The following is a 72,089-nucleotide window of genomic DNA, read 5'->3' on the forward strand; positions in this document are numbered from 1 at the left end:
TATACTGCACACCTTTCTGCACCAGAGTTAAGGAAGTCCGATCCAAATGCAGGTTTGATTTCTGCCGAGTATTAACTGAGTGAAAGCTGCTTATTCTTGGGAATAAGCTAATATTGTCAACAAGAAATGCCAGTAAGAAATATATAATTATACTGAGAGGCCAGTGTGAAAATGCCCAGACTCGTGAACAGGGGTTGACAAGATGTTCGTGAATTTACAACACTTATTGCCCGAACCGCCCGTTTCTGAGCCAAAAATATCCTTTTCGACTGGGAAGAGTTACCCCAAAGTATAATACCATACGACATAAGCGAACGAAAATAAGCAAAGTAGACTAATTTACCTGTCGAACGATCACTCATTTCCGATACCGTTCGAATAGCAAAAATGGCAGCATTAAGTCTTTCAACAAGATGCTGAACGTGGGCTTTCCACGACAGTTAACTATCTATCTGAACGGCTAGAAATTTGAACTGTTCAGTTTCACTAATCATCTGTCCATTCTGTGAAACCAAAACGTCAGGCCCCCGTTGGGGGTTCGAGTCCTCCCTCAGGCATGGGTGCGCATGTGGTGTCCATAGTGTAAGTTAGTTTAAGTTAGATTAAGTAGTGTTTAGGTTTAAAGACCGATGACCTCAGCAGTTTGGTCCCATATGACCTTACCCAAAATTTCCAAAAAATTTCTTTAAACGTCAGGTTTTGTTGAATTATGTGTTATAAACTGTAAAAACTGAGTTTTACTGTGATTTAGCATTAATTTATTACCTACAAGCCATGAACTTATGTACTAAATGGGATATCATTTATATAAATAAGGAATAGGAATGGCCCCAACACTGATCCCTGGGGCACCCCCTCCCCCCCCCCCCCCCCCCAATTTGACTGTACCCCTCTTAGACCCCACATTACAGCCATCCTCAACATTGTAAATAATGACCTATCTGTTGCTAAAGTAAGAAGTGAGCCAACTGTGAGCTGCTCCCTGTATTCCATAATGGTCCAACTTTGGGAGCAATATTCTGTGTTCAACATAATTAAACGTCTTAGTTAAATCAAAAAGTATGCCTAGCGTTCGAAACCTTTTGTTTACCCATCCAGTACCTCGCAGAGAAAAGAGAATATAGCATTTCCAGTTGTTAAACGACTTCTAAAGCCAAACTGTACATTTGATAGCAAATCGTGAGACATAAAATGATCAATTACCCTCTATTGCTGTTGGATTAACATTCCTACATAGTTTGTAATTAATTGTATGTGACATTTGTTTGAGTATAAAAGCCTTTTTGTGTTTAAATTTGTGCATCATGGTCTGAAAGGCCATTCACACTTTTACTAACAGAATGCCCATCTAGTAATGAAGAATGAATAAAAATACTGAAACTTCCTGGCAGATTAAAACTGTGTGCCGGACCGAGACTAGAACTCGGGACCGAGTTCGAGTCTCGGTCCGACACACAGTTTTAATCTGCCAGGAAGTTTCATATCAGCGCACACTCTGCTGCAGAGTGAAAATCTCATTCTGCAATAAAATTATTGTCTATGGCTGTGCTACTATTCCCTTGCACCCTAGATGCGAAAACATACGGTATGCATCAGACCACATGTGTTTAGGAGCTCTACCAACATCCTTTTACTTGCACCATCATATACAAAACTTATATTGAAGTCATGACACATAACTAATTTCTGGTACTTCCCAAAAAGTGAATCAAGAACCCTCTCTAGCTTGAGTAGAAATGCCCTGAAGTCCGAGTTAGAGGACCTGTAAACAACAACAATTAGAGGTTCAGATTCACTAAATTCAACTGGCCCTGCACAACAATGAAATATTTGTTCAGTGCAGTGCCGTGATACACCTATGGACATAAATGGAATACTGTTTTTTATGTACATAGCGACTCCCCCGGTCCGCAAGGAACTTCTTGAAAAACAGCCAGCTAATCTGTATCCTGGTAAAGAAAGTCTCTCAATTAACAAATTATTTAAGTTGTGCTGCGACAAACTAATAATTTCAGAGTCAACATCTGTAAGCAGTTCACTAACTTTATCTCTAATACCTCTTATATTTTGATGAAATACGCTAATACCTTCTCTGCTTGAAACATGACGTCCTCTGAAGGTGAGCCCTTAGTTAGAGGGACTTCCTTTAAACAGGTATACCTTTCTAAAAAAAGGTGCAGCTCTAATACCAACTACTACAGGAACTTTTCCATGAGTGATCCCATCACCACTCTCTACACTGTCACCTATAAGGTTTTCCAGCCTCCGCTTCCCACACCTACTGAGGTGCAGGCCTCGCCTAGTGAAACCCTGTCTACTGATAGACGTAGCTGGCACCACTGAAATGTGACCCATGTCCTCTGCCATCAGCGCCCTCCCCAGCCCCATGTTAACGCATCTAACAGCCGCATTAAGATGAGGCAGATCATGACACTGAAACAGATCACCACCTACATCATATTCCCCGTCCCTATCAAGACTGTTCTTTTCTCCATCCAATATCACTACCTGATCCTCCTTCGTAAAATTCCTACATAATCCCCCTATGCTGTCAGTCACCTGAGCCAACACTGCGCTAGGCTTCACAATGATGGTGTGGTACTCACTCCCCAACACTTCCTGCAACTGCTGGCCCACACCTCTACTGTGCGAACTACCTAGTAGCAGAACTTCTTCTTTCTGTTAGACTTTGCAACTGACCAATGACTCCTAACTGCTGAGGACTGCTGAATGTTCCCTACATCTACAGCCACAAGAGGCTCCTCACCACTCAACTATGACAGTTGGTCAAATCTATTGCATGTATGCGAAATGTAACTGTCTGAATACCTCCTCCTCCTAGCTGCATTCTCGCCCACTGCCAGACACGCAGAAATGCCAGTTGCGATAAATAAGGCGGGTTTCCTACAACTGTGGCATCTGCACATCGCAGTGATCCCCAGTGGCAATGGGGTGTTCACATAACAAGGGAGAAAACTACTCGTAAATACGAAGAGCCTCACCTCTGTACAATCTACAGTCAAGAACCCGTCATCAGTTACTGTGACCATGTTTACTTCAAACATGGCGCCACTAAATGGCAGCCGGCCGGAGTGGCCTAGCGGTTCTAGGCGCTACAGTCTGGAACTGCGCGATCACTGCGGTCTCGGGTTCGAATCCTGCCTCGGGCATGGATGTGTGTGATGTCCGTAGGTTAGTTAGATTTAAGTAGTTCTAAGTCCTAGGGGACTGATGACCTCAGAAATAGAGTCCCATGGTGTCAGAGCCATTTGATTTGAGCTAAATGGCAAAGTTTGCTATTTGGGGCCAAGAAATCATAGAACCCGCACGACCACCACCAAGACAGCCACAACCGTCAACAGGACAGAGAAAAAACCAAACCGCATGGCCACAGCAGATGCTCCCAAGTGTACTTTTGAGATGACTTGTCGTCGAGGGAGGGTGCTCCAGAGACAAACCACCCAGTAGAATTTCCCGTCAACACTATTCCAACTAACGAAACAGACTGTCGGCATCACGCTACTGACAGTGGCAAGCTCCAATATTAACCATACTGAGGGGAAGCTCCAACCACACATAAGGAGGGAATATGCCAGGGCAATAACACTGCAGCACCACCACGAGAGGATGCAACTGAAAACTATGGAACAATTGCTGCCGATCATTCTACCGAAAATTAAAGCTGCAGTCAAGTAGGTTATTCAGGCTATTACCAGGTCAGCAATGAAACTCTGCCATGGCATGTAGTTTGTCACTCCTAATTTTGTATGGAATGTCAGAGGGCTTGTACAGAGGGCGGGTACATACGGAAGTTACTGTTTTTTGAAGCTGTCTACGTTTGTCTGATGAGCAAGGCCCGTCTGCAGCCAACCTTGCACGTCTGCTCAGCCAACCAGATCTGCTACCAGATGGATAGAGTGAGGGCTGGTGACAGAACTGCAGTCTATGTGCAACTTTTCTTGCCCACCATCTGACGAAAATTCCCCCACTACGATCTACGTAAGGCTAAGCCTTTGCCTACATTCACAGGTACAGCAACTGGTAAGATCTAAGATCTCCTGTCATCCCCACAAACACAGATTAGCATGACTAAAAAAAATTTGCACTCGTATAATTTCATTCCGCTAAGTCCTGAGAGCAATCATGAAGAAATGAAAACAATTCGCAAATATTCGTAGAAAACGGTTTTGACACTGTTACAATAGATGTGAAGGCTACGGAGGTAGTGCAAAAAAAAAAACAACCGAGAAAAACCCGCAGAAATATACAGTCATGCCATACTGGCAAAGCATCTCATATAAACTGGCGAAGTTACTTAACAGCGAAGGACGAAGGGGCGAAAATTGCTTTCAAGTTGGATAACTGGACAGAGGCAGAATTATCAGTTTGGCTCAAGGGGGAAAGAGGGATTATGTGATATGATGCGCCAGGATTATCAGATGAGGCACATGGGGCAAACAGGGAGAAACATTGAAGGAAGGTTTAAAGAGCAGAATAAAAAAGAGAATGGCTCATCGGCGGTGGAGAACCAACTGAAAATAATCACCATTCATCGGGTAACGTCACAGGCAGCATCAGGCTGTTGCACTTCGAGGATAAAGGGTGGTTGTTATCAAAAGGAGAGGAAGTTGAAATTGTTTGTGCTTTAAGAAAGGAGTGCATCAGCGTGCTGAATGAGACGACAGAAGGGTCCAAGAAGTATTTCTGGGCCCACGTCAGCGATGTCTTCCTTGCAAGGCAGGGACCAACTTATTGGAATTAACAGCATTTTGTTTAATGTTTTGGTTGGCCATTCTATATGGATGCAGTCGTTGTAACAGTGGTGTATTTTCGGTTTTTAGGATATATTAGGACATATAATCTTAACAGATTTTATGACTGTTGTGTGCTGTCATTTGTGTTACAAGGAAAGTACTATATTTGGTAGGAGAATGCAGCTGTCTTTAGTTTACAACTAGACTTGAGTGTACAACGCGTCGAAATGAGACGTCCTAGGATTTATGTTTGACACTTTTGACGTTGTCTAATGGCATAGACGTTTTATGATGTGTTATACTGCAGGGTGAAACAAGTATTTTTACATGGTTGGCAGTATGTATAGTACTGCGATGTGTTGACTTGTTTCCTTGGGTTTATAGCAGTTGGTAATGGGATAACGTAGTCACGAAACATTTTGTGGTAAAAAATCCCGCGTTTCACAACTAGTGCGTAACAGTCTCGGTATCGATTCATGGCACTGTTAAACTATGGATTGCATATTGAACGATTATCAAAAACGACGTGGGACGAGTCAGTTTGCAGGATATGTGTACATCATTAGTGTTGACATTAATGAACACCTTATTGTTTGTAGTGTTACTTATGCAGTAAACTTCAAAGCTAGCTTTTTTACTTTCTTAACTTTCAATTTTTTTGACAACCAAAAAGTTTTCAGTATAAACTCGGTCATAGAATATAGTTGCCCAGGAAAAACTACTTTAGATTATATTTTAAATTAGCTTTGCTGCCAGTCAGAATTTTCTGTGATTGGATTAAGCATCAAATATTTTTGTTGGTGTATACTGAACTGATTGGCTGAGCCACTGAAAGCTTCAGTAATGATTAATAAAGCTCGTATTATTTCTTGTGTTGTATGGACCTCATTGTTTTTCTTAAATTGTGATGGATTATTTACGCCGAATTTCATTAGCGAATATATATATTGTGACGGAGCAGTTAAAATGCCTAGGTCTTTGAAGAGGTACTTACATGACATTCGTGGGCTTACACCACATATAACTCTTACTGGTCGCCTTAGTACAGTCAGTACTTTCTTCCTGTGTGGTGAGTTCCCCATAAAAGTATTCCGTAAGACATTATTGAGTGGAAATATGCAAAATAAGTCAGTAGGTTAATTCGTTTGTTCCTAAGAATAGAAACTATACGAAAAGGAGAAATAGCTGAACTTCTTTGTTTGAGAAGCTAAGTAATACACTTATTCCATTTACATTTTTCATCAGTATGTGCACTCGAATGTTTGGAGCATCCTTTCCTGCTTACTAACTGTTGCTCACGTGTTACATCTACTGTTGGTATGACTACTTGTTCCACAGCACTAAAAATAGTGCACGATTTTCTGAATCGTTTGAGAACCAGTATATAATTCTTTGGAACTTACGATCCATTGTACTGATTTTCTCTCTAATGGTGTTTATTATAACGCTCGTATCGTCCAAAGAAAGTACCGATTCCATTTTTTGAATGTCAAGTGGAAGGTCATTCACATACATAAAAATAGGTCTAGACTCATAATTGAGCCCTGGGGACCACCTTCCGATGTTTCCATAGTCACTGAAATTTTCTACCCTTACAACATTGTTCGAATATTTCAGCACCGCTTTTTGCAATTTACTAATTCCAACCAATTGTCTCTCAAGTCATCGTTTCCATAAAACGAGTTTTTCTAACAGAGTACGTGATCTACACAGACACCTTGGAAAGATCACAAAACACAGAAACTGACACTATTTTATCATTTAAGGCTTGTACTATTTGATGAATGAATGTATGTATAGCATTCTTAGACCAGAAACACTTCTGCAATCCAAACTATGATATGCTACGTAAACAGTTTTATTTTAACCTGTCTGGAAGAAATTCTCTGAGTCACTGATGCATTACATACATTGCAAAGAAGATTACTTTTTAAGTGGTAAGAATTCGTCATAATTCTTTCTGAAATTACATCGGCACAACAAGAGGTTTGCTTTTTTTTAAATTTTTAGAATTCTAATAATTTCAGCAATGGATGCTGTTGCTAATTCTAGTTGCTTTAAGTTTTGTGAAATGGAATTTTAATAAATTCTGTTGTTTCTTGAATTAAACCATTTAGTCCTATTTTTACTACTACATTAAAAAGTGATTGTTGAAAGTACGTGCTTCTTGGGAATTTTCTATCATAACATTATCATTTACTTAAATCGTTATGGTGTATTGTATACTGACTGACTGTCCTGTCTTACATTTGACAATGCCCCATATACTTCTAGGATTATATGCATTATTAAGTTCTGTCAGGATGTATATAATGCTTGATATTTGAACGACATTCCTTAAAACATTAAATTATTTGTTGTACTATGAAAGTAATGTCAATCTTGACTTCGACCCTGGCCTTTGTATGAATTTCCCTCTTTCTTTTCCATGAGATTTTATTTCCCTCAGTAACTGTGGCTTACTTGTTCTTTTAATGGATCTTCTGGATAACTTTTACCTACTCTTCCAAAGAACATTGTGGATCAAATAAGTAATGGGAATGTAGCCGGGGAACGTCGTCGACAACTGCCGTTTAGGTTGTGACGACGTCACCCGTCTGCATTCCTGTGAGTTATGTGAACATTGTATAAGCCGGGAGAAACTAAGGTGCAACACTGTGGATGTTTTCTCCTTATAGGATGTCGCAGTCTGTTATGCTTCCTTAGGTTATTAATATTTTAAAGCAGATGGAAAAATTTACCTCATTGCCACTGCACTTCATAAAATACTTCCAAACTACGGATGGTACCTGTCTGCAGTACAATTGATGTCTCAGGAAGCCAGCGAGAAAATTAGTATAGACTAGGTGGTGGTAAAAGGACGGAAGGAAGGAAGATTAGAGTTTAACGTCCCTTTGACATCGAGGTCATTAGAGACGAAGAACATATTCTCAGTCTGTCATTGATAGTAAACGAAAACATCATGTCCTTCAATGGAGCCATACCGGCATTCGCCTGGGATGATTTAAGGAAATTGTGGAAAACCTACATCTGGAGGTGTATTCGGATTAGAATCGTCGTCATCCTGAATATGAGCCCAGTGTCGTAACCACTACGTCACCTCGCTCGGTTTCGTGTTGGTAAGCCTTGCATGTGGCACATCCAAGCGAATCGGGTAGTAGGGAACGCCACGTGGCAACATGTTCATTGCTGTCACTGCAGTGTTGCACCGATTCTTGTGTCGGGTGCCTGTTGTTAGTTTCTAACTGCAGGCGTTGTTATTAAAACGGAGCTGATCACTTTTCCCAGTTTCTGTAATAATCCGACAATCCAACCCAATAGAAATTCTATGAACAAATTTTACTCGTTTTCAAAACTATTTTTCCCAATGTATTAGTAAGAAATGAAAAAAATATGTTAACCTGTTGTAACCGAAACCAAGCAAATACCGAAAAATACCGACTATTCATAATTAAAATACTGGTATCGGTTTTAACCGGTCGGGTTTTTCCATCGGTAATTGGTGGCTGAACCGGCAACCACAATGGAGCGACCACGTTGAACGTTCTTGGTGACGTCAGCCTTTACGACTGGGCCGGCTAGAGGAACAGCGATGGCGATGCCAGCGGCGGGAGAATCGGCCGCAGCATGTCGGCGGTGTGGACAGTATCAAGACACTGGCGTCGGCGTCCTCAGGGCTGGTGACGGCAACGGGGGCAGGCCTAAGCGGGGCCGGCGGTGGCACGAGAGGCGGCCGGGACACGGCTGGAACTGACGGACCGGCAGGAGGACTGACGTCATCGCAGACAGATGCCGCAACGATGCTAGCGCCGCTGACAGTGCTGACAGGAGGGACAGACGTGACAAAGGAAGAACACACTCAAACCGCAGACGAAAATGCACAGCCAGTCATGGGACCTGAACTGTCACAGAAAGACACCAATTAATCATTGGCAGCAATACAAACCAGTAGCATGAAAGAAGCTAGTTCCGCTGACAACAGCACATGAATGGAAGACAACGCAGTGACTCTCCGATAGCGTCGGAGGTATCACAGAAAGCTTCTAACACCACTGAATACGGCTTGTGGCAACAGGAATAAACTGCCGCATCAAAAGCCGGCCTCTGTGACCGAGCGGTTCTAGGCGCTTCAGTCTGGAACGGCGTTGCTGCTACGGTCGCAGGTTCGAATCCTGCCTCGGGCATGGATGTGTGTGATGTCCTTAGGTTAGTCAGGTTTAAGTAGTTCTAAGTATAGGGGACTGATGACGTCAGAAGTTAAGCCCCATGGTGCTTAGAGCCATACCATACCGCATCAAAACAGACGGACAGAAGTGAAAGTCTATTCGCAGGAAAACCTTTCCACCAATGAGAGAAAAAAGAACGCTACTCCAGCAAATAAGCTAATACACAGCAATAACCTTAAACCACGAGAGAAAACAGTGCCGTCGCAATGTCCTCTATGACGACCGAAGGACGATTATTGGAAAAACCACACTAACAGCTTAAACACGATGACATTGATCCTCGTCGCCTCTTTGTTATACAGAGGACGAGGAGAGACGTTCATAGAAGAGGAGACACGTTCATAGATTTGTCCAACTGCAATAAGCGTTCGACAATGTCAAACAATGCAAGATGTTCGAAATTCTAAGAAAAACAGGGGAAAGCTGTGCAGAGAGACAAATGGTTCAAATGGCTCTGAGCACTATGGGACTTAAGATGTTAACATCATCAGTCCCCAGAACTTAGAACTACTTAAACCTAACTAACCTAAGAACATCACACATATCCATGCCCGAGGCAGGATTCGAACCTGCGACCGTAGCAGTCGCGCGGTTCCGAAATGACGGGCCTAGAACAGCTTAGCCACCGCGGCTGGCGGAGAGAGACAGGTAATATACTGTATGTAAGAGATCTAAGAGGGAACAATAAGAGCGGAAGACCAGGAACTGAGTGCTCAGATTAAAAGAGGTGTAAAACAGGGAGTAGTCTCTTGACCCTACTGTTACATCTATGCATCAAAGAAGCGACAGAAATAAAAGGAAGACTCTACAGTGGTATTAAAGTTCAACGTAAAAGGATATCAATGACAAGACTTGCTGATGACATTGCTATCCTCACTGAAAGTGAATGGAATGAACAGTCTAATGTGTATATCATATGGATAGAGAGTAAAACTAAGAAAAACGAAAGTAAAGAGAGGTAGTGGAAATGATTATAGCGAGAAACATTAGAATTGTGGATCACGGAGTAGACAAAGTTAAGGAATTCTGCTACTTGGGCATAAAAAGCGGACTAGCACTGGCATAAAGGGGATTTCTGGCCAGGAGAGGTCTTCTAGTATCAAACATAGACCTTAATTTGAGGAAGAAATTTTTATGAATGTACGTCTGGAGCACAGCATTCTAAGGTAATTGAAATACCGAATGTGGGAAAACGTCAAAAGAACAGAATCGGAGCACTAGAGATATTATACTGCAGAATAATATTGAAAATTAAGTGGACTGATAACGTAAGGAATGAGGTTCTCCACAGAATTGGCGAGGAAAGGAGTATATGGGCGACACAAGGATAAGAGGCAGAATGAAAACACAGACATCACAGAATAAGTTCCATGATACTAGAGGGAGCTGTAGAGTGTAAAAACTGTAGAGGAAGCCAGAGATTGGAATACATCCAGCAGATAGTTGATGACGTAGGTTAAACAGCTTCTGACAATACTAAAAGAAGAATAAATTGACGCATCAAGACAAACGAAGAGGCACAAGTGGAAACCTATGTAGCGAAGCTTCAACCTGCGATTTAGTCATCTACTTTATTCCACAACCATGTCAAGTGAATCAACAACTGCCAGTAAATCAGCCTAGTACATATATGTTCCCGCGTTTACTTTTGACAATATTGCTTTGTAAAACTGAAGATACAAAGTTTAACGATGACTGGTGTTCTACCCAAATCTAATGAGTTTTGATACTTAACACTTGAAAATCGTCTAAGGCCGAAATCTAGATAGTAGAATAAAACCTGTTGTACAGTGAAATGGCGGTTATATCTTTCGAAAACCTATTTGCCAGACCACCTCTCAACCAATGAGAAAGATGGAACATTACTCCAGTAAACTAATAAAAAGTAATAAGTCATACATGAAAACAGTCCCAACGCTAATGTCCTTTATAGTGGACGATAGAAGATTACCGAATAGTCAAACTACCAACTTGAACAAGTAAAGCGGACTGGGAGAGAGAAATCAACGACAGAAACGTATTTTAACACGCATAGACACAGACTTGTCGCCACTGAAGAATCGCAGACGAAAGGAGAGAACAGAACATCAAAACCCACTGTTGAGATATATGAGACAGCCTCTTCACACTGACATACGGCGGACGAGAAGAGCACTGATAGAGCTCATAAAATCTTTTCCTCGACACCACTGATGTATCCTCATACTAACGAGTGACCAAAGATACTTTCAAATAACTGTTTATTACCAAAACAAAACTTCATTTTAATCTCCTTAGACGCATAACCGTACGACTAAATACAGTCGATATATCTCTCCTGTGTCAGTGACTGTGACGTGCCTACACGACGAGTCGTGGTAGGCGTCGTCGTGGAGACCTGGAACTTTACTTGGCCGGTGACGCTGGTGTATGATGGCTGAAGGTTGCGACGAAGTAGTGTGAGTCGCAGCGTGTAGTGCTGACACGAAACTACTGGTACAGCCATATTGTACCCTGAGACTAAACTGCTGATGAAGTGAGAAGGAACTGCTGGTACAGCTGACTTTAGGTGCAGGGCATAACTGCCTTTGCACGGTCCACCGACGGCCTAAACGGAAATTCGCGTGGCGCTGCGAGGACACGTGCCCTGGCGTAGCAGAACAGAGCCCTGCTGACAGCGCCCTCTGCAGCGACAGGCACGCTGGCTTGCAATGGAGTTCGGCGCCCCCAGACGCCGTGGAAGCTCCATGCCTAACAGCCCACGCCGTACAGGGAAAACATCACGATGTTGACGAGAACCATTTGCCCACTTCCTCTTGGTGGTTTAGCTGCCCGCACGGCTCGCTTGATGTGCGGAGGAATCGACCACCAGGCGGAGACAACATGCGTGGCTGAGCACAGCGGTGCGACAGGGCCATAGATTTTTAGATTTCGGTTTTAGATTTAGAAAGCTCTGGACGTGACGTCAGATCTGCCGGTAGCGCACACAGTGAAAAGATTTATATTGTTAATATAAGTGCACATGTAGAGCAAACTGTAACAGATAGTAAGAATACTGTAACTGTTACATCGATTATCGATAAGTTCTTTTGCTTGAGGCACATGTAAAAATTCCCCCTCATTATGTAAATTTATATAATTAATAATATTTTTTGTAAATGTAATTTCCTTAAGCTGTGCTATTTTGTGCATGCACTAAATTGTAACGTATCTAAGTCCTTGACGCTTAGGGAATATAGGACTGTAGGAGATAGAAAATCTGAGGGGAGGGGAAGTCCCTCCACCACGGAAAGCTGTAGCCGAGAATGTGAAAGATGTATAGATGCGGTGTGGCACGGGAAGCTTTGCGGCAGATAAAGTTAGTGAGCCTTTGAGAGCCAACATCCTGTGTGTGAGTAAGGCAAGAATTTCTGGGCAACAGAATTAAATATGCCTCGAATGTAAATTGTTATTAGTCGTGGCATTATGGCATTTGTTAGGTGACTCTGATATGCGAAATTACCACGCCAAGAAAATTACTCTGAGCACAATGCATCAAGAGCCATGACTTGATCATACGACATACTGTAAGTCAATGGCAATAGAAGATGGCCACCATATCCACTTTCAGGAAAGGTGATGATCCTGTTCATTGTTCAAAAAGGATTCTGAGTACTAAAAGCAAGAATTAGTGACTAGCTGAATAATCGCAATAATTGAAACAAGTGTTAATTTTCCTGGAGAAACAGGTTTACGGATTAGTAACTAATCCGTTAGATGAATTGCTCAATGTGTTAGTCGAAGATCATAAATTAAACACATGGGGAAATATTATATAATTAAACATTCTACAAAAAGAGTTAGCTTTAAAGAAAGTTAAAATCATGTGTCAGAACACGAAATTTTCTAGGATACAGTGACTATAAAATCACCATTATGGAATGAACGTTTATAGTCTTACAACTTGTGTAACGGTTATATAATGGTGCTTTGGTGCATCTATATTTAGTGTATATGATACTAGTGAAAATGACAGTTAGTGGACAAAAGAGTTTCAGGGCTCCCTTCTCCAGGTAGTTAGTAAGTCAGTAACTCTACAGTGCGAGTTCGATTAAAGGGAAGTACATTTTCTTGACATATTTGTGCTAGTAAAATTATCAGTGTCAATAATCGGTTTAACCCATAGTAGTTTAGGTCCCCATATACCACTTATTTCTTGTGTATTACAAAAAGTCTAATAAGGATCCCCTTGAGCTCCAGGTAGCAAAAGGCCAATGATGGTTAATGCATTCGAAACCCCACGTATTGTTTACCATGTAACCACGATATTGGATGCTAAAGGCAACAGAGTGCGGCACTGGAGGTATCAAATGGTGAGTACAGCATGAGGCTACGGACCTTAGCTGAACGGCTTAGTCGACGAGTAACTCACGACAGTGCTAGATAAATAGTGGTGCTGATATAAAGCAGAGCAATGACGATGCTAAACAAAGCAAATATTGCACTATATGTACAAGAACAGTTGCAGAAGTTGACATTTTGTCAGAAACAACCCAAGGAATTTCGCAGAGTGAGAAAGAAGCGGCAGATGAAATATTAAAGTATCTGCACGATGAGTCCGTGGAATCTGTGGTTTCATACACGTTCGACTGAGCGCACAGTTTATATGAGGACTGCAATGATGACGATACTTGCTTAACAAGTGAAAGTGGTACTGAAGCACGTGTAGCGCCATGTAGTTCATCATCCTTGTCGGCCACGGAGCTACAAATTCCGTTTGCAGTGAAAAGTAGTAGAGGAGAATCGTTGCCCAAGGATCATGTACTAATCATAAATGAGTATCTGAAAGTTCATTCGCAGCACAGTAAAAAAACCAATTATGAACAGATTTCTAATACACCCACAGCAATGTGACCGTGTAATGCAAAAGAAAAACTAGGGGTGTTCCAGGGAAGACAAGGCGCACTTACTACAAAAACTGTTCTTTGGTGTTTCAAGGATACTCGCTCAATACAGTTTGCAGGAACTGCTTGATAGTGATCTGCCACGTTATGGATTACAAGTGTAGATTATAGTGATATCAAGGGAAGCAGTGGATGGTCGCATAACTTCAAACATTGCTACAGAACTAGAAGACGTAAGGCAACGAAATTTCGAACAAAGCGTCAACTTGGTGATGGGCAGCAAACGGTGGAATCGACTCGAAAATTTGTATACGAGGAAAACAAACTGATCCTGTCGTTCAGTACGGAATTTGTATTCCACTCCGACCAATCGGGATTTGAAGAGGAAATGCATATGGAAGGATCTCTGAATATTAAAGTTACCAATAGAGTGATATCAAGATCAACTTACTTCAATGCCTTAACGTATTACATACGATTATTCTGACTGTTAATTTGGATGGTAAATTGGTTGGAAAGTTATTTATTCTGCTGTGAGAAGTTAGGGGTACTCCGCCCTCTACAGTTCTTCCTCGTGTGCGTGATATTGCAAGGCTGTTTTGGAATATTTACGTCATAGCGATCAAGAGCGGAGAAATGGGCCTAAGAAAAACATAGCTATGGTATGGGCACTCTTTTTGGCCAACTGCTGCTCAAAATAGTTTGCTTTTGCTTGATTCCTAATCTGCGTGTAAAAATAGTCCTTCACAGCTATCTATCGCTCCTGAAAAGTGTGTGACATTGCAGTTCATCTCACCTAGAAACACTGAAAAAATTCAGCCTCTGGATGTTAGTTTTATCCATGCCTATATAACATATTATGGCACTATCTACAGCTTAAAGGTACAATTTTCTTTTCAGATGTTTGTCAACAGCATCGATATACTTGGAGAAATATATTTTACAGGCTTTGCTGCCTTACAATACACTTCTCCACTACCGGTTTCAGTCAAGGAACATCTCCACTATGGTGATGGTCGATGATCGAAACAATTAGTGAATAAATATGTTGTTAGACAAAAAAGTATGTAACATGCACTTTTTCAAGTAAGCCTTAAAGGACAGCCAGTTTCACGGTAAGCTCCACGACAGACTGTATCGCAGTCGGGTGCATGCCATCACTTTCCATCAATTTTTATAGGCAGGTAACACAAATATGATTCTACATTCATTCTTTATGAGTGGATACCAAGCCGAACGTCCTGCGCGGTTTTGTAACACCGAAAGAGTTCACCTCGATCTTACTGGTGTGAACGTTTGTGATCATTGTGGCGCATCATTTTTCGTTCTGTGCTCATGCTGTAGGTTAGTGATTTCTTAAATGTCGTCAATGTCGATTTTGAGATGTGTAGGACATACATCCCATAGAAGGCTGATATCTGGACCACCCGAACACTCATTTCCAGTCGCCATCGTGAGGCACATGGTGATTCATTAGCAAGTAATGTTTTTCATATTTGTCAACACATTACTTTCAAATAAGCCTTACTGAAGATTGAACTTTCGATCTTGTACTCAAGGTGTTCCTTGTAAGAATCAGCAAAGACTAAACTCTGTCTTCAGGTTGGTTAAAATAACAATTTATTAACCATATTCAAATTACTGTTCTTCAGTAGTGAAGTTTCAAGACCACTTCATGTCAGAATAGTACTTTTCCCCCGTTAAGTGGCAAGATGTAATCAGTCTCATTCTTTACACTGTCGTTGCCGTGAACAAATTATTACATCAAGATACTTGACGTTTGAGGCGCCCTTTCACGGATTGCGCGGCCCCTCCCGCCGCAGGTTCCAGTCGTTCCGCGGGCATGGGCGTGTGTGTTGTTCTTAGCATAAGTTAGGTTAAATTAGTTTAAGTAGCTTGTAAGTCTAGGGTCCTTAGGAACTCACACACATTTGAAGTTCAATACAGCAGTTAGTTTGTTTACTGTACACTTGTTGGACATTACTTTTGTCTGATCGGTCTGTGGCCGCCTTTGATTTACATGACCACAAATTTTATTTTTAAACAATAAACCGTTGCTTCAACATCGGTTCAAATAACTTTGCACTCTTTCAATACGTAACACTTCAGGTGACGAGCAAAGACTAAACTCCGATTATTTTTCAGTAGCGTACTTATTCATGGTCAAACACCAACTTCCGTTAAAGGAATAGAATCTTAGGGGGGATTACTGTTCCTCCGTAGTGTAGTTTCAGATCGCTGGAGTATTGTGTGTCATATTAAAGAGGAAGATAATGCGCCATGTTAAAGAGAAAGATAAGATGATTCTGCTGGTGTGCTTATTTGCTCTGAAATTAGCGGGTGATAGAAGATACGGCGCCGAGACTTCTTTAAAAGAGATCCAGTAAATAATTAATAACTATTGTTACTCCACAAAAGAGATCAAGGTATCAATTCTTATCGCCCACAAATGCGCATCGACTGAGTTTTTCACATGTTTCATAATGTAATTAGTTAATCTGGGAGGCAATTTTTAATCGAACTTTGAATTTAGTCATCGTATCATTTATACTAATAGCCAGCCAGTAGTGTTGACACACATGATTACACACCAAAACACTTTTTAGTGTCTCCAGTTTTATTTTTAATTATAAAATTTTAAGTATGGTTAATTAACTCTCACAGTTTTACCTATAATTCTGAGCATGTCTTTAGAAAGAGGAGTAAAATTCCTGTAAGGAAGACGAGCCTTACACGTTAGTATTGCAACACTGAATGCACTGTGGTACTTTGCAGGGCGTTTCGAAAAGGACTTTACAACTTTAAAAATTCATAAAAATTTAATTAAAGAGGATACATAGCTGAGTTTAGTGTTACTTTGTAGGAAAATATATAAAGTTTTCTATCTTAAACTAGAGGTGTTGTATGTGGCTTCCGTTGGTTATATGCACACACACCATCGGAAGTCAGTTTCTTGCCAAACTCGCTGTAACCGGTGTAACTTTCTCAGTGGCGCCGTTAATTCTTGCTTTAAGTTCCGATAGAGAAGCCGGCATATGAGATACTATCGCGATATCCTTGATGAACCCCCCCCCCCCCCCCCCACCAAAAAAAAAAAAAAAAATAAAAAAAGAGTGGTGTCAGGTCTGGGAAATGTGGGAGCGAAGCCGTTGGCGTATCACGGCTAATCCATTGACCTGGAAAGCTGTCACTGAGAAGATCCTGGACGTCAGCCAGGTAGTGGGGGTGTTGCATCTTACATGAAGTAAACATTGCGTTCTTGGTCATCCTGATCGATCTTTGGCAACATCGTATCAATTATTGTTGCAGCATATCCGGGTACACTATTCCGATGATGGTTCTCTCACGGAAAAAAATAGGCAGGACACTTTTTTCTTGCTCAATGCACAAAAACGTTCAGATTAGGGCTATGTGGATTTTCACTGCCCGAAATCCTACAGTTATGTGAGTCAACATTGCCACTTAAGTGAAAGGTCGACGCGTCAGAAAATATGATTTTGCACCAGGAATGTTCATCCTCATGTAATCGATGTAACATATCCGTACAGAAGCTCTTGCGAGCAATTTCATTGCTGGCACGATCGACAATCTGTAGTTTCAAATGCAAACGGTTTCTCAGCACACGCCAACAGTCGTATGTGGGATCTGCCGTTCCCGAGATGCACGCTAGGTCGATTTCGTAGTGTTCTTAACAAAACGTTGTCTCACTCGCTCAACGATGTCGTCAGATGTGCTTGGATGGCCTGATGATTTGCCATATCTTACCGAGCACCCTGTTTCTGTAAAACGTTTATGCCATTCATAAATTGTAGGCCTACGAGGATCTTTAGCGTACTTGGTACGGAAATTACGCTGAACTGTCGGCGCCAACTTCGATTCTTCAAACCAAACCACACAGCTAGCACGCTCAGGCCCAGAGAAGGCAACCATCTTTAACACAACTGCCGCTAGCTCTCCTTACGGAGCAATTCTTCACTAGCGAACTATGCGAGACAAAACTTGCTGTATTTCCCTACAAATTGACACTACAATCACCTCTAGAGGTACTATGAATTAATTTATATGAATTTTCAAAGTTGTTAAGTCCTTTTTGAAATACCGTATACTATTCTCATTATTACTCCTAAAATCTTCTACTCCTTTAAAATTAATTTGTATATTTACAACCAAATGTAGAACGAAGTATGAACGTCAGTTTTATTTAGATTTCTTGGGAAAATCTAATGAGGCAATATTTTTAATTGTATTTGTATGTAGAAAGTTGTAAAAGTGGCCAGTGTTGTTCATTATGTCATTAAGTGACGTAGCGGGAAGGGTTTCGGAGGAGAGGAAAGCTGATAGCTTAAATGAGCTGTGGCAGTGTTTGGGGCGGAGTTCGAGGTCTGATCTGAGCGGTGATCCAGCTGAACGTGTTTCTGTGGTAGAAGTTCTTTGCGTCTTCAGCCGAGACAGTTCGAAATATTTCTCTACAGTTCATTAGGGACTTAGAGATATTTTGTAGTAGTCCGAGCTCTGAATTATTTCAACCAAGTGTTGAGCACAAATGGTAGGAGGGTGCGCTGAAACATAATGCTTCCGAACTTCTTACGTGAAAACTCTTAAAGCTTTTAAATAAAACCGTCATTATTAACATTCTATATCTTTATGCTTCACATCTACATATTTACTTCTCAACATAGTCAACTGGAGACGAACACATTCTCCCAACAATAGACCAGTTTGTTGACACCATCACTGTAGAAAGATTGATTTTGTTGAAAGAGCTACAACTTCACCTCTGCTTGCACCGCTTCGTCACTGTCAAAGTGAAGTTCTCGAAGATGTTTTTAAGTTTTACGTACAGATGAATATCAGATACCGCTTACTAGGTTCTGTGCGGAGGATGATCGATAACAGTGAACCCAAGTTGTCGGGTCGTTGCAGATATCGCAGCGATCATGTTTTGTTGTCTGGCATTATCGTGCTAAGAGAGAGTTAGGGCTCCAAATACGTAGACACAAAGAACAAAAATGCAGAATGGTAATGAGAAAGATTTTATTAAAAAAGAAGCCTTATGGGTTTTCACGGAAGAAATTCGGGGGCATTACTTTTCAGCGCGTCCTCGATTTTGGTTGTGGAGCAGAACTGGTCTGTGAGTTAGTCACACTGAGTCTTATTTTTAACTCAGTTTGTTAGTGCGGGCTATCAGTATTTTTCGCTATTGATCGGTACTCACGCTTAAAACGGCGTGTGTCGATTAGACTTCCATTTACTTGTAATAGTGCAGAGTTCGACTTAGACTGGTTTTTATCTGTCAGGACTGTCTGTGTTTACTAGCTATTTTCATTTTGTTTTATTTATATAGTGTGTTTTCCAGCAACTATATAGGGTATCGTGTGAATTTCAGTTCACTTAATTGCATAGCAGTTTATCACCATCCTTCTAGTTTTTGTGTGACGTTATGAACCACGAAATTCAGTTTTTAAACTTTTTCAATTGTAATTGGAGTTTATTTAGATTTGCCGGAACAATGATCAGCCTAACGTCGCTTTGTGTCTGATTAGTACGTCAGACGTAATTTCAATATTTTCGTTATTTTTTATTTAAAGAGACAGTAACTGGATAAGTCCACTCATCCCCACGATAGGCAACGAAGGAGTGGACTTCTGTCCAACTGTTATTGTGGCAGTGCCATGCAGTTTAAGACAACAAACTGATTAGACTAGATGTCAAATCGACGGTTCAGTCGTTTTTCTCCGTTTCCTTACATAACACATAGTGAATGCAGGGATAGTTCCCGTGAAAAGACGACAACACATTGCCTCCTCATCGTTGTCCAATCTGATCTTATTCACGGTCTCTAATAATAAAGCTGTTAATGAAATTTCGCACCCTAATCAGAGATCCTGTACATGGTGATTCAACAGCATTACAGTACTGATACTTGAGATAAACTTAAACTGCTAACGGTAATACTCGTTGAAGTAGCTGAACAATCAAGTAATGTCTCAGTGAACTAATATATTCAGGTGTACTCATTTTATTTGTAACCAAAGGCATACGTCACATATATTTGTATAGCGCGCTGAGCGTGTGGCAGATTGTTACGACTGTGATGGAATCATACATATTCGGCGTACAGATATCGAGCAAGCCCGTGCGTTGTTTTGCGTATGTGAGAGGCCCTGCAGTATAGTTTCACTAAAGTCTTCCCTTTATTAATGAGAACACTGATTCGAACAGAACGACTAATTCTGCGTAGAATTAATGTAATGTTTGTTGCGTAGATTTGCTTATGCAACGACAAATCATCGTATTACTATACGTCGCTGCACGTCTGACATGTCGCAATCGTATTTTAAACAATGCGGAACATTGGTCTGAAACATTATTGCCAAGTTGCTAATTGATGTGTTGCGGTTTATCGTGAGTAAATCACTATTAATGGGACCACCTGGTGTTCCACAAGCTGTGCTGCTGTACAACATGAATATCTCACGCATAATGTCAATGATATTTCATACAGCAGACACGCCTCATGATAACAGAACGAGTAGTGAACAATGCTGTTAGCAGTCATATACATAAACCAATAGCAACAAACAGATTTATAAGTCAACAGCCAAGTTAAAAGAAAAATCACCTCCTGCGAAAAATGTGAAGATGATGTAGTACTTACTTTTGATGGGTCTTACGACTACACTCATCTGCTAGCATCTAGTGATTATAACGTTAATGAAAACATAGAGTTTGACGTGGAGTATAAGGACAATAACTTCTTTCATTTAAAAATTAGTAGTATTGATTAGGATACCTCATAAAATTAATAGACAGCCAACATCCAATGAAGGGAATATTAAGAACTGAGACGGCGAGTCGTACATAGTGTCTTAGTAGATCAGTCGGCAGGGACATTGGCAACGAAAGGTAAGATTTGGGATAGGACTGTCTGTCTGACAAAGTTCTAATCTGCCAGAAAATATCAACAGCGCATATTGCCACCGAAACAAGCGTAAGACAACATGCGTTAGATACTTTTTCAATCGCCCACGTGTAATTGTAGCGAACAAAAAAAAAAAAATCGCCTACAATAGTTAAAATGATAGGTACAAGCAATGGAGTGATGGGCTGTCGAACAAAATGAAAGCTAGGTTATCTTACTCCAAGCACATTACAGACATAAATTAATACACAGTCAAAATGTTTTAAGTACTCGTATTCGTAGCTATTTTTCAGTATTTGACACTGTACAGTCACATTAACGTGTCCATCGCCTATGTCAGCGTGCAATAACCACTCGGAGACTGCAGTTGGCAGCACTAGCAGTGAATGGTATACAAAGTGAGAGGACAATGCAGTCGTTGTCGTAATGTGCAAACGGAACGCTATCCAAAACCGGTGCCGAGGCAACTAGTGCACTACAGGACATAGATGACAGGTGTATGCGGAAATGTGTGCTGGGAACAGACGTACAACTCTTACGCAAATGACCACCCAAATAAACCAAGGGGCTACCCATAATGTCTACTCATCGACGATAAGCGAACGTTGCTGCATGTGGGCCGCCGCAGCAGGCGCCTGATTCGTGCGCCCAGGCTGACTGCCGATCATCGCCGACGAAGGCTGGAATTTGCACACTTAAAACTTTTATCTCAATATCTATAAAAATAACTGTACAAGTAATGTTTGCAGTATAATACGAAGATGTTTCTCACAATTGTAACTACAAAAACGCAGAGAAAAACTTTTTACATATTTTTTTATTATGATCATGTTCATGATTATCCTCATCATGACCCATTTGGCGTTCGGTACTATGTAAATGCCTCCTCCAGACAATTTCCTGCTTTTCGGTAGTTTGTTGCATATCTGGCTGCTTTTCCTTGTTTTCCTTGTTTTCTTTAACACCACTGTCATTTCTTATTTCGTCTATCCCAATTTCACTTTAACTACAGTCATAATTAAGTTCCCTACTCCAGTCTCCCAAATTTTATTCAATGTTCGCTAAGTATCACGAGTAGTTTTAATGATTTTCGCATTTACAGTCCATCTCTCGTTGCTAAAATAAAAACCGATAGTATACGCTGATTGCAAATTTTCCTTGTGAAACAAGGCGAATGACTGATTTACACAAATCAGTTTTACTCACTGTTTATTTCTCTCTCTCTCTCCACTGTGTCGTTGTATTGATCATCACTAAATATAAAATCTCATCTACTAGTTTTGTGTCTTCACAGCTAACTTGCACTCTTTTGTTTTCAATATGATAATTACGCATTATACTTGTTATATCAAACGGATTTTGCTGTATATTTCCAATCTTGTTCTATCAAACTTTCTCAATCATTGTTGAGATTTATAACATTAGAGGAGACACCATCAATATCGTCCTCAAAACCCTTGTGGCACGAGTACTTTCCTTCTTTTTACAATTTTATGTTTCTTACAACTTTTTCAATGTGGTTGCTAAGAAATTTAGTGAATAGCTGAAACATTACGAAGAGAAAGGCCATAGGTCGATTTAGTTATATATCTTTTCCGTCTACTTTAATCTTCAGTAAATAAAATGTATAAGTTGTTATCATTACATAGAGGTACTGACCCAACGTATTATTAACATTCTACCTAAACGATCACCGTGAGGATTTGAGAGGTGCTGAGGAATAATCCCCGGCGGGAAAGCAGCCCACAGTCGTAATTCGTGCTTATGCGTGAGCAGAACTCACACACAGTTACTGAGGACACAGACCCTTCTTTGGAGTCGCCGAGGCGTACTCGAACTCATTGAAGGACGTGGAGTAGCCTCCTGTTTCATTTCATAGTAGGAAAATAAACCGGTATCGCTGAAAATGTTGTTAGCGTCTTAAACGAGGTAGCGTGCCCCCCCCCCCCCCCCACCCTCATCCCCGGCTAAAGTTTCCGCGTTACAATATGGGCAGAAAACATACGTCTCTGAGTAACATATTCTTAGGGACTGCTTTGCCTTTCTCATTAGTCATCATTGTGCAAAGGTGTATGCGTTCGGAATGCCAGTCTTTGTGTGGCCTTATACATGTACAGCTTTTGAATCACAGAGGAGGAAAGTCGGTTGGTTTTAGTAATAATTCCGACGTAACACATATCAACTATAAGCATAACTATTGCAGAATCAATACCGAATTTTCGACGTAATTTCTGCATAAGATAATTCACTTGTCATCATACCTGTAAAAAATGCAACTATTCAAGTGTCTAAAAATGGTTCAAATGGCTCTGAGCACTATGGGACTCAACTTCTGAGGTCATCAGTCCCCTAGAACTTAGAACTACTTAAACCTAACTAACCTAGGGACATCATACACATCCATGCCCGAGGCAGGATTCTAACCTGCGACCGTAGCGGTCTCGCGGCTCCAGACTGTAGCGCCCAGAACCGCATGGCCACTCCGGCCGGCTATTCTAGTGTCTGTCCTGGCTGCAGTACACCACCGATCATAACACCTTTAACCACAATAGCTCCAAATATCTCGTCTTCAAAAGTTCTAAAGCAATTTTTAGAGTTCGTCTGAAGATAAAATGGGTTACAAACCGTGAGTAGCTCCATTCCGAATGTATAGATTAATCCACGGTGGTTCATGACTGTTCATATTTTTAGTAAGAAATAAACCAAGTGTTCACAAATTATTCACTTTAAGTAGCAGAACGAATGGCTGACACCAGTGTCCACATAATAGGACATTTGTCAGAGTTCAATAAAAGCAACGTACGAGCGCCGGGCAAACCGCTGCTGATTTAAGACAACAGATTTACCGCCGGCTGCTGCAAGTGAGTAATGGCACACTGCGGAGCCGTAATTCTCAGATGCGGTGGTCGCCGCAGCCTCCCGGTTCCAACCAGCAGTATGAGAAAGATCTGCGGTCAAGAGGGACCTACCACACGCTACACATGTGAGCGAGCTGTTCTTTCGGGTGCCCTAAAGTCACGTCACGAATTCTATGGGACTAAACAATAATCTTTACATTGCCTGGGTACACATTTCGGAAAACCCATTTTTGATGGTATGTTCTCATTGCACCGACTTCGGGAAAAGTAGTTAATATCAACGATCTGTAACAGTTTTGTTGACGTAGTCTTTACAAAGAAATACAACGCACTGTGTCTGCAACAGTGTTTCCTTGGACAATTTCAGGATTATTTGTGGTGACAAACAAGAGTCCCTTCTGGTCCGAACCTTTCTTACGGGATGTTTCACTGATATAGTAAAGTGCTAACAGTGCTTACTGTGTTCACTCAGGGAGAGGTGAAATGATGCTTCCCCTTATGTTTGTGACCATAGACGCTCTCCAGGAAGCTCGGATCAGCAGTTCTGTTGTAAGGAGGGGGGTGTAGGAGGGAGGGGGTTATAGCTTTTACGTTCTGTGCACCTTCCTGCCCAACCCAACAAAATTTACCATCAACTCCACTTTTAACGTGCAACACATTCCTACCATTTAAATAAAAATATGAATCAAATATACGTAAATGTTTTAATAATGTGACAGTAAATTGTTCTGTTTCAAATATATACAAAAATGTTTTAATATGGCAATCACAATTTATTTAAATCAGACGTTGGTACATTATCTTTGCATGACGTATCGTACACTGCAATTTGGAGACCTGTAGCATTTGAAATGCATTAGTTATTATTATACACACTTGGTCTAAAGGTGGAAAACACCACTGGAGAGTTTCGTTTTTTAAGGATGGCAACGCGTTGATTATCTTTTTTCGTGAAAATGAAATTTTCCTTCTTTGTGTACAGTTCATTGTTGTGTTGTCTAACAATTGGTTCCAAGGCTAACAATGTTTCCTGATAATGGCACATTTAAAGGTCCCTGATAGATTTTAAAAATGGATTACAGGCGAAGGCAAGTACGGATATGCCCTAAATAAAACTGTTATCTCTCGTGTAGGATATTTAGACCCATGAATCAAACAAATAATGCTAGTAATTTCTAGTCAATGAATACTTATTTTTTGCACAACTTTTGGAATCACGGTGATAACAAAAGGAGCTCGGTCTGAAAGAGCACTCATTACACGTCAAAAATATGTAAAAAATGTGTAAAGCAACGTGGCTTACATGTTGTGGGGATGTGGACCCTGTCTGCTATAATTGCTGAGAATTGTATTATATCAGAAAATCACACGTCATGTAGAATGAAGGACTACAACTCTGCCTGCTCCCTCAACACTAACACCTACCTTTTTTGCTAAAATATCACCCACACAACTTACACTATGATATTTACAATACACTACTATATTTACAATATCTGAAAAGGAAAGTTGTTACTCACCGTATAGCGCAGATGCTAAGTTGCAGATTCGCGCAAAAAAAAAAGACTGTCAGAATTGTGAGAGTCTTTTTGTTATGCCTATCTGCCACTCGGCATCTCCGCTATAGGGTGAGTAGCAACTTTCCTTTTCACAATATTATTACATTACATTCTGGATTTTCCGCTATGATATTTACAGTAGTTAATGTTAATCTTGATATTGATTGCAGTGAAAACTCCATAAAAATTAACTAGTTGCTCATTGCAGGTAATAAGTTTCGCACCGAATTATCGGGTGCTAAACTTTGAGTGCAAGTCCGGATATACCACTATAAATACGTGTGTGTGTGTGTGTGTGTGTGTGTGTGTGTGTGTGTGAAATCTTATGGTACTTAACTGCTAAGGTCATCAGTCCCTAATCTTACACACCCGAGGGAGGACTCGAACCTCCGCCGCGACCAGCCGCACAGTCCATGACTGCAGCGCCTTGGACCGCACAGCTAATCCACCGCGGCTATGAATACGAGACAACACTCTTCTGACTGGTTTGATGCGGCCCACCACGAATTCCTCGGCTGCGCTAAGCTATTCACAGAGTAGCAATTGCACCCTATGTCTTCAATTATTTGCTGGATGTATTCCAATCCCTGCCCTCCTCTGCAGTTTTTACTCTCTACAGCGCCCTCTACTGGCATGGAAGTTATCCTCTGATACCTTCCTTAACAGATGTCCTATCATTCTACCCCTTCTTCTTATCAGTGGTTTCTGTACGTTCCTTTCCTCACCGATTCTGAGGACAACATCCACAATCCTTACATTACCCGCCCACCTAATTTTCAACATTCTTCAATAACACCATATCTCAAAGGCTTCGACTATCTTCCGTTCAGACTTTTCCACAGTCCATGTTTCACTACCATACAATGATGTGCACCAAACGTATATTTTCAGAAATTTCTTTCTCAAATTAAGGCCTATTTTAGATAGTAGCAGACTTCTCCTGGCCAGGAATACCTTCTTCGCCCGTGGTGTGCTTTTTATGTTCTCCTTGCCCATTTCCTCACAGGTTATTCTACTGCCCACGTAGCAGAATTCCGTAACTTCGTTTACTTCGTGATCAGGAATTTTTGATGTTAAGTTCCTCGCTTTTCTCATTTCTGCTACTTCTCATTACTTTCGTCCTTCTTCAATTTACATATTAGACTGTTCATTCCATTCAGTGTCGTATAACTAGGGCCTCCCGTCGGGTAGACCGTTCGCCGGGTGCAAGTCTTTTGATTTGCCGCCACTTCGGCGACTTGCGCGTCAATGGGGATGAAATGATGATGATTATGACAACACAACCCCCAGTCCCTGAGCGGAGAAAATCTCCGACCCACCGGGAATCGAACCCGGGCCCTTAGGATTGACGTTCTGTCGCGCTGACCACTCAGTTGCCGTGGGTGGACACTGCATTCAATACATCCTGTAATTGTTCCTTGCCGCCGCACGGAGTGGCCGCCGTGTTTGGGGCGCCATGTCACGGATTGTACGGCCCCTCCCGAGTTCTCTTGAGGGCATTGGTTGTGTGTGTTGTTATTAGAATAAGTTAGTTTAAGTTAGTTTAAGTACTTTGTAAGTCTAGGGACCGATGACCACAGCCGTTTGGTCCCTTAGGAATTCACACACATTTGAACATATTTGTTCTTCGCCGTCGCTGAGGATAGCAATATCATCAGCGAATCTTATCATTGAAATTCTTTCACCCTGACATTTCATCCCGTTCTTGAACCTTCTATAGCGCTCATTGCTTCTTCGATGTACAGATTGAACAGTAGATGAGAAAGACTACATCCCATCTTACACCCTTTTTAATTCGAGCACTTCGTTCTTAGTCTTCCGGTCTTATTGTTCTCTTTTCGTTCTTGTACATACTCAATATTACCCGCCAACCCCTATAGCTTATCCCTGTCTTTTTCAGAATTTCAAACATGTTGCACCATTTTACATTATCGAACGCTTTTTACGGCCGACAAATCCTATGAACCTGTCGTGATTTTTCTTCAGTCTTTCTTCCATTATCAACCGCAACGTCAGAACAGCCCCTCTGCAAATTTTGTAAAAAATTGCAGCTTGACTAGTATGATAGGTAACACAACGTTTTTATAAACAGATTGAAAATAAGTTAAAAAAAGCATTGTGGTAACGTAGAAAACGTTTGACTGCCATTTTTAACTGACAGTTTAGGGGAAAATGTAGCCACTACTGATTTTCCTCAGTGAATCAATTTATTCAGCCGTTACGCTTGGAACGACCAAATTTCTACTACTATGCCTAAATCCTCTTAAAAGATATTAACATTATAGCAATAATCATACATATTCAAATAGCAGTTATGAGAACTCTTTACAATTCTTTGATTTCCTGGTTCATTTCACACTGGTTAACATTCACTGAATATTTGCCTCAGTTTCAGAAGAATTATTGATTTCCAGCAGCAAAGAAGAAGGTTCTAATGTTGGTACCCCCACACAGAGTGCGCTTCTCAATGTGATTAGTATCCGCAGCGCCCTGTCCTTCTGTCTAGCATTCGTTGTACTTCGAAATCTTCGAAATGTGCGAGAATCAGCCACTGCAGCTCACTGGTCCATGTTCCCTCTCGCATTCACAAAGTCGGAAAAGCTTATTTCTAGACGAAGAGCGCTCTTATTTATGCATAACATTGCAGATTCCAGAACGTGATTCTATTAAATTAATAAGGTCATAAAATCTACTACAAAACCTGAAAATGAGAAAAAGAAAAAAAAATGAAGAAACCAGGATGTGAATCGCCGACCTTTCTCTTCACAGTCTATGTCTCTATACACTAAACCACTTGTTTTATAAAGCATTTCATTTTTTGTACTCAGAAGAGCTATATTGATGTATAATTGTTGATAGCAAATTTAACCATTATCAGCACATCATTCAAATTATTTGCATTGCAAAAAAGGGACACATCACACATTTGATCTTACGATGTCCTAAATGCTTTGACCACCGATATGTCTTCACGAGACTTTTAACTACAACGAATCTTAACAACCGATTTCGTAGCACACAAACTATGCTAAAAGCGCCAGACACGGAAAGCTTTTAATCACCAGTTGTTTCCCGTCATTTTATTTTAACCATATCGTACCAACAAAGGCGTATTTTGTAGAGATCTTCAGCGTATCGGTGCTTTCAAGCAGTATGCATTCGCAGCGCACAGGCTATAATACAAAAACCGGCTAATACGGGCTTTAAGTGAAAGCTCATTGTTATATGCGACACGATCCAGAACTCCATCATCAAAAGACTGTTCATTGCAAAATTTAAGAAGGCACAATGCGTATTTGAAACTATAACATATATCGATTATCAAAAGTGTTATGCATGTCTTCAAGTGATCACTATTACCATTTAGAGAGCAACAGCAAGAGCTTTAATTCTTTTCGTGTGAAAGTTGTCGATGTGTTAGACCTAAATTTTCACATATTAAAATTTGATACTCTTGTAGTATAACACAACCTTTCGAGTACATCACAAAACAGTTTTAAATTACCTTTCATTGCATAGTAATTGTTTTATATCTTTTTATCAGTTGTTATAACGATTTATAACTCTTCGTCTTTGTTTCCTTTGTAGAAATTATACCTAATGCAGCTATGATTTGAAAGGTGACGCTTATTCACTTTCACGAAATGTATCATTGGTGCGTCATGCTGGTGACTCTGTATTGAACGTGCCACTGAAATGTTTGCATCGGGGTGGGGGTGATGGTGGTGGTGGGCGGCTCCAAAAGCCTTCTGGAAGAAAGATAGAATACGTAAGTATTTTATTTCACATAATGTGCTTTAATTCTCACCCAATGGGTGACTGCAGTTGGGTGGATGCATGGGTGAGTAGAATTTGACGCATTATGGAGGCAGAGGATGGAAAAAATACAATAAGGGCGGAAACGACGGTTTGATTTTCCACACAGAAACTTTAAGTTACTTTGGGCGTGACAAAGACTCGTCTATCTTGAGGAAGACGGCAATCTTTAACGAAAATCTCTCCCCACCACCTGAACACTTTGAGAGTGAGAGAGAGGCCTTGGACGAGGGAGATTACAAAACATGTAATTTGCTAAAAAGGTAATCATTGGCATGTTGGAACTCTCCACCACTCGGTAGCGAGATCAGTTTTGGGAAATATTAGGAGAAATTCGTGTCCAGTACGGGTCTCTGTTGATGTGTTTCATGTCCACCGATCGCCTTTCCCCCTCTACCTGCGTCGGAGTGCTGTTATGGAAACGATGAGAAAGGCTAAATGTGGGAGATTTCTAAGATTTACAGTGATTGGAGGTTTGAAAATCTAACGAGTTTTGCTCTTTCCCTATGGATGGGAGAGAAACACTACCAAAAGGGTGGGGATGCCGAACAAGGAAGCTAAGTAATGATCTGGACGAGGACAGAAAACGTTTAATCAACATGGAACAGGTTTATGAAGCAGTTATTACGAACTGTCCCAGTTGCAGTACATACATTTTGACGACCGAAATTGGCAATACAAACATAACTTAGTGACGGTAGATAAACGTCACACTACGCAAATGCTCACTGTACAAGTCACTGTATGATGTATGTACTGCCAATTTTAGATGGTTTTAATTAAGATTAGGCACTTTCAGTGCATCCTTCAGTAGTTGAGGCTTAAGAAATCATCCGGTCGGTTCGAAACTAGTCGCCAAAATACACTGAGTCTTGGGAGAGCAATATGCAAATATACAGACGGATGGCGGTAGTATCGCCTACGCAAGGTATAAAAGGGTTTCGTATTGGCCCAGTGTTAACACAGTACTACCTCTCAACACAGACGACACAGTGCCCGACGGCCTTCTCTTAACTATTGTCAGCAGCTGCATTTGCATAGAGTTATCAGTGCTAACAGGGGGCAAGACTGCGTTGAATAATCGCAGAAATCAATGTGGGCGTACGACGAACGTATCCGTTAGAACAGTACATAAAAATTTGGCGTTAATAGGCTATGGTAGCAGACGAATCGAGTGCCTTTGATAACAGCACGATATCGCTTGCCGCACTCTCCTGGGCTATAACCATATCGGTTGGACTCTAAAGGACTATAAAACCGTGTCCTGGTCAGATGAGTCCCAATTTCAATTGGTAGGAGGTGTTGGGCAATGGATCCATGTGGTAAACAAGGCACTGCGGAAACTGGTGATGGTTCCATAATGGTGTGGGCTTTTTTTCGTGGAATGGACTGGGTCCTCTGGTCCATCTAATACGATCATTGTTTGGGAAAGGCTGTGTTCGGCTAGCTGGAGACCATTTGCATCCATTCATTGACTTCAGGCCCCCAAAAACTGTATCATGTCACTGGGCCGCAATCGTTGGCAATTGGTTCGAGGAATATTCTGGACAGTTCGAGCGAATGATTGGTCATTCAGATCCTCCGACATGAATCCCATCAAACACTTATGAGACTTAACTGAGAAGTCACCTCGTGCACAAAACGCACAACTTTCGCAATTATGGTCAGCTTTAGAGGCAGTATTTCTGCAGGTGATTTCCAACGATTTGCTGAGTCCATGCTACGTCGAGTTGCTGCACCATACCAGCCAAAATATTATGTTCGACTACTTGAAGACCATTTGCAGCCATTCATGGACTCCATGTTCCCAAACAACGATATATCATCGGGCCACAATTGTTCTCCAGTGATTTTCTATAAGACGGAGAGTGGCCTTTATGTTTAGTGTGCAGCAACTACGGAGCGCTGCCGACGGCCGACATGAGAGACGGAGTATGGCGACTTACGGCTATGATGAGAGTGGCTTCTCGAGAGAATCAAGTCCTCTGTTGCTCTCCGAAATCGTATTAAGCCACATTAGTAGCATTCAGTAGCTTTCCCGTGTTGTGGACCTGATTCAGTCAAATGTTGGCTGCAATCTGGGTATTATTTAGTCTTAAACTACGTTGTGCTCAACAAAAGCAATCCCTCAGCGCCGTATTTATTCCTTACTCTGTCACCACTGTCTGAAATAATAGTCGGTAGATAACAGAGGTGCATGATTCTCGGGTGTGTCTGCAAGTTATGTGAGAGGACCACCAGTACTCCTTCCCATAGAAACGACATTACCATGTCCCCTCACATGAATGTAATCCCGTAACTTTACAAATTAAATAAGTTAGAGATTACAACTAGCTGTATAACTGTTCACTAACCGTTCATTAGTGGGATTACAACTAGCTGCATAGCTATTCACTAACCATTCATTGCCCGTGATCTTTTGCTGAGGTTGTTCATGAGTTGTCAAATAAAATACCATTTGTTATGCTAAAACAATCATTCTCCGTCAAGCATTCTGCCTCCACCAGCATGCGAGGAGGCGTATCCCAGGATTTCGATGCTTACTATTGGGGCTGTGATTTAATAGCTCTTCCTAACATACAAAGCAGCAGCAGCTGGAGCATCGTACAGAAGTTAATGTTCCATTTACGTTATCCCATAGGAAACTATTAAAACCCATTAGTAGCTTCACATAAGTGTTTTCGGTTTAGCTTTTCTACTAGGATGGATATTAAAGGTGACATCCTAAAGAAGCTTGAAACACTATCCACCATATCTTTAAGTATATATTGTCCACGCGTGGCACTAGAACACTTCCTTGGGGTATTACCATTTAACGATGCCGTCCCAATAAGAATGACACGTTGTAATATATTATAAAAACGTTACGATTTTTTTCTTTTTGTCAGAGTAGCTGTTGTATCAGAAGTGGCAACATCCATCGTCGGTCGTCTATGATTCAATTTTCAATTTTATACAGTTATATTGTTCCGGAATTATAATGAAAAAGGAGATGATTCTAAAAGATTCACTATGGTCTTGCAGATGGTTGTAGTAAGCCGCGTGTTTTTATTAGATACGATAATCACTATTTTGTCTGTACGCATTTCATTACTGATCGATTTAATTATTAAGGAAAACAATAAATGTCGTCATCATATTGTGAACTAGAAATACATAAACATTAGTACTCGTATTGATTACCACCCTGGATATTAATCTTTTGATTCTTAAAGTTACTTACTGCTGGCACAATGTGAGAACTACTACAGCGTGCATCTTTGGAAACAAGTTCATGAACTGCTATTTCTGTTTGTGAATTATCATCGCCAACCATTAATGAACAAGCATTGCAATACGCGTATCTCTATACGCCTAGTGCAAAGGAAAAGAGACAAACAAGTAATTTGATCTCCTTGAAATTAATAATAGTGCGAGAAACGCACTAAAAAAATAATATTTGAACATTGGGTTCTCGCTGCAAGGAATTCCTGAATGCAGTTACAAGAGAGTCTAACGCTCTGTAGGGTCGTATTTTGTTCACTAACCCACAGTACTTAACTGTATCGAAAGCCTTCCAGATGGAGGAACGTGTTAAATTTTGCGCTTTCTACGGCGCTCTGATCTCATGGACGTACGGGACGAGTTTTCACAAACTGATCTTCGGAGAATCTACGTTCATTTCTATAAAGAAGCTAACACCAAGCGGCCACATCACGGCTACAACTTACCGTCCTTACGTGTTCAGTGATCAGTTCTAACGTAATATCTCCAGCTACAGCAGCGATGTTTGGTCACTAAAAGGCATTTGACGTTCTGATGGAGTAGAGCCATTAATATTTGTCTCATTTTTGTACCAAAAATTGGTCATAACACCCCGTTAAACAGTCACTAAGGAGTGAGCAAGTAATCCTGTATATCTGGCTGCATCATTGCCTTACGTAGAAACTGTGCTATCATAGTCCGGGCAACGAAGGAAAATTCGGGAAAAAATAGCTGTAGCCGCAAATACAGTATTTTTAGAATGGTCGGCGTGAGTGAGATGAACAGCATACTAAAAATCCCCACCTGTGGTGTGGGGCCGTTGTGACGGGGAGGGATGGGGTACTTTTAAAAGTCATTGTAATTGGTTTTTCTTGAATAATTCTAAAACCGCGGCCTCTAGTGAAAATGTTTCCCGTTACAAAATTAAACTGCATTAAATTTCCTACATAATGAGTCATTTTTATTTTCTCTCTAGCTCTAATTGTTTCCGCGTTGCAGACGATAGAAAAATCGCAATTATTAAAAATAGTATGAGTAGTACGCAAAATGCTGAACAGGTCGCCGAGAAAAATTTCGTTGACTCGAAGCAAGAGGACTTTATTATCCCAACATTATGCGTTTCGGACATAACCATTACTAAATACCCGTTAAAAATAAAATAAAAATACATAACTAATACGAAATAAAATACGTCACAAAACCACCATAATCGGACAGTCAAAATTATTACAAATCATTAGAACATCCACACCCTAGAACATCATGTCACACGTTGACATAAAAGTTACGTGTTGTAGCGGTAACTATCATAAGCCGACTGACACAAGGTTGCTAGCTGGAATATAAGGATACGAATTTTCAGCATCTGACGACGTTGATGCGCTGTGCACACGCCGTCGGGTGTTGCTATGCAGCGCCTTAGTACGAATTTTGCTAAACGTAATAACCAAATATAGTAAAATAATTAGCAACAAAGTAAATATGGCATAAAACTGAAAATTTATTACAATATAAAATGAAAAACGGATTACTTAACAATTTCCGAATGAAACGTGGTCTCAAAAAGTGCCAGTGCAGCTACATGGACTATGGGCGCAATTAATTAAAAGGTATTGTACATTTAGTGCAGACATATTGGCACATGATAGTAAAAACAAATAGTTCTTGTAGAACCGCGTACAGATGAAAAGGTGAAGTGCGCAGTGCTAACTGGTATTATACACTCCTGGAAATTGAAATAAGAACACCGTGAATTCATTGTCCCAGGATGGGGAAACTTTATTGACACATTCCTGGGGTCAGATACATCACATGATCACACTGACAGAACCACAGGCACATAGACACAGGCAACAGAGCATGCACAATGTCGGCACTAGTACAGTGTATATCCACCTTTCGCAGCAATGCAGGCTGCTATTCTCCCATGGAGACGATCGTAGAGATGCTGGATGTAGTCCTGTGGAACGGCTTGCCATGCCATTTCCACCTGGCGCCTCAGTTGGACCAGCGTACGTGCTAGACGTGCAGACCGCGTGAGACGACGCTTCATCCAGTCCCAAACATGCTCAATGGGGGACAGATCCGGAGATCTTGCTGGCCAGGGTAGTTGACTTACACCTTCTAGGGCACGTTGGGTGGCACGGGATACATGCGGACGTGCATTGTCCTGTTGGAACAGCAAGTTCCCTTGCCGGTCTAGGAATGGTAGAACGATGGGTTCGATGACGGTTTGGATGTACCGTGCACTATTCAGTGTCCCCTCGACGATCACCAGTGGTGTACGGCCAGTGTAGGAGATCGCTCCCCACACCATGATGCCGGGTGTTGGCCCTGTGTGCCTCGGTCGTATGCAGTCCTGATTGTGGCGCTCACCTGCACGGCGCCAAACACGCATACGACCATCATTGGCACCAAGGCAGAAGCGACTCTCATCGCTGAAGACGACACGTCTCCATTCGTCTCTCCATTCACGCCTGTCGCGACACCACTGGAGGCGGGCTGCACGACGTTGGGGCGTGAGCGGAAGACGGCGTAACGGTGTGCGGGACCGTAGCCCAGCTTCATGGAGACGGTTGCGAATGGTCCTCGCCGATACCCCAGGAGCAACAGTGTCCCTAATTTGCTGGGAAGTGGCGGTGCGGTCCCCTACGGCACTGCGTAGGATCCTACGGTCTTGGCGTGCATCCGTGCGTCGCTGCGGTCCGGTCCCAGGTCGACGGGCACGTGCACCTTCCGCCGACCACTGGCGACAACATCGATGTACTGTGGAGACCTCACGCCCCACGTGTTGAGCAATTCGGCGGTACGTCCACCCGGCCTCCCGCATGCCCACTATACGCCCTCGGTCAAAGTCCGTCAACTGCACATACGGTTCACGTCCACGCTGTCGCGGCATGCTACCAGTGTTAAAGACTGCGATGGAGCTCCGTATGCCACGGCAAACTGGCTGACACTGACGGCGGCGGTGCACAAATGCTGCGCAGCTAGCGCCATTCGACGGCCAACACCGCGGTTCCTGGTGTGTCCGCTGTGCCGTGCGTGTGATCATTGCTTGTACAGCCCTCTCGCAGTGTCCGGAGCAAGTATCGTGGGTCTGACACACCGGTGTCAATGTGTTCTTTTTTCCATTTCCAGGAGTGTAATTAAAATAGTCAGTACATAAGATTTTATCTGTAGGAAAAAAATGATAGTGAAAATGACTTCAGGTCAGTAGTCAAATCGTAAGGTAGCACCACAAAAACAACCATTAGCTCTTATAAAGGTAGACATGCAAACTGTAAAAAATGTAAAATGAGAGAGGGGTGGAAAGTGGAAAGGGGGAGCGTAGGTTATCAGCGTAACAGTTTAGATGCCTAATTTTATATACACCTGGTATCAAGAATTTATCTAACTTTCAGTATATCGACGTTTGTAAAAAACAGTTAAATATCTTCCGTGTTCGGAAGACGATTTACATTTTAGGTTTTGTAGCTATTTGTTCACGAAATTGTTTACCGTGTAGTGTCAACGCACACTGTAAAAAGTAAACAGGGTCTGGGCATTTCTGTTTCATAAAGAGCGCTGCCGAGAGTCGATATAACTTTGTTGAACATCCTATAGTAGCTTCTTGTAGTGGGTTAGATGGAGTGAGGAATCAATTTCTCGCTCTTCAGTTTGCAGACCTATGATCGAGGGAAGTGTTTGACCACAATCCGCCGACCTACCTAACATCGCGCTTCTACCCTCCAGCTCCACCCGCTCCACCCCGTTACACCCCCAGAACATAATTTATTCCTTAATACGGCTCTACTGCATTTAGACTTGGTGCACGCATTTAATAGTTGATCTAAACACACTTCATATTCCATAATTTTTATTAAAGCACTATTTACATAATCTGCTGTTTGTCTGTCGCATACAACGTGGAAACTATAAGTTCTAGAGAAAAAATAGGAATCGATTTTGTAGGATGTTTAACGTAGTTTATTTATGTATTGACATACATTTTCGCTAGAGGCCACGGATTTCGAGTTATTCAAGAGAAAAGTAAAGAAAGTGACCTTCAAACAACCCGCTCCCGCAGCGCTCACACACCATAGGCGGGGATCCTTAGTACGTCCTTCATGGTACTTTCTCCTACCACTCTACAAAAATATGAGACACGAATTTTTCCCCTATTCACCAAAAGTATGTGTGAAACCTTATGGGACTTAAATGCTAAGGTCATCAGTCCCTAATCTTACACACTACTTAACCTAAATTATCCTAAGGACAAACACACACACCCATGCCCGAGGGAGGACTCAAACCTCCGCCGGGACCAGCCGCACAGTCCATGACTGCAGCGCCTTACACCGCTCCGCTAATCCCGCGCGGCCCCTGTTCACCCTATTTTGGTAATCGTTGACTGGGCTATGATGTTCAGAAATATTCCAACGAGCTGAATTGATTTCCCCTGGTTTACTTGCAGTCTTCATAACGTCAGATTACTTTTTATTATAAAATATTTTCTGATCACGATGTTGATATTGATGGAACATAGAGCTCCTGACGTTCTTAGTTGTGGCTTTTCTTGCTTTGCAATATCGTGGTATTAATTTACATTTGGACCGATTGCTACACATAGCACAGTTCTCTAGTGATCTTATGAACTAAGTATTTTGTGTAGTCGAATGACTATACCGAAAAGTTATTAAGGAACTTAAAGAAAATTACGTTATGTGGGCTGCATACAAATGCCATTCTGTTCGTTGGGATACTTCAGAGCGTGATAGTTGATACCCAGAGATCAGCAGAGCAGCGTGTTTCAGACTCAGATATCCACATACTTGAAGATGAGTCCGCCATTCGAGAGCGCTGCGTTTCCAGCCCTGTCGTGGGACGCAGGCAGCGACAGCGTTGGCCGTCGATGTCCGCACCACTGCACTGGACGGTTCCCCGGCTCATTAAGTCAGGGTTTCCTCTCGCTCCACCGACTGCAGAATGGCTGTGCCGCGGCGGACAGCCAGCTCGCGAAATGCTGGACCCAGGTTGTGGTAACAATGACTATTTCTGCCTGATTTGACTCAGTTACGTCTCATTGGAAACGCTACAGTTCCGATTACGTGCTTCACAGTTGCGTAGTTTCTTTTTTCCTGAACGTTTTTGCCCATTGCACGCACTTAGGCCGTCACAATGCACGCATTATCAGTAAACGACTAGATAGAGCTGCCATCACACAAGTGTGTAAAATTAAAGAATTTAAACGTTGCTGAAAGTAGTGAATGAGATCTAGGCACGGAAATAAGTGATCTCGAAACACAGTTTTCAGTTAACTCAGCAGATCTTCTGGTCTCATTAGAGAGTAAAATACTGTCTACATTTTCGAGTAGTTTTTAATTATCAAGCAGCGTGAAATTAGAAATTTAAGGAACTGAAAGTACTAATTTATGCTCTTACCGTAAACTAAGAAGCAATAAGGATCAACAGTGTGTACGAAGTACATACCTCGGACATGAGGCGCATCCAGATTCAACTTATTCAGTTTATAATGGAATGACAATGAAAGTTTGTGCTGAACCGGGAGTCGAACCTGAATTTACCGTTTATTGCGAGCGATCGCCTTAACCCCTTTGGTTATCCGAGCACTACTCACGGCCAGACACAAACTTCTATGTCGTCAACCATGCGTCTACGACCTGGACTCTTACATCCATTATGTATATTCCAGTACAGTGGTGACATTTTAATTGAAAGTTGGCAGAGAAATACGATAGTGCAGTTCCTGTTTTGTTCACAAGTACGATGCAATGTTCCTTCTTGTGTGTATCGGCCGGTGTAACATCGTTCTTGCCTAACGTAGTTTGTTAGTAGTTTCTCTGGTGGCGCCGTTCTCTGCATGCGCCTTGATGTCTACCGAGTTTCCCAAGAATATTCCTCGTGGGGGTACCGTCGTTTCAGTGTTAGTAAGAGTACGCGGCATGTTCAACAAGTCTCTCCTAAAGTCACGATTAGTTGATTGATGCCATTAGAGTTACATATGATCTGGCAGGTACTGTTTATTCTAAGTCTGAATTGCACGAGTTTTTTTGTGAAGTTTCAAATTGTAAGTAGACCGGCTTCTCTCTCCTGCTGGTTCTCTGGAGAAGCGTCGTTAATCTAGTCGTTCTTGGCTGGTTAGAGTTTATAATTTTATACCCGAATTGGACGATTCATTTCCTACGTAATAAAAGTGGCCATTTCAGATCCAATTACCCGCTCCATATTCGGTTTTAAAGTCGTCCTATGAAAAATGTTGTCCGTTGACGTTATCTGAACTAGTTTGTTTGCAATCTACTGCCAGTACCTCTCCATCCTTAGAGGTCGTTGGGGAGACATTGCTTCCCACTCCGCGCGACTTTCCGCCGTTACCAGTGCTTTCAGATGCGGCCCTTGATACGGTTAAAGCTCCGGCACTGGTAGCAGAATGCAAACGCCAACCGGCTCACTTGTCCGAGAGAGAGGCAGTGGTGTTTCGAACACTGACCTTAACTGCATTTTTTATTTCGCAAAGGATGACGAGGCTAGTTCCGTTGATGTTGAAATGACTGTTGCACCTGTGTCCTCTCTTAGACCCATAGGAACGGTTGTTCCTGTCTCTTCCAATAGGTTAACAGAGAGGTCGTCTGCTGCTCTGCCATTGCAATGTTCTAGTGCAGTGCCATTCCTTCCTGATACTGAAACGATAGACCAACAGGTTACCGCGGATTCTCATCCCCGTAGTCAGATGATGCAGATAGCTTCAGACGCTGCATTTGCTGTCCCTTCTGTCTCTGATTATGATTTCCATCGTTCCCAGTTGTGTTTCTCGTGTTCCGTATACTGCAGTGGGGATGCCTCCCACCTCCCACAGCGGACCTTGATGACCCCCAAACCTTCCGCGTCAAGAAGTCATGATGTTATGGACGGATGCGGAACAAAAAAGAAGGTAGTGATTCAAATCTTGTATCCTCGACTCCGCCGTCTGCCGATGTTGTGGAGTGCGGGACGTGCTACATACATTCTTTTCCAATTCTACTTTCATGCTTTACATGTGTTAATAATGCAGACATTAACGTTTATTACCCTGAATGTTAATAGGATAAGCTCTCTATTAAGCTGAAGCTGTGTGTTAGCAAAAAATGTTATTTGATGAGATTAATCTCCTGGGTATTCATCCCCATTACGGTTGGAGGAAGGCAATGGCAAACCACCTCCACTAGGACCTTGCCTAGTAAGGCGGCGCGGTTCTCCTGCGTCGCTCCCCTACGCTCTGTAAAGAAGTATGGGACTCATCATCATCATCATCATTCTATGTATTTAATGTTGGGCAGGAAAGTTCCACTGGCATGGCAGTGGTTTGTACTTCTTTCGTTTTCTAGTGCCCTTTTTTTTAAAGAAAGTAGATCGTAAAATTATTCTTTAATGGATCTGTAGACAGAAAATATTTACATTAGTACATCTACTAAATTTTATTTGAATCAATGCTGCAGCGCTGCTAGAAACTATATATATATATATATATATATATATATATATATATATATATATATATATATAAGCAAGGCATGAAACATCATTCACTGTCCATATGGTATTTCATAAGGCAGTTAAAAATCTCTCAACTAGAAAGACAGTAATCAGACGTGTAGGGTAAAAAAATTCTCATCATTTTGTAGGCATTTCAGTAAATAGAAAGTATTGGCTGCAAAGTATAATCATATGTTTTCAAGTTTGAGCGTGTCATGTTTGCATTGCTTTCCACAAAGAAATGTCAATACCAAGGTTAATGGCCTCATTTTCTACACCTGTCCCTCTGAAAGACATATACTAATGATTTTTTTTTTCAGGCAATTGTCGCACAGCCGGGCACCCACAGCACACCATGTCAAGGTCACTTACCTTCTTTACCGAGATATTTATGACAACAGTTTCTGCTACAGTGACAGTCTCATATAAACAAAAAAAAAAAAAAATTCACAGGTTGAAAATTTACATTAGAAATGTGTAGAAACAAAATCTCATAAATAACAGTGTCCAAAAATTTCCATTGACATTGTGGCACTTACAATCATGCACACACTTACCCTTCATAATGATTACAACCACACCTCAACATCACAATACACATCGTTGTCGCAATAATAATATCATAACACCTTAATCAAATCTCAAAAATGTAGTAGCTTTCTTCAATAATTTCAAAGTCTCTAAAAAAAATACACTTGTAACATCATGGTGGTTTCTAAAGTAAATATGAACAGTTCCCAAAATGAAGATAAAATACAATTTCATCAGTGTGAAGTTATCCAACTGTGTAATTACGTAAATATGTGTCACTGATGTAGTAAAAAAAAAAAATGTTTGTCTTTCTCAGTTATGTGATCAGATAGCTGTGTATTATGTCTTAAGAGAAATATGGTACTGATGGGTAAAACTGAATAAGCAAATGCAGTATTAGCTAGAACTCCTTGCACTTGCCACATGCATAGTACACAAAGTAAGCATGTACTTCCCTGAGGCTATATGCAATTATGCCCTCAGTTGATGAAATATATCACTAAAAACCTTCACTGTATCATTGTAATTCAAGAATCTTTCTAAAAATGTTCCAAGCACAAAAATTAATCACTCAAATGTGTGTCCTGTAGCTCTAATCTGTGCCTCTTGCTGTAAGATAATTTCTGTCATTACTTAACGGTAAAAACGTGCCATCTGTCGTAGTTATCTTCGTCCATAAGCAAAGTACTACAGAAGTCAATGTACTTACCTTGTCATAAACAAAAGTGAAATGCTATGAGTATAGATGTGGTAGTTATTACTCTCATTGCTGTAATCAAGAAAGTACTGTACTGCAACATATTGTTGTGTTACGGAAAAGCCTGTCTCATTATAACTATACCACAAAGGTTACTGCTAAAACATGTTTTACTTTTTAGAAGAATGTGGAAAAACTGTGCAGACATAAAACAAATACAGCACAAAAGTAATAATGTAAATTGTGTCAGTCATTAGTAGCCTCATGACATAATAGTGTAGCTGTCAAACAAACCAAATGCTATGTCATCTGTAATATCTCAGAAAGTACTTTAAATACAAAATGTCTTTTCAAGTAAACCAAAATTTTGCATTAAAATCTCATTAACAGTATATCTACCAAATATGTAAGCACTATAGTCATTACATAATCCTGCAACCAACAAAGAAAAATGTACACCACTGTGTCGCCTGTACACTATAACAATGCATTCGTCATTACCGTCTGAATAAGTTCCCTAGGTTCTTGACTGGATAGTTGATTTTACCACAACGTTGCATGTTAACAGTTTATAAGTGTGACAAAGCGTAATAGTGACATGAAGTAGAAATCTTAAAACAACAACTAAGTCAGAAAGCAAATTATCTCTCAATAAATGGTTTTACTTGAGAAATGTGGTGTAGCCCTTTACTTTTCCTAGTACGCAGCGTTTCAACTTTAACGCAATTATCATGTGGTATACGTGGGTAAACAATACTGAAATTTTTCTCATGGTTAGCTTATGTTACTTTTCTCAAGTCCATACGGCGCACGTGGCCGCCTGGGGTGCAAGTCATCGTCTGTTAACTCTTTTTTGTCGCATGTCGTTTCTGAAATGGATATGTTGTGTGGCTAGGGCCTCCCGTCGGGTAGACCGTTCGTCTGGTGCAAGTCTTTCGAGTTGACGCCACTTCGGCGGCTTGCGTGTCGATGGGGATGAAATGGTGATGAAAGACACACAACACCCAGTCGTCACGAGGCAGAGAAAATCCCTGGCACCGCCGGGAATCGAACCCGCGACCCCATGCGCGAGAGGCGAGAACGCTACCGCAAGAGCACGAGCTGCGGACACGTCGTTTCTGGAATTTGGAGATTTAACTTCTACAAATTCAGCTTGTCGAGAGGACACTGCCCTGTTTGAATCACACCAATTTTGGTTAAATTCTGGACTATTGTTACGATTGTAACGTCTGTCGTCTTGTCAGTAGTTTCTATTATTCCTTTCTTGTCGGTAACGTGGTGGAGAATTTCTCCCGGAATCGTAAGTGCGAGATGGACTGTTGCGTCTGAAGTCATTTTGTCCCCATTGATAATAATTGTTCTGGTTGTCATATTGCCTATTTCTACAGCTGTGACTGTCATATTCATTACTATGGAGATGCGAACTTTCTCTGTAACTATTATTACTTTGCCAATGGTTGTCATACGGTTGGTGTCTGCTTTGATCACGATGTGTGTTATGAAAGTAGCCTTGTCGTCTCCAGTTATTATTTCTGTATTCATGAAATTGTGACAGATACGACCTGTAATTGTTGTGTTCATGTTTTCGCATTCCGTGACTGTCATTGTAAATTTCCAATTCTTGCAACAGTCCCTGAAAAGCTTCGATGTCGTCTTTGCAACGCCCTGCCAAAATAATATGTCGTAAATTAAGCAAGTCCGAATGACTTCTGAGCGACTGTACGGATTTGTCAAATACTGATTTTTGTGCACCATGCCTTCAAAATATTTCACCAGACTGGAAAACTCAGACTGTTCAAAATACTTCATCATTATGATGCTATGTTTTACTCGATGTTGAGTAGCTTTAGACTAATATGCTGACAGGAAGGCATGATAAAATTCTCCTTCACTATGACAATCGCGAATGACCGATCACGTTCTTACAGCTGGTTCATTCTCTAAGTAGCCACACATAAATTCTAATCTGTGTTCAAATGACCAGTTCGGATGAAAACAATGAGAGAATTGATGAAGCCACGCCTGCGGATGAATGTCATTACCAGAATTCTTAAATGCTTAGAATTTACGTGTAGTAATGAACAGCTTATAGCCAAAATCATCGTGTCGGCGGGTCGCAAAACGGTCATCGTTACGTCGTGTCGACAGTTCCATCTCAAAATTCGGTGCACTTTGCCAATTTCTTTCATAATTTCCGAAATGCCCGGTGTTTGTGGCTTTTCCGTATTTCTAAATCCTTCTTCACATATCGGAGCGCGAGTCTCCTCCGAAATATGTAATTCTTGTATTACCTGTGCCAACAGATTTTGTACTTCTCGGATTTCTCTTTTGTGTTGCATATTAATTTGGTTCTGATTTTGTTAGGATTTCCTAATTTTCTCGTACTCTTCTGCATCGGTCTCATGTCATTCAGATCGTCTTCCACCTTTGTAGATAAGTTCGGCTACGTTCTGCGATAATGAACTGATTTCCTCCGTGTGTTTTTCTGAACCAAGTTTCAGAGTGTCCATCTGTGTCGAAAGCGTATCTACTGTGTCCTTTAGGTTTACCTGAGTTTTTGCAAGTTGGGTAACTGAGTCAGTTTTGGCTTGCAAGGTGTCGTGATTTTCATGAACAACAGATTGCAGTTATGTTATGGCTGCTTCTTGATTCTGTAATGCATTTTCATGGCGCGAAAAAATAGGTTGAAAATGCTCACAAATTTGTGTTTTTACGTCATTACAGCCTTTTTGACACTTAGATTCGACTTTAAGTAACTCAGCAGTTAAATCTTCATGTGTTTGTTCAAGCGTTTGTTCCAGTGAGTCTAGCTTTTTAAGCTGTTGCTGTGATTGTTTTGGACTTTATTCAAGCGTTGTGTCTTAACTTTTGAAGCCTTTGTCCCATTTGTTTATGATTTTGTTCCATTCGTTGCATGAATTGCAATAACAATATGTTAGTGTCTGCAACATGTTCCTCTATGGTTTTCGGCAGTGCATTTGCCCCGGAACATTCGCATTTTGAAAAGCAGGAAATGTGTCTTGACTTAACTGGGAAAGGACGCAAAACCTGAATGTACGGCATTTGCAAGATTTTGTCCCGTCATTTCCGATTCCTGAGGCGAGCTCTTGTCGACAGATCGATCGACAATACTTCCCTGTTCACAAATTGTTTCACTGTTCACACCATTATTTACTGTCCGGTCAAATCCCCGTCATCACTATCATTTCTTAATTTACTTTGCAGCCTAGTGTTACGTTTTCACACGCAATAATTGTCAAAATATTTCACACGATAACACAGACGAGCTCAATTTGAAGAGCAAAATAAGAAAACACATTAAAATAGCACTGGAAATAATATCTCATTAATTGCAAGCGCGGCTGCGAAAGACTTGGTGCAAATCTACATGCATGTCACAACTCTTTTACTGTACAACAATGAAAAACTACAACTACAAAGGAAATACTCTCTACAGTTTTTCCGTCAGTAAAAGGAAATCTGTAAATTTCCTTTTTCTGACAGACACACGTCCAGATCGTCCGCTCATATTAAAACTCATATTAACTTCTCAGAACTGTGGCATCTTTCTCCCCACATCCTCCACTGCTGGAGGCTCACCTCCAACTGCCCAACGCTACGAGCTGTTCACATCCCACAGCCAAACACTAGACGCGAAAAACTTCCAACAACGAGTCCAACCAGCCACAGACTGCACACAGCACAGTCAGCGATTTTAATAGAGAGCACTACGTGGCGTTACTTACATAAAAACATAAACAGCGTACTTACAAATTGGCCTTTCTTGCCAGGACGACGGAAGCGGCAATCTCCAGTGAGATTCGTGTCTCGATTCAACCTTCTTTCCCAGAACGAAGAACAATACAGTTATGTGGCCTGCTGGGTATTATGTTCTTTACTTGGTGGGAGGCGGGTATGACTTGAGCCCTTATGCCTTTTACCAGTATATGGTTACGGCCCAATGGACATGGAAAAGGATAACACAGCATAGTGAGCTTTTTGCGAATGTGCTGTGACTGCTATTTAACCGTCAAGGTTCAAATGGTTCAAATGGCTCCGAGCACTAAGGAACTTAACTTCTAAGGTCATCAGTCTCCTAGAACTCAGAACTACTTAAACCTAACTAACCTAAGGACATCACACACATCCATGTCCGAGCCAGGATTCGAACCTGCGAGCGTAGCGGTCGCGCGTTTCCAGACTGTAGCGCCTAGAACCGCTCGGCAGCCCTTGCCGGCAAAACCGTCAAGGACTTGGATGAAGTGTAGAATCCCTTTTCTGTCCGAGCGTTTCTTTTCCGTTACCTTGGTTTTGAAATATAATAGCTTTTGAGTTAACCTGTCCTCTAGGTATTTTCCCATTTCAGGTGTATCCTTACAGAGTTTCTTTCAATTCTGAGGCCCTGTTTGCCTTGTTTTTTGTTTAATTAATGAAAAGATAAAAAAAATCGATGCCGGCCACGACTGGAAATGATTTTCCTTTTCTTTTTTTAAGTGGCGGGAACCATGTACGATTAACTCCGATTTAGGGTTTTTGGGGGTTAGTTGCAAGGTTTCCACAAAAACTGAATAAATAAAAATAAAAAAAATAAAAAAGCGCACCACCAAGTGTGGGCCCAGCACAGTGGCATGTCTCCCTCCAGCTAGAAGCTGACTGTATCCGTTCCTTCCTGACGCTACAAACAACATAAAAAAACCGAAAAGCCGTAAAGGGCTTGCCCGGAATAAAAAAAAGGAGGCTAAGGGGATTGCTCGCGATAAGCGGGAAATACGGATGAGTCTCAGTCCGGCATAAATCTTCGTAAATCCATTGTAGAGATGATGGTTCTCCATTTTTGCAACGGCGAACACATTCCATGTGTGGATTATGACGAGCTGCGCGACTACTGCATCGAATTCCATTTAACTGTCTGCGCACAGTCATTGTGCTCTGCTAGATTGACTGCTGGTGGCGCTTTGGAACACACGAGTGATTCCTTCATTCGATTTCATGTGACCTTTCTTTACAACCAATGTTTCCGCTGTGCTCGACGATTCCTGTCGGTCAGTACATGAGGTGTACCTCATCTTGTTTTTTTTTTTGTGACTGTCAACAGCATTAATGTACTTGGAGAAATGGATGGTAAACACTGTGTTGTCTTACATTATACTTGTTCACAACCGGCTTCGATCATTGATCATCTTCACAGTGGAAAAATATTGTGACAACTTCGCATGTCATACACGCTATTCAACTAGAAAAGATGGCATAGCTGACTTTCAAACTTCAGGAAAAGGTACTTAACTCCATAATACCGGGTTAAGCAAACACAAAACACTGAAAATCGAAACCGTGTGACAGTGTAAGTGCACAGGACATTTGCTCATGTGTTTGTGCCTGAGGAATGATGGTAGGCCGCAGAAGTACAACATTTATCTCGTATGCGTTTTCTTCCTAGCATCTTTGGCGGTTTCAGCAACAGGAGAATTGAGTCGTGGATGGGTATGGTCATATATTTTCTTGGAAAATTCAGAGTCGATGTGATCACTCATCTTTACTGTGCAAATTAATACGATCCATATTCACTTCAGGATAGACATAACGGTTTCATTCAGGGCTTCATTTCAAGAATGATTTTCTTACCGCAAAGACTCAAGTGCCTCGAGGGAGTTGATAGTCACTACTTAGGCAAGACACACATTAATGAGAAAGTAATCAAATTCTTGCCCACACGGGTTGGTTATCGCTCTAGAAAACTACTGAGCCGTTGTCATCATACTGAACTCCTATCCGGAATGACGGCGGCCCAGTCCCCGGCTGGCCATCCAAATTTATGAATGTTGGGCTCCATTAGGTTCCTTTTCTGTGCAGCGACCGTGGAACATAAAATTATAAAGAATGTATCAACCAGTCGCGGAAATATAGTTTATTTATCTTATTGCAAATCGACTTCGACTGATATCAGTCATCATCAGTGCATTTTTCTAACCGATACGTGCCATAAGTAAAAGTACTATCCTTGGCAGATTTCTATCATTTCTAACATTTCATAATAGAAATCTGCCAAGGTCAGTACTTTTACTTATGGTATGTATCGGTTAGAAAAATGCACCGATGATGACTGATATCAGTCGAAATCGATCTGCAATAAGATAAATAAACTATATTTCCGCGACTGGTTGCTACATTCTTTATAATTTCATCCAGATTTAGGTTTTACAAGTTTTTCTTAAAGCACTTAAGGCAAATTCTGAGATGGTTCCTTGGAAAGGGTATGGTCGATTTCCTCTAGCTTTCTCTAATCCGAGCTTATGCTCCGTCTCCAGTGACGAGGTTGTCGACGAGATATTAAACATTAATCTTCCTGTTCCTTTTTTTTCTAGGAACCTCACACGGCTTCCTAATGATCTCCATGCTGCACTTGTCGTACATAGCAAATCTGAAATTTGGCTATTCGCTTGGATCGTGGACTTTGGCTTGTCGTTCACAAAGGACGAGACAGTAATTGAAATCATCATCTAATACACTGCATAAGAAAAGAAAGAAAAAATATCCTCCTTCAGCAATGTTTATTATTACTAATAATATTTTAATTTTCAGTTGCATAGTACGTTTCGACCCGTTAGAGAGCCGTTCCGTATTTATTTCTACACAGCACTGGCAACTACTCTGGTTCTGGTGTCAGCTGCAAGTACTTTAAACACAGATAATTTTATTTCCAAAACAGAGTTTTACACATTCCACAGGCTTCATTACACTTGTTAACAGTTTTGATACCAACATCTAGATGAGCTTTCTGTGCCGACATGTTGTTTTTGTTACGTTCCCGTTCAACTTATGTCATTCGCATTCGGCCATCGTCATAACTGTATATTAATCCAGTTCCCATAAAACAAATAACAATCGATCAGTTATTAAAGCAGTAGAATAATTTGCTATTAACAGAATAAGCTTTTTGTTTTGCTTCAAATGGCTCTGAGCACTATGGGACTTAACATATGTGGTCATCAGTCCCCTAGATCTTAGAACTACTTAAACCTAACTAACCTAAGGACATCACACACATACATGCCCGAGGCAGGATTCGAACCTGCGACCGTAGGTGTCACGCGGTTCCAGACTGAAGCGCCTAGAACCGCACGGCCACACCGGCCGGCTTTTTTTTTCTATCTTGGAACGTGTTCTCTCGTTATACGGAAAAATATCACAGTTCATCTACGTCTATGTTTACTACACCTACATCTACGTGATTACTCCGCTATTCGCAATAAAGTGCCTGGCAGAGGGTTCAATGAACTACCTTCATGCTGTCTCTCTACCGTTTCACTCTCGAACGGCACGCGGGAAAAATGAACACTTAAATGTTTCTGTGCGAGCCCTGATTTCTCTTATTTTATCGTGATGATCATTTCTCCCTATGTTGGTGGGTGCCAACAGAATGTTTTCGCAATCGGAGGAGAAAACTGGTGATCGAAATTTCATGAGAAGATCCCTTCGCAAAGAAAATTGCCTTTGTTTTAATGATTGCCACTCTAATTCACATATCATATCTGTGACACTATCTCCCCTATTTCGCAGCAATACAAAACGAGCTGTCCTTCCTTGTACTTTTTCGATATCATCTGTCAGTCCCACCTAATACGATTCCAACACCGCACAGCAATACTTCAGAACAGGACGGACAAGCGTAGTGCAAGCAGTCTATTTGGTAGACCTGTTGCACCTTCTAAGTGTTCTGCCAATGAGTCGCAGTCTTTGGTTTTCTCTAACCGCAATATTATCTGTGTGATCGTTCCAATTTACGTTATTTGTAATTGTAATCCCTGAGTATTTAGTTGAATTTACAGCCCTTAGATTTGTATGACTTATCGTGTAATCAAAATTTAGCTAATTTTTTTTAGTACTCATGTGAATAACTTCACACTTTTCTTTATTCGGGGTCAATTGCCACTTTTCGCACCATACAGATATCTTCCCTAAATCATTTTGCAAGTCGTTTTGATCATATGATGCCTTTACAAGACGGTAAATTAAAGCATCATCTGCAAACAGTCTAAGACGACTACTCAGATTGTCTCCTATGCCGTTAATATAGATCAGGAACAATAGAGGGCCTATAACACTTCCTTAGTGAACGCCGGATATTACTTTTGTTTTATTCGATGACTTTCCGTCTATTACTACGAACTGTGACCTTTCTGACAGAAAATCACGAATCCAGTCGCACAACTGAGGCGATACTCCGTAGGCACGCAGTTTAATTAGAAGACGCTTGTGAGGAACGGTGCCGAAAGCCTTCTGGAAATATAAAAATATGGAATCAATTTGACATCCCCTATCGATAGCACTTATTACTTCATGAGTATAAAGTGCTATTGTGTTTCTCAAGAACGATATTTTCTGAATCCGTGCTGACTATATGCCAAAAAATCGCTTTCTTCGAGGTACTTCACAATGTTCGAATACAGTATATGTTCTAAAACCCTACTGGAAATCGACGTTAGTGATATAGGCCTGTAATCCAGCTGATTACTCCTACTTCCCTTTTTGGGTATTGGTGTGACTTGAGCAATTTTCCAGTCTTTAGGTACGGATCTTTCGGTGAGCGAGTGGTTGTATACAATTGCTAAATATGGAGCTATTTTATCAGCGTACTCTGAGAGGAACCTGACTGGTATACAATCTGAACCGGAGGCCTTGCCTTTATTTTTAAAATTTTTTAACGGTGCTTGGCACTGTAAGATAGTAATTACAGAACGAAACAACTTACTGAAATTTTACAACTTTGTTTGAATTTTTCAAAAATTTGTATTTGCCTCTCAGACTCACCACTGGTATCTCCGACCATTACAGACCTAATAAGAATAACAGTAGGCAAAGGAGGGTGCTCACGTAATGGAGAAGTTATGAGAGATAAAGTGATTGTAAATGCAAGTCCTATAAAGAGTTATTGAATATACAAAAAATATTAATCTAATTGTCCAATTTTTAGCATAACTGCAGGAATGAAAGTTAACTGAAAAGAAGGGGAGCAGGTGTAGAAGGCGAAGGAACTAATGGGAGTGGTAAGTGAAAGGAGGTAGTTTTGGCGTAGCTTCCCCATCAACTGTTGTTCAGTTGGACAATCCAGAGCACATACTGAATAAGCACTCACCGAGAAAATCAGCGCTCTGAGTAACAAAAGCACATTATTAAGGAGTGTAAAGAATCCGGAGAGCATGCAGTAAAAGCAACAGCAAAATAACACAGTGCTAAGGAAAACCAAATAAGACTTATGATTTAATACAGGCAAGGCAGTTTTAACTGAACTGCTCCAATCAAATCAGTCAGAGTTACAATAAAGGAGTGCAAATGGATATACATATTAACAGCACAGAAGTAGGGCAGGAATAAGGGACAGCCAACCAGTTGCAAAAAATGGTGGTTTTCAAATAACCTTGACCGCGGTTTCGACGGATCTAAACCCGTCTTCTTCAGAAGGACAGACAAATTCGGATTAGCAATTCGCGCAGTAAAAGTTGTCTCCACATGGCATTTATCAACAACGATCCGTATGTCCATACGTAAAGGTTAAGGCTCCTAGAATCAAGGGCCTGTCACATCAGTAAAACCAATCACTTAGAATATGAGACCATGTTAGTAGCTACATGGCGACTCGAGTCTGAATAAAACGCAAAATTTTAAAGTACTTTTCTTTCGGAAATAAACACTTTGGTCATTGATATGCTTTAAATACCTACGTGTAATTTTCCAGAACGATGTACAATTGGTGGATTACGTAACTTTATCCGACAGAGATTTATTGGTACTATACCAAATAACTCATTTCATTGAAGAAGTATTTTCAGTTCACCTGTACGACCGGTTCTCAAGTATTTTGATCGGTGATGGACCAGTTAGATTTACTGACGAAGTGAAGAATGTTTAAACAATGAAGGTCCTTACAATCAGTTTCTTAGCACGCTGTACGTTCTACGCTCAAGGCATGAAAATTGTTACGTCATATATCGGGGCGTGAGCGCGTGTGCACACCCTACTGCACACCCTAACCTCGGACAAGGAAAGAATACAGTAAGAATAAAAAAAATAAAGCAGTCTTATGAACGACTTCAGGGCCCTTTCACAATGAACAACTCATTTGTGTGTCTATTTTCTGACATAAATTTTATTTCTAGTTCCTTTAATTTTCAGTTGTGGTCCGTTCAATAAAAATTCCGGGAGACATGTTTTTTTACTGCAATTGTTCCTGAAGTAATTAGGACCTGCTAGTGGAAGCATAGGAACACAGGAGGGACCACTTATCTAACATTTGGCACTGAGCCACTATGTGAAACTCCTATAGGCAAAAGACATGGTCAGTTCCCTGTGTCACTGGAGTTAGACTTTTCTCCATGTTCCTCGACGGATTTTTTGGGTGGCACCTATTGAGTCTAACTAACTGCAGCGAGTCACCCTAGCCCCATTCAGTTACAGCTTCGGTGGCAACCAACAGATGCAACTTAGTCTCCGTGGCGGATGCGTTTCGCTATAGGCATTTGCAATGTTGCATTTTGTAACGGGTTATCTTGAACATAACATGGCAATTTCACCCTCTTACGCTCACCACTTTGTTCGCATGGCGAGCGCGACCGCCTACAGCCATGGACAAAGTGCTCCAGCCATGCTGTGAGATAAGCTTCTACATTCTCCATCTAGCAGAGCACCGTCCTTTGTATAGCTCAACTAAATTTGCATCAGCAAAGTGGTTTCTGTGAACTTCATCTGAGTTTTCTATTCATGTAATTTTCTTTAGTAATGTTTAGCGTTAGTGAAGGCTGCTCTCATCTGTATACTGTGAACCTAGAATCTCTGAATACATCCGGTTTCTTCCGTACTAAGGACCCCCTGCAACTAGAAACTTATCTGAAGTCTTAGATGGACAGAAACTGAATAGACGATCGTTATTTGAACCCCGGCGGCCGTTAGTCTTTACCGTGTCTGCATTCTGGGGCACGTTTTCATATTACCCGTTAGGTGTGGCAGAGCTCTTAACATAATGAATTTTTCCGTGCGCATATCATCCAATGCCAGGACATAAGCATATAACATTCGGGGACGTCAACTACATATAATAATCTCGAGGCAGAAATTAAGAGGAGCGTATGATCCAGCACGTGGCCAGAAACATATTACATATTGAAGACGAAATGAAAGGGATTGAAACCTACATGAGAGCGTGCCTCCAGAGTAGTCCTGCCTACCGACAAAATATAATAGTAAATGGGATAAATAATGTTGGCGCAACAAGTACCTCACGTCATAATCTACATGACAACTAGAGAAGCAGTGACGTAGATACAAGGGAAAAACCGGCCAAGTGCGAATCAAATTTTTTCCCGAATCAGTGTTTCAGCTGCAGTGAACCCTAGTTGGTTTCAGAGGTGGTATACATTGTGAGTCTCCCTCTGCTCTTCCCCTTAGTCATCGGATCTAACACTGAAGGCAGCTTACAGCAAGAACACGTCTCGAAGCCTGGTTTCAAATTTCCTTGACATGGTTAAGTAATTGTTGACTTGTCGACCTGTGTTGCTCGTAATTTTATGTTGATTTCTGTTATTTTAGATCCATCTAATAACAACTCATTAAAACCGATTTTTCTTGCCATACGTGTTTCGCCTTTATTATTTGCAAAGCATCTTCAGTAGCCTGGAATAAAATGGCTCTGAGCACTATGCGGCTTAACTTTTGAGGTCATCAGTCGCCTAGAACTTAGAACTAATTAAACCTAACTAACCTAAGGACATCACACACATCCGTGCCCGAGGCAGGATTCGAACCTGCGACCGTAGCGGTCGCCCGGCTCCAGACTGCAGCGCCTAGACCCGCACGGCCACTCCGGCCGGCAGCCTGGAATATGTACATATTTGTGTTTTAACTATTTTGCTTCACATTTGGATATTATGTAAATTCTGGTACTTTCTGCTTATCTGTATGTACTGGCACTACAAATTTGCATTTAAAATTTCTTAGATGAGAGTCTACTTCTCTTTTTCCTGTTTTTCAGCTGTGCTTCTTATGCTTTCTACCATGCGAAACTTCATTTTCACAGTACTAGGAAATGAACGGTTGTTTGCATGGTGATAGAGGATTGCACTGAATGCTGTTAGCAGCAAGTCAAAATATCTTTATGTCTTTTTGAAGTCAGTGATTTATGCCTGTCTGTCTCTCTCTCTCTCTCTCTCTCTCTCTCTCTCTCTCTCTCTCTCTCTCTTTCTGTGTGTGTGTGTGTGTTGTAATTTTTACTATGATTAGATGATAAGTGATTATCCAAACTTTAATTTGAAGTGTGTGTGTGTGTGTGTGTGTGTGTGTGTGTGTGTGTGTGTGTACGCATTGTTTTAACATGGTTGTATTTATTTTCTTAATAAGGTAGTTTGTATGAAAGGTGGTATGTATGTGATATGTAGCAGAAGGTCTGGGTCGATCTGTGTCTGCTCATTTATCAAATTTTATTCTTTGGTTTGGTTCCCTGGATATGATACTGTTCCTGTATAAGGCATTTAGTGTGGGTGATATCCTAATCATTTTTATATCTTGTTGTAACTTGGTAGGATGGTCGTTTAACCGTGTCGGCTCGTTCTACGTTTTTACACCTTCGCCCACTGTCGCGATCCGTCCCTCTCTAGTCATCGGGTGGCGCTTCGGTCCCCTGGTAGCTAAGTTTTTTTTGTAGTTTTTGGAGCTGGTGGTTGATGACATGGGCAGGCATTTGGTCGCAGTCAGGGAGAGCGAAAGAGGCCCATGTGACCTACGGTGAGCTGTTCACGGAGCTTAGGGGCGCACGATTGTCTCAGCGGCGGGTGGTCGGCAGAGTTGCGTTGATCGGCATTACCTGAGCCTAATACCGACGCATCCGGTTTACCCTGGATTCAGGAGGCATAGCTGCTGATGTGGGTGTTGCTGTTCATTTTCTGGTGCTGTCTGTTCTACCCTTTTGGGATGTAACGAACTATAAAATTGCCTACGACCGTGGTAAGCGAACGATAGCGGCCCAGTGAATCTTGGCTGTTTGGGTAATTAAGTTCCATTATTATGATGAGACTTCGACTCGTTTAAAAAAATTTAATATTTATTGTTCTAAATATAATTACTATTATAGTTGTTTGAGTGTTGGCCCTCAAGATTTGCCCTTTACCTTTTAAGTCACTTAAATTGATGTGCTGAATACACTGTGATTTCTTAGTTACTATGTTGTCTAGTTGTTATATTTTATTGTTTGGTTAAACGGTTAATCCCTTTAGTAATTCTCATTGTAACATTCTTGTTGTAAAGCGTAAGGTTTGGTTTTTGCTAAGGGTCACGCTCGAATTGAGTTTCTTGTCTTGGTATGAGCATTTTCACACGTTATATGGTTATTATGCATGAATTATCCGTTTGTTTGTATGTTCTTGGCTTTCCGAGGTGTTCATAGTGTTTGGAGGCGCTGCCCCGGTCTGTTACATGTTACCCACCGGTTCATAGGACGTAACCTGTCTGCCTCGGCTGTGTACGTGCGCGAGAGCGGAGCGCCGCTTTCCGTCTTAACGTAGCCTCTGAGACGTAGCGACCTCCTGGCTTGCTACGGCATCCCTCATAAGTTGAGTTTCTATCTCGCAGCAATCGGGCGTCAATTTAACTCCAAGTGCCCGTTATTCCAAACCATCTTACTCAGACCTGTCCGGCTGTAATTGCCCCTTCCATGTTTTCCGTCTTTGAAGTTTGGTTTTAACGTAATAGTTTTAATATTGGTGCAATGCTCAATTTATCAAATAGTAATTTGTTATTTTCTTACGTCAGTATCTTCATTATTCCAAAGGTGCTTCTCTGGTTAATCAAATACTGAATATTTGCGTTGCATCAAACATCAGTACCGAGCGAGGTGGCGCAGTGGTTAGCACACTGGACTCGCATTCGGGAGGACGACACTTCAATCCCGCGTCCGGCCATCCTGATTTAGGTTTTCCGTGATTTCCCTGAATCGCTCCAGGCAAATGCCGGGATGGTTCCTTTGAAAGGGCACGGCCGACTTCCTTTCCAGTCCTTCCCTGATCCGATGAGACTGATGACCTCGCTGTCTGATCTCCTCACCCAAAAACAACCCAACAACCAAATCAAATGGTTCAAATGTCTCTGAGCACAATGTGACTTAACATCTGAGGTCATCAGTCTCCTAGAACTTAGAACTACTTAAACCTAACTAACCTGAAGACATCACACACATCCATGCCAGAGGCAGGATTCGAACCTGCGACTGTAGCGGTCGTGCGGATGGCGGTGGCTTTCAAATAGTTTGTGAACAAGTTTATCAAACCTCATCACAGATGTCGGACGTCGTTGGTTGGGCAGACTGCGAACTGTGGCGGAATTGACATCAGACCTTAATGTTGGGCAGAGTACAAGTGTGCCTGAACGCACAGTGCACAGAACATTCTTAACAGTTGGCCTCCTCGGCTTACGACCCATATATGTAGCAATGTTAACACCACGATATCGGCAACTAAGACTGAAATGGGCACGTGACCATCGGCACTGGACGTTGCCGCTGTGGCAGAGAACTGTATGCCGATGGGAGGGCGCGAATCCGTCGTCTTCCAGGGGAGCAGCTGCTTGATACCTGCACAGCGGGTCGGATTCAAGCTGGCAGCGGCTCAGTCATGCTCTGGATAACATTCACCTGGACATCCAGAGGTACTCGTGCAAGGCACCATGATGGCCAAGGAGTATTTTGCACTCTTTGCAGATCAGGTAAACCCCTTCATGACGACCATGTTTTCCGACGGCAGTGGCATTTTTCAGCAAGATAATGCCCCATGTCACAAGCACAAGAGTGTGATGAAGTAGTTTGAGGAAAACAATAACGAGTTCCAGTTTATGTTGAAAGCATCATACCTGAATCCAACCGAACATATCTGGGATGTGGTGTCAGAACTCATCGCCCACCACCTCTAAATTTACAGGAATTAGGTGAACTGTGTGTGTGGATGTAGTGCCAACTTCCTCCAGCGACCTACCAAGGCCGCACTGTTTCCATGCCACGAAGCGTCACCACTGTTACCCCCGCCAAAGGTGAACATACTGGCTATTAGGTAGGTGGTCGTAATGTTCTGGCTGAGCGTGTAAAAATAGAACTAACTGAGAGTAAGTAGGAAAAGAAACAAAAGCATAAACAAAAACATTGTAAACACAATGAGAACAACCAGAGAGAAGTATCTCCCATTAACATATTGAAACAAAAGTTGAAACATCAGGATAACACTGACTAAAATTTAGCAACTTTGGGTAATTCATCTTTTTCTTTAAATTGCGGATAATATTGTAAATACAATGAAACAAAAACACAATTTAAGTAATTTACACGAGATGGGAAGAACATCAACAATAATACATTATGTTTTATGAAAAGGGGCACAGTTCTTTAAGCTGCAGTGGTTCACTCATAGGGCAGAAATTAATGACAGGGAGAAAAAAACTACGCTTAGAATTGCTTTTATAAAAATGAAAAAAAGTGGACAGGACTCTTTACATTTACTGTTCCCATCTAAACACGTCAGTCGAGGTTTCGACATTGTCTTCGATGTCCACCAGATCCAGCACCAAGTGCTAGCGCAGTAGCTACACATACTTGTACAGCTGAAACCGCTTGACGTACATGTAGACTTATTTTCACCAACAAATTTATAGTTGTAGGACATAATGTGAAGTACTTGCTCCGGTGCTGGTTCGTCTTTAATCGGTAGCGCTATCAGCTGACTGGCCTGCATGCCCCAACCCCATTATTTATCCGGAAAGTGATTTCTCATCCATACCTGAACCGAAAGATAATGATGCAAATCAATTGAAGATGCTAGGATTTGTGTTTCTATTAGACGAAATCAACGAAGATAATGGCTTCCTCATCTGGTGGTAAACTTGATACGAATCCTGTTTAACAAACCGGATGTTGGTGTAACTGTGGCCAAACCAAATGTTGTTTGACTCATTGCATCGGAACAGTCCTGCAGTAAGGACGACGTCTAGCGCTGTTTATATTATCTTCAGCATCATAGGCATACAAAATTTCGAATAAAAGAAAATGTTCTGCACCTGCTACTATTTCCTGGTGTATAACATCCGGTTTGTTGTAGACAGAAACTCTTTCCCTTAAACTTCCACATGCGTCTCATCTGATCTTCTTGAACGATCCCTTTTTGCTTTTTCTGAATGGAACAGAAGCTCTGTCGCATCCAGTAGCACCACTGAATAAGAGAAGATTATTATAACATCTACGATATATACACGAGTGGAATATGAACGTGTGGATAATAGTCATTCAATTATATAATTATTTCTTAAAAAGATGATTATTATGCAAAACAGAGACAATATTTGTATTACATTCTTTGTTAATCTATGTCATTCTTTTCTATTGTTTTGTACCTTTTTGTCGTCTTCTTCTGATGTACATCGCCGACGCAAGACGCGAATCGATTTGAGGTCTGTTAAATGAACAACATTTAATGTAAATTTATTGTACTTTTATGTTCATTTGCTGGTAAAAAGAGATAGAGACAAATGCGTTAGAATCATTTATGATTAATTATTGAAAATTCACTTCCTCTTTTAATTATAATTTTGTATCAATTGTTCTATCATAGCTGCAAGAAGCGCAGCCATTGTTAGTTCCGGGTATATAGCAACTTCGTCTGTACTTCTAGTTGAAAATAGCATGGGTTTGTGTTAAACTAACTTGTAAAACAATTTAATAATTTTTTTTATTGGTGACATCAGTTTAAATGATCAACTATTTATTGGGAAAAGGAAAATCTTAATTAAAAAGGAAATCCTCTATCTTTTGTTGGCCGCCATCTTAACTTTTATTACAGCGGCAAATTTAAATTACTTGAAACTGAAAACAATATTCCAATGTGTAAGAAATAAATGTGCACCGGTGGTACTGAACTCTATTTATAAAAGAAAAAAAATTAATCGAATCAGACTGCATTTTCTAAGAACAGTGCTGATGATATTTATTGTTGAGCAAGATTTAATTGCTGATGTATGAGGCCAAAATTATACTACGGACGAATCACGCAGAAAAATATTTCTTGGTAGCATACGTCAGTGTTGTGTGCGGGTGGTATTCTGTGGTTCCTTTTCATGATCAATTTGCTAAGAATAATTAAATCCATCGAAGACAAAAAAAAATTATAAAAGCTCTGATTCACGATCTGTAATGTTAGTGATATGAACACAGCTTACAGTCAACATTATTACACCACGTCAGGTGGAATTCTCGTACAATTTGAACTACAACTTCTCCCGGATAATTATAATTATCCGGGAGAAGTTGTAGTTTGAATAATGCATTATACATGTGTAAAATATTGTCAGTATCATTTACAAAATCAAATCAATGCAACTGCTAAAAAACAGAGTGAATTCAAACCGCAGAATACCATAGAGTATCCTATCATCCATATTCATTGCACTTGTACATGTCGGTGATACACAATAACCGCTACATTATTACTAATACGATAATCTCCAAGGGTCGTGACGAGCTCTTTATTGCTGAAAACCCGGGGTTTGGCACTTTTGTTTCCTGGTGTCTGCATTCGGAAGTCAATTCGAGGGGTGGATGTAGCGGCCATTAAGACGAGACTGTCGGTGTCGTCGCCAACTACCACTGGCGCTGCACCATTGTTGGCATTATGCTTAGCAGTTTCACCATCACAATATCTACATCCCCGGGAGCGTTAGTTACCTCCATCACAGCTCGTGTTCGGTGTCTTGGCAAAAATGGTTCAAATGGCTCTGAGCACTATGGGACTTAACTTCTGAGGTCATCAGTCCCACTTAAACCTAACTAACCTAAGAACATCACACACATCCATGCCCGAGGCAGGATTCGAACCAGCGACCGTAGCTGTCTCGCGGTTCCAGACTGTAGCGCCTAGAACCGCTCGGCCACAATGACCGGCACCAATTTTGAGCCGTCCTAAGAGGCATCGCTTCTTTGGTATGTACTTCACAAATCTCTTGAACTCTTTTTGTGGCTTTCGCATCCCTCTGAAATGTAAAAAGTTGGAGGTGTCGATTATGATCATTTGTCCCGCCTTAACAATCCATTTTAATGACCAGAGAAGAACAGAAAGTATATTAGCGTGAGAAACGGAGCACACTATTTTGTAGAGCAAAAATTTCTCTATCGAACAATATAAAACTCATTGTAAAAACATTTTATTTTTCATATAGGAATTTCTTTTATTAAAAAAATGAAAAAAAAAGCCTTCCATGACCTATGGGCCAGCCCAATAATTAAACTAAACTCGATATTAGCGTACTAAACGTAACTGAAATACAGCTAGGGTAGTTTCTATCAACATTTACATTCAATCAATGTTAATTTATGAAGTTTAATTAATTAGATTAAAGCGTCTTCTGAAAAAACAATCAAGAAAATTTATGGTAGCGCGACAGCAAATTCCGCCGTTTTTGAGAGATCAGTCATTTGCTCAGGAAGAGGTACTTGTTTCCTGGATAATTTCTGCCTATGAAGAATCTGTGTACATATGTGCGCTCCATGCTTTTTCATATTTTTATAGGAGACAAGAAGCACTTGAAATATGTCATTTCAAACTTTGGTTTGGAATTGCTGAATTATAAGCCAAAGATTATATGGCATCATTACTGTGTGGAGAAAAATCAGAGGTGTAAATCACGCCTGAGAGGTTCTAACTGCATGATCTTAGCTTCTATATAATCTCGGCTTACTGATTCAAATGGCTCTGAGCACTATGGGTCTTAACATCGGAGGTCATCAGTCCCCCTAGAACTTAAAACTACTTAAACCTAACTATCCTAAGGACATCACACACATTCATGCCCGAGGCAGGATTCGAACCTGCGACCGTAGCGGTCGCGCGGTTTCAGAGTGAAACGCCTTAGAACCGCTCGGCCACTCCGGCCGGCTTGGATTACTGTTCTTCGGAATACTATCATGTGATTTTACATTTAGTAATACCAAAAATGCATAGTGCAGACAAAAAATTATCCATCGTGTCAAGCAGCATTTAACAGATTTAAAATATTAAGGAATAGGAAAAAGAAAGATACTCTTTGCACCCAATTTACTGGTCTCAGAAGGAATTAGATACGGCAAAGCTTATGATCTTTTATTAAAAACTTATCAGTGCATCTGCTTTTCGTTCCCTTTATAAACAGTAAATTAGTGAACCAGAACTAGAATTTTCTAGAGCACTAGCTTTTAAGGAATCTAGGTTACACTGTCTACAAGTTTTCACACTGAGGCCTATATTGAATTCAGGACGGTAGCATTTCAAATCGCTTTTGTTACTCTCACTTTATTGGCTGGCGCTGAAAATGCGTAAATACAAACTCAGAGACTTTTTCTTTCAAACTCGTGCCTGCTTCTCCATGACTTAAAGCTCTCGCCAGCTTGTCAGAAGAATGTGCATTTGCATTCAAATGAAATCTATAAAGCATAACATGCTAGCGCGATATCCATCACATTGTTCCCGAAAGCCATTGAAAAACGATAAAGAATATCAGCCACTGCCTCGTTACTGGAACTTATTCCATATTCAGTTTATAATTTTCAATGACACAGTCTACTTTCAATTGTCATTTTTTGCATGCGATATTATCAACTGAAGTTGCGTAAAACATACTCGACTGTAGCGTTTCCACAAACGGCAACTGCCAACATATAGCTCTCTCAACTGATTCGTATGGTATGGACGGCCGTAGTGACCAGGATCGTCAAAGTGGCCACTTCGTTTTAGTATCTTTCAGACTGTTGCCGCCTAGTGCTTATCGTTTAAAACTTTTTCGGGGAGTTTCGTGGCGACAGCTGCCCGCGTTCATCTGCCGTGAATTAAGTTGTTTTCCCCACACCTGACATAAAACAAGTGACAAATTCATTTGCGTTTAATAAATAAATACATATTCTGTGAGAGTTACTTGCTAAAATTCTGGTAAAACGTTGTATTTTAACCTTCGAAACCAAGGTTACGTAATTTCTTATTTAGACAATATTTAGCGTAATGTCGTCTAGGTGGCCAGGTGACTAATCACTGTAATTTTTCATGTATCAGGACAACTGAATTCATAATGAGATAAGAATATTTCGTAAAATGTGAATACTAAGTCATCAGTGCATAACAACTTCGTCAAAAGTTATGTTCTCTCATCATAGGCGAGTGATAAGATTCCACCAAATTATTTACGAAAATCACTTCGACAATCAGGGGATTCCCAAGCCATGTTATAGGCACTGGATGCAGTAACGGAAGAAAAGATACTGCAGCCAAACTATATGCGTCTCAAGGAACAGAAGAGTTAGAAAAAACCGTGTTGCTACTGAAGACAAGAAGATTCTGGGGAACTTCCGATGTGTATTCAACCAAGAGAAATAACGATAACTCTTTAAAAAAAAATTACCGTGGAATAAGAATACTGAAGTGACGTAAGTCATATGATAGCAACTTGCACATGTACAAATGGCGGTAGTATCGTGCGCACAAGGTATAAAAGGGCGGTACATCGATGGAGGTGTGATTTGTTCTCAGGTGATTCTTGTGAAAAGGTTCCTGATGTAATTATAGCCGCACGACGAGAATTAACAGATACTGAACACGGAATGGTAGAAGGAGCTAGACGCATGGGACGTTACAGTTCTGAAATCGTTAGGGAATTGAGTACTGTGTTCCGCAATCCACAGTGTGAAGAGTGTATCGAGAATAGCAAATTTCAAGCGTTACGTCTCATCACGAACAAGGCAGTGGCCGATGACCTTCACTCAACGACCGAGAGCAGCGCCGTTCAGAAAGAATTTTTAGTGCTAGGAGACAAGCAACACTTCATGAAATAACCTCAGAAATCAATGTGGGACGTACGAAGAGCGTATCCGTTACAACAATGCACTTGACAGTCCCCTCCCGGAGATCGGAATGTGGGACTATTCCGGAATATTTTGCCGATGGAGAGTGAATACGATACTTTTGCCATTATAGGCCACACGTCCTGTGGGTACACATTAGGCATCTTCATGGCGTTGAGCATTGCTGATTTTTCCGCCATCAAGGGAGTTTCTTACCCCAAAGGCAAGAAATTGCCCTGAACCTATGTCCGCTCCTCCCCTCTTTGACAAGGCTGTCGGCTGAATGAGGGTGACTTCCTACGCCGACATTTCTGATGATTTTTATTCGAAAATTAAGTGAGGGCGTATTTCGAACCCGAAACGGAGGAGGTATTCATTACTAATCAAAGATACTACCAATAGACCACGGGTGCACCAGACTCTGCCTAACTCTTCTAAAACTTGGCGTAGTTGCTTTGTACGCATTACAAAATCACACTTGTTTTGGGGATCTCGCTTTCAACATGAAATAACCTGTGTAGGAGTCAGGATGGAAGAAAAGGCTTATTACCTCTAAACACCGATTTCTAGCCATGCCTGGCAATGTTGAAACGGGTATTAAGCTGCAAGACAGATTTAAATTTAATAATTGTAAACAAAATAATAAATAAAAAATGTGTACCACATACAGATTCGTCAGTTAAAAACATTGCAAACAACTGTTCTTCACGATTATGAAATTTACTTATATGCACTCACCAGCAAACTACACTAAAATGGACAGAGAAAAGAGGAAGTCCAACACGAAAGATCAAGTACCAAGAAAAATAACAACAGGATATCAACCGTAAGTTCAACAGAAGATTCCCAAAATCGGAATCAACTACAAATGACTGTTATTCCACGAACGGAAAGAAGTAACGTTTTCGTCTGGACCGCATGAGATCCTTTAAGAATGCAGAAGAGGAACTTGAAATTAGGTATATGCTAATCAGAGTTTGAGGTGACACTGCAAATACATCAAAGCATCATTAACTCTAGGAAAGCAACAGTTCAACACATTCCTGTTACTAATCACTCTCGCAACACAGGTCTGTTACTAACCATTCTCGCAGCCACGTTTAGTCAGTAGAATGTTGAATCTGTAAGCGACGTTTATTGCGAAAGCTTTTCTTGCCAAAGATGTGCTTTTTTTTTCATTACAAATCTGGTGAATATTTTCGTTTACTGTGGGGCCGTGCGCATGCATAAATGCGGCAGATCGGCTTCTATTGAGTAAGTAGTTATTCATAAACACGATTCATCCGTCTGTACGCTGTGAAATTCGATGCAGATGTTGCTTGGAAGTACTTTTACCTTGGGGGATGGTACTTACCCTGGTAACACGAATTTAGCTAACGACGGAAGATGATATTGTACAGCATTATACCATATGATAGTGTGGAGGTTCTTAAATACTTCAGGAGGGCGCAAATGTTTCAGCATCGTCAGAAACATTTTGTTTCAAAATGAATCGTTGGAAGTAAAATATTTAATGTGTGTAAGACGTAAACTGTAACTGTGTGTAGCCTAAGTCAATACAAAGGAGACCGTGACGATATCCGAGTGTGTATGACAAGGACCATACATTCAACAAAGTATTTATGGGTCAGCCTAGATTTTCTATACATCTTGCACAGACTGTTGCATCTACGATGATTTGTGGTGCAACTAGTCCACGTTACTGCATGAAAAGAATGTATTAAATTATAGCCGCGCAGGTTAGCTGTGCGGTCTGAGGCGCCTCGTCACGGTTCGAGCGGATCCCCACGTGGGAGGATCAAGTCCTCCCTCGGGTATGGGTGTGTGTGTTGTCTTTAGCGTAAGTTAGATTAAGTAGTGTGTACGCTTAGTGACTGATGACCTTAGCACTTTGGCCCCATAGTATCTTATCACAAATTTCCAATTTTATTAGATTATAAAGGCAGTGTACCCAGTGAAAGAAATGTCTTACCATTTTTTTAGCATTTGTAAGTTAATTTTCGTAGCATATACTATGAAAATTAGTTTGCAGGATGTCTCAGAACGTTTTTCCGAACGTCTAGTCATGGGGGTCAATCGTTGTTGAAGTTGAAATGTTTGTGGGCACTTTCCGCCGGCGACTATCTGTTGAAGAGATTTCATCGAACTACACAGCTCAACACAGTTAAAATATCGTGTTCACTCCTCTACGAGGGGAGATGGTCATTGTCGCTAAAAAGTTTGATAAATTTCTCAAGAAGAAAGGGAAGTTGTTGAGTTCACTTTTATTTTTATTAAGATGCCGTGATGAAGGTATTGTTCCAAAATTTGTTAAATTTTCTCACTTTATTGGTACTAGAATGGCAAAAAGGATCAAGAAACGTGCTAGTTTGGCGTTAGTACAGGAGAGAATTCGTTCCACACGTCAACAGTTGGATCTGATATCCAAAGAATTGTATTTCTTGCATTTAGAACTTTCTTCTCGTCTGTCTCCCGCATCCTGGAAGTGGGTTGATGAAGCTTCGTGGGTCTATTCGGATTCTACGCAGAACAACACTACTAAGAAACTATCTTCGAAACTTCTTCGACTTCGCCAGCAGACATCCACATCCGATGACATTACTCGTCGTCGGACTGTTATTAATTTAACCGACAAGGAATTGGATGATGCTACTTTGTCGGTTTTGGAGAAAAGTATGAACTTTGTTCCTACACCAAGGAACCAGCCTGCTAATGATTTTATTAGCGCTGTTGAGCAGTCCGTTGCTCGCTTTCTTGAAGATGTGGTAGAGGAAATTAGACAGAAAGTTTCTTGAAACTTCCTGGCAGATCAAAACTGTGCGCCGAACCGACACTCAAACTCGGGACCTTTCCCTTTCACATGTAAGTGTTCTACCATCTGAGCTACCCAAGCACGACTCACGCCTCGTCCTCACAGCTTTACTTCTGCCAGTGCCTCGTCTCGTACCTTCCAAACTTGACAGAAGCTCTCCTGTGAACCTTGCGGAACTAGCACTCCTGAAAGAAAGGATATTGCGGAGACATGCCTTAGCCACAGCCTGGGAGATGTTTCCAGAATGAGATTTTCACTGTGCAGCGGAGTGTGCGCGGATATGAAACTTCCTGGCAGATTAATACTGTGTGCACTTTCCCGCGAAAGGCAAAGGACCGGCACACAGTTTTAATCTGCCAGGAAGTTTCGTATCCGCGCACACTCCGCTGCACAGTGAAAATCTCACTCTGGAAACATCTCCCAGGCTGTGGCTAAGCCATGTCTCCGTCCTCAGCCCTTACGTTGGGAAATGTGAACATCATTTATCAAACTCGACATTTTATTGAACGGGTGAACTCTTTTGAGCATTGGAACTTCGGACCTTTTAGTTAGTTTTGATATGGTTTCCCGTTTTACCCAGGTGCCTCTGGAAGAGTCCCTGTTGTTAATTGGCCAAATTTTGGTTGATAAAACTACTGAGCTGTGTCGCCAAGTGTTGACATTGACATTTTTTATTTAAGTACGTATTTTTGAATAAACCGACCTCTTTCCCCTATTGTCGCCAATCTTTTTATGGAAGATTTTGAAGATATCGCACTCAGGACTTCTTCTCTTCAACCTACATGTTTTTGGAGATGCGTGGATTATATTTTTATTGTTTTGCGACATGGAATGGAAGCTCTTAATCGGTTTTTAGATCATTTTAACTGTCTTCATCCACGCATTAAATTTTCGATAGGAATGGAAAAAGATGGCAAATTACCTCTTTCGTATGTTTCAGTACACAAAAAATAAAATGGTACCTTGGGACATCGTGTGTATTATAAACCTACATGTAAGGACCGCTATCTTTATTCTACGAGCTGTCATCTAGCACATCAGCGCATGGGAGATCTACGAACATTGGCCAAGAGAGCTTATGCCATTTCTGATTCAGAAAATTTTAGATAGGAACTGGATCATCTTAAGACTGTCTTGAAGCTCAACGGATGTACCGATCATCAAATTAATCGTGCTTTTCAGTTTTGACCATCAAGTGAACCAGCACCGGATACTAGAAGTCAGTTGGTTTTCTGCCCTTTGCTCGAAGTATTTCTTCAAAAATTTCTAGAATTCTCAGTAAATATGATATTAAAAGTGTATTTTTGCCTTTGGCCAAGACCGTAGCCCTGTTAGGATTTGTTAAAGATGATTTGCGATTGAAAAAGCCTGGAGTTTATAAAATTCCCTGTCGTTGTGGAAATGCCTGTATTGGAGAGACTATTCGCACTATTCATGACCGATGTGTGGAACATCAGCGTCACATTGCACCAGCCTGAAAAATCTGCCGTAGCCGAACATTTAAAAAAAAAAAAAAAAAATTTCACTCCATTCGTCGTCTCTGTGACGTTGGTGTCTGCGACGTCCAGAGTTGAAGTCACGCGATTTTCGTAAGGACGTGCGAAGAAAACATTCCTTCAGAATCGACAAGAGAAGACCGCAAGAGAGTGGCATAAAGTGCGAGAATTTAACCACTCGTATCCTTGCGTCATTGATTCCCATACATATTGCGTTGAAAAACGACAGTTTGCAATGCCACGAGTAACAAAATGACGTTTAACAACGTATAACACTATTGTCTTACCCTGGACAATATAACCCTTATCTAAGGGCAACCCCAAACTTGATCGCACGACTTTAGAGCATAGTGAGACCGCAATTTTTCCTCTGGTTTACAGGATGGAATCACTAATGCCCTCTGAAAACCATTGGACGAATTTTGAACGTGACCAGAAGCAGTAAACGGTGCTTATGATTTGTCAGATTTCGTGCTTTGCACCCTCCTGTGACGTGGTCATGAAGATGGGAGGGAGGGGGGGGGGGCGGGGACTACGATATTGACACATATGTGACCAGAATGTCAAATGTTCCCCCAAGACCAGCCAGTTCGTCATCAGCCTCCGTTCCACCAAGTCACAAGTTTTGAGCATTTAAAAGTGCAGCTGTACAGAAGTCTTGGCGTCCGTAGACAAGTTGCACTGTGACTCTGTCCTATGCCAGCGGAATCGGGAGGATGGAGCGTACTACTTGCCTGCAGGTGCCTGGAGTTATATCACAGATCGTCTGTACAGGTGCATTTTTATGGTGTCAACAAAGGTGAACAAATGACTCCGAGGATGTTGACGAACTTGAAGATCTTAGAGGGAACATTTTCCGTTTTATTAACACACGTGTCAATATCTGAATTATCGCCAACCCCCCCCCTCCCCCCATGTGATTCCTCCAGGGGATGAAGTGAAATAGGAGGGCAGTAACATCCAATGCTACTTTTGATCGCATTCCATTTTTTTCGAATGGTTTTGAATGATTCCCAGTTGTCCCACCCAATACACCAGGGCAATACTCCAAAGGGGTGCAATCACATTCACTGGGGTTGTAGGTTGCAGATTCATAATGTCCTTGGAGGAGGGATGAAGAGTCCAGGGATGTCAGCAGAGCCAGAGTTTGTCACGAACATCGGCCTGTTGGTCATCAGAACTGTCGTTTTAGAGTGTGAAATGTGTATGAGTAAACAATCAGAGGAAATGGGTGGTTCCATTAAAGCCCCTGAGTTCCTTTAATGTCGATTCTGAGCGATGATGTTTGGGCCATGTTTGGCAGCCATCCATAAGACAATCGCGTGATTTAAATGTAGGGCGTCGAGATTTTGACTTAGAAGGAAGGGGTGAAATGTGGGTAAAGGGGTGTGTAACGACCTTCCCAAAATGGGAAAGTCAGAACTGCAATGCCCAGCGCTTAAATCACGTGGTTTCCTTATGGCTGGCTGGGAAAAACATTTCAGACATATTACCGCTCTGAATCGACATGAAAATACCTCAAGGATTTCAGTGGAACCGTTTTCCTCGGGGTGATGGTTCCCGCACATTTTCCGCAGAGCGATGAGCAACAGGCGACGTTCATGAGAACCTTTGACTCAGCTGCCACCCCTGGATGATTCATGCCTTCTCTAAGGATATCATGGGGCTGCCGCCTCTCTCAGTGTGATCGCACCCCTTTGGAATATAATGTGATCACAGTTTTTGCCCTGATGTGCAAGGTGAAAGAACTAGGGACCATTAAAGCTCATTCGGAGAAAGCTTAATACCCTACTCCAATTAAACTTTTTGAGAGAGAAATCTGAAATATGAGTGCATCTAAACGCAGGAAGTTCTTTTAGGGTCAGGAACTTTAATTGTGTCCTTCCACACGAAGCATGCTACTGGGTTACAGAGATCATACATTGCTGGGAAGCGTCAGCGATCATTTTATACCTAGCAGACGCCTCCCTCCATGACGTGACCCATCACTACTAAACGTTTCATTGAAAGACTTTGAAATACACTCCTGGAAATGGAAAAAAGAACACATTGACACCGGTGTGTCAGACCCACCATACTTGCTCCGGACACTGCGAGAGGGCTGTACAAGCAATGATCACACGCACGGCACAGCGGACACACCAGGAACCGCGGTGTTGGCCGTCGAATGGCGCTAGCTGCGCAGCATTTGTGCACCGCCGCCGTCAGTGTCAGCCAGTTTGCCGTGGCATACGGAGCTCCATCGCAGTCTTTAACACTGGTAGCATGCCGCGACAGCGTGGACGTGAACCGTATGTGCAGTTGACAGACTTTGAGCGAGGGCGTATAGTGGGCATGCGGGAGGCCGGGTGGACGTACCGCCGAATTGCTCAACACGTGGGGCGTGAGGTGTCCACAGTACATCGATGTTGTCGCCAGTGGTCGGCGGAAGGTGCACGTGCCCGTCGACCTGGGACTGGACCGCAGCGACGCACGGATGCACGCCAAGACCGTAGGATCCTACGCAGTGCCGTAGGGGACCGCACCGCCACTTCCCAGCAAATTAGGGACACTGTTGCTCCTGGGATATCGGCGAGGACCATTCGCAACCGTCTCCATGAAGCTGGGCTACGGTTCCGCACACCGTTAGGCCGTCTTCCGCTCACGCCCCAACATCGTGCAGCCCGCCTCCAGTGGTGTCGCGACAGGCGTGAATAGAGGGACGAATGGAGACGTGTCGTCTTCAGCGATGAGAGTCGCTTCTGCCTTGGTGCCAATGATGGTCGTATGCGTGTTTGGCGCCGTGCAGGTGAGCGCCACAATCAGGACTGCATACGACCGAGGCACACAGGGCCAACACCCGGCATCATGGTGTGGGGAGCGATCTCTTACACTGGCCGTACACCACTGGTGATCGTCGAGGGGACACTGAATAGTGCACGGTACATCCAAACCGTCATCGAACCCATCGTTCTACCGTTCCTAGACCGGCAAGCGAACTTGCTGTTCCAAACAGGACAATGCACGTCCGCATGTATCCCGTGCCACCCAACGTGCTCTAGAAGGTGTAAGTCAACTACCCTGGCCAGCAAGATCTCCGGATCTGTCCCCCATTGAGAATGTTTGGGACTGGATGAAGCGTCGTCTCACGCGGTCTGCACGTCCAGCACGAACGCTGGTCCAACTGAGGCGCCAGGTGGAAATGGCATGGCAAGCCGTTCCACAGGACTACATCTAGCATCTCTACGATCGTCTCCATGGGAGAATAGCAGCCTGCATTGCTGCGAAAGGTGGATATACACTGTACTAGTGCCGACATTGTGCATGCTCTGTTGCCTGTGTCTATGTGCCTGTGGTTCTGTCAGTGTGATCATGTGATGTATCTGACCCCAGGAATGTGTCAATAAAGTTTCCCCTTCCTGGGACAATGAATTCACGGTGTTCTTATTTCAATTTCCAGGAGTGTAGAAAGTGTCATTCCATAATGATACTACAAACCTTTACGGATGATAGCGAAGGGTACGTTTCTGTATTTGAGATAATGGAACCTATTCCACAAACGAACGAGTCCACAAGAGAAAATATAATCAACTTCTTTCCAAGCTTCGGACAATGATCTAACTAAAGGCCCCATCTCCCGAATCCTGATCAAGACGGAGAGAATTCTTGCTCATTTACTCCACTGCGCACGTAAATTGATGTCAGAAATACTGAAAATCGTTCCGGCCATCTGGGTAGAGTGTATCTGACATATATTCCAGTTTCAGAGATATAATTATTTTTACTGGTAACTTTCGACTCAGTCGTTTCCGGGTGTAGTACCTCATTACCGACACTTATATGTAATTATATACTTATGCCGTCTGAACGAAATCGGTACGGACTTCGTATTACTAATACAGATCACACTTGCACCTATTCTTACTTGTAGGAAAATGTAACACAAAAAACACAAAACTTTTTGGTAAAGGACTTTCAGTAAAGGCTGTAATGAAAAGACAAAGATGTAGAAATCTACTTTTTCATTTTTAATCCAAGAATATTTCCCTCTCAAAGCGAAAATGTTAATTTTTATACAGACGCTGTTATCCATGGCCGACGGTATGATATAATGGAAAGGCTATTTAATACATATAATCGCGGACAACCATGAAGGCACGGCAACACTCCAACGCATCTGAAACATGAGAGAGAGAGAGACAGAGAGAGAGAGAAAGAGAGAGAGAGAGAGAGAGAGAGAGAGAGAGAGAGAGAGAGAGAGGTTACATGAACTCGCTGTTGGCTGCCGAGAGCAAAAAATTAGATGAGCGTTGAAAGTAATTGAAATTGGGCGTCGATAAAAATCTGAGTCGGTATCTTTCTACTTGCGGCCTATTCCTTATGGTCGTTGGCCGCTACTGGAAAAAGTGTATTCATAAGAATGTTCAGGGGGGAGAGTATACTACACAGACCAGTATCCCCCACCTCAAATTAATACATTTAGCATTCTCCGTCACTCCTGGTAGTTTCTGTAACATCAAGACGGAATCACCCTGAATATCAATTGAACCTGAGATTTGTTGTTGCTTTGAAAATTGATGCTGTTTATATGAGAACGCAGCTATTCACTACACTATACAGTGGGGATACTGCTTAGGGATTACGTGTTTGCACTGACAGCATCTTCTCTTCCTGGAGTAATACTGACTTGCTGCACTTCGAGTTGTTCAGGGTGCAACACGGTGAGAAGTTATTCTCACCAAAAACGACAACTCGCTCCCAACATGCCAATTCAATACGTTTCTCCATGTCTCTTACCTCTTTCGAGCCAATCAATGGAACAAAAGAGAAAAAAGTAGTACATCGATATTCTCTTACAGAAAGCTGTTTGCGTCGCATGGCGAAACAAACATTTTCACAACAGCTTTCATTGTACACAACTAAACGTGTTGTATGTGGAAAACATGTTGTCAAAGCAAATTTATAAAATGTATTTTAATTTTTCCTCAACAAAAACTAATTTCATTTTGCTTCGTTAATGTTTTTCGTATCAGTATCAAAATGAAGTCTGTTTATGGAAGTAGGTGAGAGGCAGCAGGTTAATGTTTTTTTTTTATTATTATTGGATGGAGAAACTTTTAAACTACGAAAGGTTCATTCTATAATACAGCACAGACGGAAAATTCCTCATACCCCGTACTTCGATAACCCATTTTTCGTTTCGTTAAACAGGGAGAAATATGTTTTTATTGACCAGTAGCTGCAGTTAACCATGATTTTTGAAGAATATTGTTTACACAGACATTTCCTTAATTAGACGTCAACTAGGACACAAATGCCTTCTTTCTGTTGTGTATGACTTCATACACAACGGCAAGGAGAGTTAGACAATAGAGTGATTTGGCAACTGTCATCGTAGGAATGCTGGACAGGAGCAGGAATGTTTAATACAGAAATTAACACAGTAAACAGAAGATTTACTTAACTTGTCCTTCTCGAAGCATAGTAAGACTCATTACAGAAAACGCAGCAAGAAACAGAGTCTAGTTATAAGTGTCAACTATGATGAGGCTCCCAGAAGTAACGGTAGCGTCGTAGCGAAGAGGCTGCAAGTGGCTGCCACCGACCGCTGTGTGTTGTGGCGGCAGAGGGCGCTCGTGGTACTAAGCAACTGGAGGCATGTATCGGCAGGCGTGTACCATTGAGTCTGCAAGTTCCCGCGTGACCGCTATCGGTTACTGACGGAAATTTTCAATTATACTGTCAACTTTGCGACGTGCGTAGGGTAGTATCGATACTTTATACAACAGTTCCAGTAATATATACTCCACTAGAAACAATAAATTGATGTAGATGCAAATATAACGTATTTTCCAATTCCATTCATATATGGTAACATTCAGTTTTACGTGCTACACATCATTATCAGAAATTACAAACATTACTATGGAAAATTAAAGTTTTTCCA

This window comes from Schistocerca serialis, chromosome 4 (genome assembly GCF_023864345.2).
Source record: "Schistocerca serialis cubense isolate TAMUIC-IGC-003099 chromosome 4, iqSchSeri2.2, whole genome shotgun sequence".
Lineage (NCBI taxonomy): Eukaryota > Metazoa > Arthropoda > Insecta > Orthoptera > Acrididae > Schistocerca > Schistocerca serialis.